Raw genomic sequence first — 72,089 nt, forward strand, 5'->3', positions numbered from 1 at the left:
TAAAATTATAAGTTTAATTTTAGAGCATAATAATATTTATTTAATTTAATAATAATACATTTAGGAAATCATTTTTAAATAAATGCTAAATATTATTATTACTTAAGTTAATAAATATCTTATCAATTAACGCTTCGAAAATAAATTAAAGAATGGAAAAGATATTAATTTATTAAAGAGTTTTTAAAATTACATAAAGTATGCATGAGATTAAAATATAATAAATTAACTAAAAAGAGAAGGCAAGTAAATTTAAATAAAGATATTTAAAATTACATAAAGTGTGAAAGTTTCAAAAAAGTTAATAAGGAGTTAAAAAGTTGTGAACAAGGAGTCCTCTCAGGTGATCGCACAATTAGTGTCCCGAATTTAGGCGAGAACTCCTTATCAACATTTGAAGGTCCATTTTCAAGGGAGCGGGAATTTTGGAGAAGGAATTTTCAGAGAGAAGGTTTTGAGAGGAGAAATTTCTCTCACAAATTGTTTGGGTATTTGCGATTTTAGCATCAGAACCAGGTAGATTCTTATGTTTTGATTCACCTAGTTAATTACGTTATTTAAATATTCCTATCTTCTTCGCAACTATGAATTGTTTATCTGAATTTCTTGTGATGAATCTTCCAATATTATAATTTGGAATTACTAGTATACATGTGGTTTTCTTCTGTATATGTGAAAGATTAAAATATCATTAGAACCTTCTTTCAATAGATTTAAAATTGAAAATTAGATTGAGAAAGGTTTCTTGAAAGAATAGAAATTTTAAATTAAAGAAAATTTGATTAGTTCGTCATATTTGTCCTATCAGAGTATTGATAAAAACTCTATATATATATATATATATATATATATAAACAAAATTGAACAGGGAAAACTATATTTATTTTTATTTTAAAAAATAAATTAAAAATATATATAATTAAGTTTTGGTGGGAAGGCAGGCCACCAAACCCCACCTCCCACTAACTGTTCCCTGCCACGGCGACGTACTGTCGGTGGTCATTGATGTTCCGCACAATAGGCTTGTTATCATGGACAATAGGTACAACTTCTTCCATGGCAATAGGGCTGCCATGGTCATGACAGTAAGCCTACGTGCCCTACGGCAACTACACGGCCCATAAAAGTTGATGGGCTTTTAAAACAATACACATGTTTTAAATTTTTATTTTTATAAAATTTTATTGATTAATACCGATAGACATTCTACAATGGTAGAATAGGGGAATGGGATGGTGTGAACATGTTAATGTTAACTTTTACTCTTTTAGGTTAAATTTGACAACCTTCTACATGTCAAAAGTTTAAATCTTATTATAAATAGAATATAATTTTAAAAATAGAACATAAATATCCATTTAAAATAATATTTGTAGATATAAATCATCTATTTTTAAAAAAATTAAAATAAAAAGCTTAAATTAGTAAAAAAAAACTAAATAAATGGAGATAAAGGAAACATAAATAATGTTAGATGTAGTAAATTAAATTATAATTATTTTGTAGTGGATATCTATCGACATTTCTTTAGATAGATTTATTTAAGATATCTATACTAGTAAGTTTATTATTATTTATTAAATTAAATATTAATATTTTTAAATATAGTTAATTTGTAATTAACAAAATTATTAATGGTTTTATTAATTATTAATAACTGATAATTAATAATATATTAATATAGCTATTTTATATAATTATTAATTAATTTAATTAAATATAATTTAATTAAGTTTAATTAATAATAGAAATTATTCAATAAAGTTCTAAATTTATTTAATTATTATTATTATAATTCTAATTTTAACAAAATTATAAATTATTTTATTTGAAAATCAATAAGTATTATAATAATAATTTAAATAAATAATTACCCTAAGATTATTTTAGAATAATGGACTTAAAATTAAATAGGGGTAATTGCACATTTTATTCAAATAAAAGAAACGGGTTAAATTCTAAGGATTAAGATGTAATCTTTTATACTCGAAAACTCACATTGAAAACGAAAACTGAAACCTTACTGTTAACTCAACTATGTGTTTCCAAAATCAAATCAAACTATGAAACTACTCTATTCTCAGTATGTTGTCTATGTTTTGGGTTTGGGTTGACAAGAGTGTTGACCAGTTTTAGGACATCTACCAGAGGCTTGGGAGCTTTGTGATTGTGGTATTATGCTGATTTGATCTTGATCTTTTAAACTCAACCATTGTAATGTGTTGGTATGCTCTATGATGAGTTTGATTATATTGTCGGTTATTACTTTTAGTGTCCTTGTGGGATAACGAGAGGGGTGTTATGATATATTTGACTTAACCTTTTTGAGTCTTTGATTAGTATTTTTGGGATGTTTTACAGTTGCTTGTAAAAAACTGATGGGTTATTGTGAATTATCTTTTGATGCTTTCGAGTCACTTGTATAGGACTGAGGTGATATACTATGATTCTTTGATTTGTGATTTCATGAGCTTGGGGTAGATTATCTATATGTAATGTCGAGAAGTGGCTTGTAGTGAAAATTGGGGCCCAAAGTGGCTACTAGGGTAACCCATTGTAAGTTGTTAAATAAGTGAAAACAGTATACTAAATGAGAGTAAAATGAACCTAATAAGAGTTTGTGTATATTCTCGCCCATGCCTTATGTGCTACTATAGACTAGGATGGGAGTAGAGAGAACACTTGGTTGCGACCATGCATCGTTAGTATGCCTTGTCAGTACGAAAGGATACTAGTGCCGCATAGAGTCACTAGGGGGTCAGGGTCAAGTTAGACTGCCAAGGTAACTCTAGCATTGATTCGTGCAATGACACTTACCCACTTACATAGTAGATTTCCTACATGTTTGTGTTTGCCACTAGGTCTAGATGTCAATTTATCTTGGAACCTTTGAGTTAGATTACTTTTAGGGTTTCCTTGACTTAGATATTACTTTTGATTTTGGGATTGATATCATGTTTGGGACTTGAGACTATCTCTTCAGCATGGTGGGAGTGGGCCTTTTTGGAATACCACGCAGCTGGGTGGTAGTGTTTTTTACTCTTACCATTGAGATCCGTCTGTTGTTGTCATGGTTGGAGTTTCTTATCTGCTTTTTCCTTTCATTCTATCTTTGTGTATTATGATGGATGGTTATATCTTTATGATAGATGATTATATATTTATGGTGGATGATCTTTACTTACTGTATTTTATATGTTTCATGGATCTAAAAGGGATGATTTAACCTATTTTTATAAATGTATATTCTTTTAACCTTTCATACCATGTGACATGTACAGTGGATGATTGTGCATTCCAAATTTTATTGCCAAGTGGCATTTAGAACAGAGGTATTTTATTTAAATGGACTTGGACTTGTAATTATTCTTTCATGTGGATGTAGATTTATTAGACTTAGTATTAATTAAACTTAAATGTTATTCAATGTCTTGGGATCCATAAGGAATGTAATATGTTATGTTTGCTTATGTATGATTGTATGTTATTGCTTTTGCTACTTTATGTTTGACGTGTATGTTATTCTTTCTTTAAAACAAATGTTTGGCAAACTTAAGTAAAACCTTAGATTAATTCTTTTGGATCCCTTAGCAGTGCATTACAGGCAACCTGTAATTTCTGATACAAATCTAATGGGGGTAAAAGTGGAAAAATTGCAAGAATTTTTTTTGGAACAAGCTGAGATTAAGGGATAACTTGAAACTTTAACTAGCGGGCTCCTTGAAGTTGGTACCTTCCCTCAAGCTTTTCCATGCCCGAAGTTACTCCAATATTGTCTTAGCCATTATGATGTCAAGTCCAAGAGTATAGTAAAGGAAAATGGTGATACCCTTCTATCAATTTCTAGTGAAACCATAACATTAGTTCTAAAATTACCCAAGTCATCATTTGCTAGTTTTAGTCCTACTCAATCCTTGGTTCAATTTTGAGAGGACCCTCCAAAGAATTGTAATCAAATAGCCATAAAGTGGATTGAGACCTTTTAAAGAGGATATTCAAGGCTCCCAAAGGTGTTAACTAAAGATCACATGAAGCCTCACATACATGACCTAATAGTTTTGTTACACAGAGATAAAGGTTCGGCTGATGTCCTTGTTTTCGAAGAGTGGATGTTTCACTACATAGATATAATTTTGATAGGTAAGAAATTCCTTGATTGGGTTGAGTTGATAGCTAGTTCATTGAGGAACCAACTCAACCATTCACAAGCTACCAAGCAGGAATTCTACATGTCCTCCTATTTAACCTATTATCTTGCATGTGTGTGTAATCTCACCGCAATTCCTCATGAACCATGGAGCGAAGACATCACAGAGTATCAATATTGCCCTCTGTTAAGAAAAGATAAAGTGTTGGAGGATTTTTGAAAGGTACATGATGTCTTCTTAGAGAAGTTGTACCTCAACCTCACTAAAACCCCTATGCAAAGGATGTCCCCAGAAGCCCAAAATTTGGCTCAAAACTATGGAAGCTTCTACATACAATTTCCCAAGTTTACTTACATAAGAGTAGGAGGGTTTGAAGAGGAACCACTTAGGTTGCCAAAGAATGTGCTTGACTATTTTGTTCTTGCCAAAGTTTGTAGATAAATGTTTTCTATGATCAAGGATAATCTCTCTGAAAGGAAATGAGAATCTGTGGTCCCCATTAAACTAGGTTCCCTAGCTTGTAATGCCATGATTAATGCCTTAGTGATTGGGAGTGATTTGTTGAATTTAAATTTGGGATTCTATCATGAAAGGAGAAGTTTTGATAACAAGGACTTTGCAAAACTAGTCCTTGGCGTGGGAGATCAAATGTAGTCATTGCATCATGTTGAAGATCTATGGGAGGATTGTAATAATGAACGCGAGGTCATGAAAAGGGATCACTCAAGGCTAACTATTCCCCAAATTATAGCACTACAATTGAAACTCAATGCAGAAGGACTCGTTGAAGATGGTTCAAATATTATTGAAATAGGATATATATAGAGAGACAAGTGAACAAGCCCTCCCTAAAATCATACTAGAATGTACTAACAATCGGTTGCAAAAGAAGAAGCACAAACTAGCTAGTTCAATACAGATGGAAAAAGATAAAGGGGATGTTTCTTTATCACAATCCTCACCTTCTGATGTCCACCTTTTGTCTAATGATGTAGGTAGCATTCCTTTAGTCAAGAAGAAAAAGGTGGCAACCTCACTTAAACCAACAACAAAGATGCCACCAGTCCATCCAACGGCTCCTAGAACAAGGTCCAAAGCTAAGTCTATGGCACCGATTCAAATAGCAATTCAAGAACTTGACTTCATGGATTTAGAACTAGATAAAGAAGACAACCTTGTACTAGCTAAAAATCAAGGGATGGACACATAAGTATTTGACAATATAAATGTGATTCAACAAGGCTTTGTGATTCCTACTAAACAGGACGAAGGGACAACAGTAGCATGTGCCATTCCCCCTTGGCTATCTAGCTCGATTAACAAAAAGTGTAACCTAAGATGTGTCTCTTTTCCAGTCAAGGACATAGTTACTAAGTATTCCACTTGCACTCCTAAAGCCAAAAAGGTGAAGAATAATGCCCACTTGACCAAAGACCCTACTACGGGAAAGGTGACTGCGGAGATAACAACTTATAAATAGAGAGAAGGTGTGCACGAGGTGGAGGCTAAAGATTTTGAGGTCATGTAGATGGAGTTGGGAATTTTGAATCAGGATACTAATAATCATCTATTTAAGTTCTCAGTCGATCACATGTTGAACCAGTCTAAAAAGGATAGCTAGGAAAAGAGGGAGTTGAAGCAGTTAGTTGTTGTCGCTATGGCCGAGTACATCAATTCTCTGATGAATGATGGGGCTCTCCCCTTGATCCAAGCTCCCCAATTATTTGATCCTAACTCCTCTAATGGAAAGCAACTATTGAAGCAAATGCAAAGGGGAAAACTCTTCTTGGAAGTGATGAACACCTGAATAGGAGTTGTCATAGAAGAAGGAAATAGTTTTATTCAAGAGTTCACTACTACCTACATAGAAGAAGTGTTGCTTGGAGAGATTCAAACCCTTATACCATTGTGGGAAGCTGATGAAGCCTGTAATGCCCTGTCTAGAGATCCTTGGAACAAGGATTCAATACAAGCCAAGATATTATTTTTTCAATGCACATGAGAACATCCTACAAGGATCACAAAGATCACAATGAAAGATTTTACCAACAATCCCAACAACCAACTGATCTCCAAACACCGCTGCCTAACTAACACGACCAAAAGAATGAAAAACAAAGACGACATCCGAACACAAAATCTCTAATATGTCAAAGCATGGAAAATAAAGTAAACCCAAAGGGTACTCAAAACACAAAATTGTGTTCCCCAAAAACTAGTGGAGATGCCCCTTATTTTTTGCTCGAGGAAACACAACTTGTAGATTTTTCGCTCAAGGATGTACTCCTCTACATGAGGATTTACAACAAGCCATGTGAGGATTTTCCCAATCGTGTGAGGATGTACTATAAGCTGCGCAAGGAAACCCAGCACACCACATGGGCTCTTAAATTTTCGTGCAATAAAGTGCAATCTTGTGCAAGGATACAAAATAGCAAGCTAGAAGCATAAAGATAAAAAGCTAGGAAATAAATTTTCTCCACATCGGGGAGTACCAGATCCACATAGATCGAGGAACAAACACTCGAGTGCAATAACTCAAAGACAAAAATTGCATCTAACCATCTAACATAGTTGTGAAGGGAAATAACTAGAAGCAACATCATAATGTACTAAACAACCAAACTAAGTACACAGTTCCTCCCAATCGTAATAGCATCATGAGACCATCATGGATCCTAGTCATCCCATCATGTAACATCCCAAACCACTGACCAAATTGTTAGAGCTATCTTATGAGGATGTCACTACTAAAATGTGTTAAAACATAAGAATAAGGAAATCTAACATGCTAGAAGTAAAGCATAAGATAATCCAATAAATCAACCACATCATCTATCATATTCTAAACATCATACGAAGGGAATGCATCAAATAAAATAACATCATCTAAACATGATATCCAAGCATTCCAGTGAAAGCATAAATCACAAGAAAGCATACTCCAGAACCCAAAGTATCGAGTGAAAACATCCAACAATAGTCACACTAGGATAAAAGATTGTCTCTGTACACCAATCCCCAACAATGGTGAAGGTAGCTATGTTCTCCCAACCACGTGGAACCTGTAGGTCCACTCCTGTCATGCTAATGGAGATAATGATCCAACCACAAACACACATAAAGCACAACGTTTCATGGCTAACACTCACGTCAGACAATAATGATGACTAAAACCAAGATAATAAAATAATGCAAGTACAACAAGTCTTGGTTAGACACTCAATGGGCTACTATGTAGGGGTTGACATCATGAAGAGTCGCTTGGCATCGAAAAGCCCAAGCTGATACTAGCAGGTCTCCACTTCCCAACGGAAGGAGCACATCTGGAATCCTTTTTATTATCTTAAGTTTTATTACCACTCTCACATTATATTTAGTTATCACTTAACTACAACTTCCTATGCCAACCCATGGGAGTAGTCACTGGGCTATGAGATAGAAGCCCCTCCATATACTACCCTACCCTACCCATGCTCATCCAATGATGAGTGCTTGTAGGCATGCATATTCCCAACCCAACCCCAAATGATCATAACTTTTGAAAGTACCATGAAAGATCGAGCCTTGCAAGTCAGCCGACAAATGCACACACACATGCTCGTGTGTGGCGCAGCACCATCGCAAAGATCATATCACAAGGACTAGATGAGAACACAAGAAAAATATCACTCAACTAAAAACAAACTTGAGAGGATGGATTCTACACGGATCCCAAGAACAATAAAACCATACATCATGAACTCACTCAACCGGCCTCAATCTGAGAGTATGGATTCTACACGAATCGCAATGATGCAACAAGACCAAACATCATGAACTCACTCAATCGACCTCAATCTGGGAGTATGGATTCTACACAAATCCTAGTGTCCAAGAAACAATAACAAGGGTCCAAAAGAAACCATAACACCAAGCATAAAATCACTCAACTGAACATAAAGTCGGGAGTACGGATGCGACATGCATCCCAATGCAAACATAAAAGTGTAACAATAGTCTGATTGACATCCTATAGATAATCCAAGTCCACAACCAACCTTATGCCAAGAAAAATTGAGGAAAATGGGCGGCATGCAAACCGAGGTGAAAAACCTCAAAACTCAAAAACTTCAAAATTCAAACCCATTTGATATTAAGGCACAAAAGCCAAAAATATCAAATAAAATTTGGGTTTGGAGTTCGTATGCAAAAATAGCCAACATAATGGTGCAAAACCCCAAACCCTCATCTCGAAAAATAGGAAAATGCTCATACCCGCCCAACTGCATAGAGCTAGCATATAGAAATGGAGGGGAACACTAGTTCTCAGCCTCTTAAAAAATGGCTACCAAAAATAGAAATATAAGTGGAGCCAAAACAATAGAAGGGGAGAGCCCTACCTCACAGCCAAAAGGGGCAAAACGAGAATTTGAACCATAAAATAAAAATCTTGCAGAAGTAGTTGAAAATCATAGCAATCCAAGGTCTCCCCAAGCTGGATCCAATGAGATCAATCTCGTGATGATCCCACGCCCGTAGCTCCACAGCGAACAAAATAGTAAATCCTCATGAAGAGGATTTTGGGTTTTACTCTCAAACTTTCTAATTCAAAAGTGAGAAGTGAGGAATTAAATTCTTTTCTCAATACTTATTCACTTTTCAAGTGAATAATCACTTAGGGCAAATAACTAGCCAACTTAGTTAAACCTCGATTCGACCCAAAAAAAAATAGGCTATTCCTAGTAGTAGGAATTCATCTATGACAAAGCTGCCAGATATTAAATTCAATAAAATTTAAAGCCCAAAAATCTCAAAATCACAAAATTTCCGTAACAACCTTCGCGACATTGCGAACCTCTAAAATGCGCAAACATACACACAGGTCTAGTCACATAATGCAAATGAGTTCAAATTAAATAATCATTAAAAGGTTTAATTAAATAATTAAAATAAGGATAGGTCGACCATATAGGGGCGACATTAGTGAAATATGAATGGCTGAATCACTAGCTCCATGTTCCACTGTTAGGGATATAAATCATGCACACTGAAATACACGATCAAGTGCAATTGCATATAATAACTTAGCTGAGGCAATAAATGCATTAAATTACCTAATTTAACCATTTATTTAGTTATACTAAAATAATCCATTTACATCACTTATGTTCGCATATAGCATAATGAAGCAAGAATGAAGCAAATAACCATAGCATTAAATCCATCACATAACATAATTAGAGATATGTCCAAATACTGAATAACCAGATATCATCATAAAACACATTGTCATCTCAAAATGGCATCAACATGCAAATATGATCAACTGAACAACATAGTAGTCTAACGTCCATGATATTGAAATCAAGGTATAACATCTGACCCTTAGGTCATCTCAAATGTAAAATATAACATGAGTAACAAGTATCTCTTGGATCAAAATATAACAAGGTAAATATTCATAGCACATAACCAATGAATCCAACATGAACAGTCCATTTCTAATTATTTAAGCATTTAATATTGGTTGTTTAAACAACAAGAAAAGACACTTCAAACACATAAGAGAACACAGTCATAAACATGACTAACCACTACTACATGAACCTAGTCCAATGTAGCAAGATAATAGTTCAAAATGCAATCGCTACACACATCTTTGGGTAATCACGGAACAACATCATAATACCACATCGGTCCTAGTAACCACTAGCACAAGCCTCGGTGAACCATCTAACACATCATAATCTTATACATCAACCATAAGCATAAACAAAGCAATTTATATAATAACATAAATCCAATCACCTCAAAGGTGTAGACTGTATGCTTAAAATGTGGGCACACTTCTATGAGTCATTATATCCAAAATTACTCAAAAATGAAGTCTCAAATGGTGACTCATAGCTCTCTATTCATGGAGTGCAAAGGTTTGTGATGGAGGCCCTCAGCTTGACCTAGTTTATGCCCATGCAAGTACACCATGAAATGAGAGATTCAAAGAGGAAAAGCAAGAGTGCTAGTCTCCATGATCATCAAATATTTATGAAAATGAAGATGCAAGCTAATCTAAATGATAACAATGCAAAATAAAGCAAGATCTAATCTATGAAAGAAAATATGACTCTAAACTAATATGCAAATGCAATGATAAAAACTCATGATGAAAGCCATGCGTGCAAGAGAGAATGAGACAAGAAGATAGAAGTTCTTCACAAAAGCTTTAGCATTCAAAACTACTCCTTCAAAATTTGCTCTCCAATCCTGCAGCATAACAATAGCATAATCATGGGGTATCCAAAATGAGGAGAGGGCTCTCCCTTATAAAGAAGATTGGACAATCTAGATTGAGAGGAAAAAAATTTAATCAAGGGTGGAGAAATAATGATCCATATGAAATAAGGATCCACCAATGAGAAAAGAGGAGTGGTTGAGAACAAAGTGGAAAGATAAGTCCCACTTAGAAATATGTGCATTTAAGTGTAGAGAAATTAAATAAAAGAATTTATTTTATTTCCTTTTTCATCAAAAAGAGATATTTGAGTGGGATTTTCATTTAATTAAAAGAAAGCAAGTTCTTTTAATTAAATAGGAGATATTTAATTAAATTAAAAGAGGGGTTTTTCTCTTAATTAATTAAATGTGGATGAATTATTTAATTAAAAGAGAGGTTTTCTTTTAATTAAATGGAGACTTATTTTATTTAATTAAAAGATGATATTTTCTTTTAATTAAATAAGACTTAAGATAAAATGATCAACCTTAGAAAAATAGAATAATTGAATTTGATCAAAGAAATTGATTTAATAAAATATTACACACCATTGATTCAGAAAATTTGATAAATTGATAAATTGAATAATGGGGGCCCATAGTCTAGGTGACCATTTTAGGGTGTATACATTTGTCTCTCTTTGACTAATGTGTGATCGATTTGGGAACACATGTAGTCAAAGAAAGAAATTGAAGTGTGAGGTCAATTTGGGATCACAAAACAACCTAGATGTTTGGTCGAATCGAGAACACATAAGGACAAAGAATACAACTAAATTTTGACTTGAAAAAGTCAAGGATAAAATTGATAAAACTAAATCAAAGATTGAATTTGATAATTATTGTCCCCTCGTGATCGAAATCGAAATGAGATAGAGGAGAAATAGCAAATCAATAAATTTGATCAAATCGAACAAAAGATAAGGTTCTTGATGTAAGATGAAAGATATAAGAATCATAGAACCAAGGTAGATCATCAAGCATGAAATATTATGCCCCAGAGGTGATTTAGAAGAAAAGAAGTGGGGAAAAAGAAAATGGAAGATAGAAGTTTGAAAGATATAGAAAGAAAAAGAAAGAAGAAAATAAAATGCCCCAAAATCAATCAACTGTTTAAGATAGAAATTTCGATTGAGATCATGAAAGAAGATAAGGAAATGAAGATCAAAACATGACCATAGTTGATTAAAAGTCCACAAGAAAGATGAAGTGAGAACCCTCTCAAACTCATAATGTAGCCTGAAAATGCAAACTAACATGAAGTCTAATTATGCAAGCTACATGAAAATGCAATGGTGTACTTGTAAAAGAACAACTGTAACATAGGATTTTTGTGTTCATCATTCATTAGAGAATGTAAAAGAACTTATTTTCATCATTGGGCCATTATTAACAGACATCGAAAAATCACACAATCATCACCAGTCACAAATGCAACTATGAAAATATGAATATAATTTATATTGGATTGGAATGTGGAAAGATTCTAACATAAGCATCAAAGACATAAAGGTCAAGATGACTTTGATGTTAGCATACCCAATTTAATATAGCAAAACCATGCTCGCATTAAGGCATAGATGCCAAGATGACCATAAGAATGGTTGTGAAAAAAACAATCAAGGATGATGCCTCAAATCTCCTGAGTGTTTCAAGGGGACAACAAGAGACACTCTAGATTTTCAAGACCACACCCGCAAGAAAAAAATAAATAAAAGCATGTCCCATGCCCCAAGTCCTCTAGCTATGCAACTTGGAGAGACTTATCAGACAAGAGCACTCAACGAAAATCAATAACAGTCAGCACACAAAGAAAAGATCATGACATAGCTCAAACATTAAGTGTTTGTGTTTAAAAATTTAAGTGTGTTAACTAATATTGAGTTCCGAGGATAAGGATCAAATGCTTGCAAGAAGAGAAGATCACATGACAAAACTGGGTAAGACCAAACTGATAAGTGTTGAAAAACACTCGATGTGAATGGTTGTATTAAAAATGCAGTTGGGGTGGTGTTAAAAAACACCGTTTGCGAGGTGTCCTAAAGACTAACACATCCAAGAGACCAAAGCTAACATAGTTATGCCCCCTAGACAAAGACCAATTCCAAACCAAGGCAACAAGGACAAGGCATGATGGAGAAGGGCTAAGTGTCAAGAACAAGCACTAAGAAATAGAGGTACAAAGGCCTCAAGTAGTGCCCTTTTCCAGGTTTTCACCACTTGAATTTTTTATTTTTTATTTTTTTTTAGGACTTTTTATTAAAAAAATTTGATTTTTTGCTACCAAGGTGCCTGTTTCTAGGTTTTCACCAAGGCACTTTTTCCTCTTCTTCTTTTTTTAATTTTTTGAACTTTTAAATTTTTTTATTTATTTTTTTGTATTTTTGGAATATATAATTTTTTTGGAGATACATCAAAGTGCCTATTGCTAGGTTGTCACTAAAAAGATCATTTTTTTTAGGACTTTTTCAATTTTTAGAATTTTCACAATATTTTTTTTTTTCTTTTCTTTTTTCTTTTTTGGAAGAAGTCAAGCTTTTTAGATAATGCTCCTTGAAAGTTTAAACCATGATATATAAAGGATTTGAAATGATATGCTCAAAGATGCTAATAGGGAAAGGAAGATGGGAGACAAAAATGGAGGATATGGCTTTATGCAAAGCGAGTGAGATTAGAAGATGGAAATAAAGGCAAGATCAACATCAACACACACCTTGAAGGGTGGTGAGAGGATGGATAAAATGTGAATGAAGGAATACATAAAGGAATATGGTGAGTGGATAGAAGAGGTTGTGGTTTAGGCGCATGGAATGGAAGAATGTGTTTGGGAGAAGATGAAGTGGAATTTTTTAGAAGCTTGAATGTCAACTTCAATTGTTGTTCAACATTAGACCCTCTCAAGAGAGATTTTGGAATCCATATGACCATAGGCCTCTTTTCATTTCTTTTTGATGATTTAGAGATAATATCTTCAATGATGGATTTTGGAACCCATACTTGTCTTATAATTTTTTTCTTAGATATCTCTTTTGATTTTATGCCCCCATGTCGATTAGAGGAGACATGGTGTTCTTCTTTTTTATATGGATTCTTGAATTGCTTCTTTTTATTGTATTTAACATTCAAGTTACTTCCAAAAGACTTGGGACTTTTGGAAGAAGAAGGATGATATGACTAGTTTAGGTGAATGGGTGGATGAAAAGGATTCAAGGATATGCATCCATGTTGATCTTGAGGAAAGATAGGAGTGGAAGGGACATAAGGACCCAAGATAGATGATGAATTGGGAGAGTTGAGAGGGGAAAGTGAAGGGACATAAGGACCCAAGATGGAAGGAAGACGTGAAGCATTTAGTATTGATGCGGGAGGTCCAAGGATGGATGTGGAAGATGCAAAAGGGTAATCAATAAGTTCATCAACATCTATATCACAATCAAGGACATCCGCATCTTTAAAGTGAGCATTAGGATTTTCAATAGGATCATGAATATCTTGAATAGGAGCAACTTCTTTGATAGGAGTACTTAAAGCTTGAGAAGACTTAGGAAGAGTAGAAAGTGGAAGCGAACATGGAGTGGTAGAACAAGAAGATGGAAGACTTTGATCTTGACAAAGATCTTTGGATAACATAAGCATAGAATTGTTCTTTTGATTTTCAGTAGGCTCAACATTAGAAGTAACAACATAATTTTTAATAACCTTAATGGAAGTATCATCTTTGGAAGGAGCAAGTGTACTAAGGTCATTTTTATTGTCAATAAGCTCAGTGGTGTAAGTAGTAGCTTGATCTTTCTTAGGAGAAGACTTAAGACATGGTGGAATGAATGAGCAAGGGCACAGAGGATCAAAAAAACCATGAAATGGACCAGAGACATCGTGAAAATAATTGGATGACATGGAGGATTCTTGATCTTGATCTTTCTTTATATTTTTTTCTTTATCATTTTTAGAGTCCTCTTGACATGAATCCACTCCAAAGGAGAAGGAAGCATGTTGGAATTGTATGGAAGACTTTGGAATAGATGATGAAGGACTAATTGAAGTAGGCATTATAGCGCATGAAGGCTTAGGCTCTTTAGGTTTAGCATTATCAAAAGTATTTGCAGCCAAGTGAAGGTTAGCTTGAGTTTCTTGAAGAGGTAGCCCTTAAGGATAACTATAGGGAACTGCATGAAAAGCATTAGGATCTTTGTTGGATGAAGGATTGGTAGAAGATTTGAGAGACTCGAAATCTTTAGGGGATGTATGAATAGTGGAAGAAGTAGAAGATGGAAGTGGAGCATCAGAAGACAAAGGTTCAACATTAACATGATCTTGCTCAAGAGTGTAATCTTTATTTTTAGCATGAGGGTTTTGAGAAGAGAAACTCTTATGGCATTGATGTTTTACTTCAGCTGAAAAAAATGCTTTCTCTTCTTCAAAAAATGCAGATTTGTCATTTAGGTATTGTTCACAAAATTTATCAATGTTGTTTTCAATATTTGAGTCATATGGATTACCATCAATATCTATATGTGACTCGTCCCCTTTAAGCACAAGCATAGGACTAGGAGGACTTTTAGGATGCGTAGGAATATAATAGTCATCATCATCATAATGATTGTCACTATAGGCATTATAGATAGGCATATCACAAGACTTCTCATGTTGTTCATTATGGTCTATCTCAATAAGAGGAATAAGATTTTTGGTAGAAGTAGAAGAAGAATGATATCGTGAAGAAGAGGTAGGTGAAGACTTACACGAATGATATTTAGGAGAACATGGTAAGACTTGGAATATGAAGAATGTGAATGATATTTAGAATCATGATAAGACAAGAGAAGATGAAGATTGTGGATGATATTTAGAAGAATCGTGATAAGCCTTGGAAGATGAAGAATTTGAATGATATTTAGAAGAATTATCATAAGACTTAGAAGATGAAGAATCTAAATGATATTTAGAAGAATCGTGATAAAACTTAGAAGATGAACAATGTGAAGGATATTTAGAAGAATCATAGTGAGACTTGGAAGATAAGGAATATTTGGAAGAAGGATATTGTGATTTGATCTTGCACATGATCCTAGCAAAGGTGTCTGATTTATCCATTTTTTTAATCATTTTTGTCGCAATGTTAGCATCCATGTATCTATTGGAGCGACAACAATTTTCAAATTCAGCAAGAAGGTCAAGATCATCATCTCTGAAGTGAGGGTCCCTAACAAGATATTCAAGATCCATGGTTCTAGAAGAAGAAGAAGAATAAAGCATGGAAGAAGAGAAAGGATGAATAGAAGAAGGTAGATTATATGATAATAGGAGGAAAATAATCAAAAAGGCATGAAGAAGAGGAAGAATGGAAATGGAAGACTAAAAAGACATGGAAGATGAAGAAGAAAGAAGACCAAGAGTCATTTTGGGAAGTTTGATACCGTTTGAGATCATTTGAATGTTGAGCAACATGTAATAGCACTTGTAATCAACATGAAAGAAAAGGTACTTGTTGATAGGTAACCCTAAGAAATGTTGGTACCAAACTAGGATAGTAAAAGCTCTCACTTGTCCAAAAGAGAAATGATAAGATAAAACATTGCAATAGGTGTAAACCAACACTGCCACAGAGGTGCTCACAACTTTGGGTGAATACCCTAGCACATATGGACCAGGAGGATGATTTACCCAAATTATAAATAATTAAAATTATTTTTTTATGGAAGTGAATGGACAAGAGATTACTAAGACTCTCCAAGTGTAATATCAAAGGATCCAAATGTATATCTTTCTCAACAAGGATGGTTTCTAACTCACCAACTCCAAACAAGGTCTCTTGTGAAATCAATGACTACTAATTCAAGAGGTCAAAGCACAATAACCAAAGGTGCAAGTAGGCTTCTAACGATAGGATAAGTAGACTAATTCAAACTATATCAACCTTGATCAAAAATTCTTGACTTAGGAACTCAGATTTTGTTTATTTTAAATGTCCAACTAGATGTATCGATAGATTCTTAATCATGAACCAAGCACGCAAGATAGCAATCAAGGATTTCAAGAAAATGTCTTCAAACAATGAGAAAGGGACAAAGAAACCTTGCACATGAACAAGAATAGTGTCGTAGTATCAATCTAATCCCTAGAACAACTACTATGTATATTCTCAAAATATTTTACAATCACGCACATAGTCCTAAAAAAGAAAATTTGGCAGCACTATGGTTCTTAGTAATGTTCAACTCTATAGCTTTTGCAATCTAGAGTGGGCAAAACCTAATCCCGACGCACCAAGGTTTTGACATATTTCAAAAATTTAATCAATCGGAGATACTGAGGAGATCTGATAGCCCAACAAAAGACTACACCTGTGAGGATTTCCCCCACAAGGACATTTATATAGCAGTTGCTACTACCATGTCAAAAATGGCTATTACCGCTTGAGGTACCATCAACGTGGTTGACCCAATAAAGGGAATGTCCACTCTAGTTTAACCCTCTCTAATCAAGGTAGACTCACAAAGTTGTACCACATGGGGACTTGATTTGGATTCAAGGGTTCCAAGTTTCTGATGTGCCCAAAAGGGAATAGAGCATACTCCTCTAGCCTCTTCACCTTACCCAAACATAGCAAATAAGATTCTTTGACACACTAATTTGAAATCACCTCACCAACTACTTGAAAAATCCAACAACAAACACCACCAATCTCAAAAGAGAAAAGACTAATGGATGTTGAGGACAAATCCAAGTAGAATAGCAAAATAATAACAAATATTCTTCCCTACCTACAAGAGGATCTGTCGTCAAGAGGAGCTTCGCATGTAAAGCAAGCGAATGAAGCTCAGTCTCTCAAGATCTCTCAAATAGTGTTCATACAGCTTAATTACTATGTGAAACACAAATGCATGAAAGCAAATCTAGATTCAATTTTAAAGCCCCAATTGAAATGTAAATCTATGAAAGCATGTAAAAACACTCAAGCTAAACACATGAGATGTTCATTTTAGTTCCAAATCTAAATGTTTTAGAGTTCAAATAAAATACCTAGTAATCCTTGCAACGTTTCTTTTCTTTGTTGTGCATTTTGTTTACGCTTGAATGCTCGCTCGCAACGAACAAAGTCACAAACAAAACAAGCAAACACAAGATATACAATATATGTCCAACTCATGCAAAACTAGGGTTAGCTCTAAAAATTTGAATTTTAAGACTGATAATAATCAGTAAATAACCCCAATGAAAGCACACATCATGCATTGATTCATTGTAAAAATGAAATATAAACTATTCATTAAATGCCATTTTTTTCAATTGTTTTTTGACCTAGTCATAAAGATTGGATCTACATGATATGAATTCGGATCCAAAACTCAAAATACAGAAAAGCAACCCCTATCAAAAATTAGAGGGCTTTCCAAAAATGCAAGATTTTTGAAAAGATCTTTTAATTTGTGCCCTAGGGAGTCATTTTATCAAAACAGACCAATTTTTATAAATTGAATTATTGACCCCTAATATGACCTCTAAAATCAAAACACAAAAAACCAACTCTATTTAAAATTCAGAGAGCTTTCTGAAACTATAATATTTTTTGAAAAATGTGCTAATTTACTCCCAAAAATGATTTTTTATGAAAAATCAAGGAAAAATCATTAAAATTTTGAAAATACCTCAGAAAAATCTAAAAATTGGACCGAAGCTTATCTGATATATCACCACCTTGCAAAAAAAATTCAGATCAAAATACCTAGCTGCTTGAAAGATATGGTCAAATCTTTCAAATCTAGGGTTTTTTTTTTTTGAGTCTCCAAATAGATCTGCACAAAAATCAACAAGCAAAGGTGGATTGCCCCATGATGGGCGCCAAAAATGTATGCCTAAAATGTGGGCACACTTCTATGAGTCATTATATCCAAGATTACTCAAAAATGAGGTCTCAAATGGCGACTCATAGCGCTCTATTCATGGAGTGCAAAAGTTTGTAATGAAGGCCCTCGGCTTGACCTAGTTTATGCCCATGCAAGTACACCATGAAATAAGAGATTCAAAGAGGAAAAGCAAGAGTGCTAGTCTCCATGATCATCAAATATTTATGAAAATGAAGATGTGAGCTAATCTAAATGATAACAATGCAAAACAAAGCAAGATCTAATCTATGAAAGCAAATATGACTCTAAACTAATATGCAAATGCAATGATAAAAACCCATGATGAAAGCCATGGGTGCAAGAGAGAATGAGACAAGAAGATAGAAGTTCACCACAAAAGCTTTAGCATTCAAAACTCTTCCTTCAAAATTTGCTCTCCAATCCTACAGCATAACAATAGCATAATCATGGGGTATCCAAAATGAGGAGAGGGCTCTCCCTTATAAAAGAAGATTGGACGATCTAAATTGAGAGGAAAAAAAATTAATCAAGGGTGGAGAAATAATGATCCATGTGAAATAAGGATCCACCAATGAGAAAAGAGGAGTGGTTGAGAAGAAAGTGGAAAGATAAGTCTCACTTAGAAATATGTGCATTTAAGTGTAGAGAAATTAAATAAAAGAATTTATTTTATTTCTTTTTTCATCAAAAAGAGATATTTAAGTGGGATTTTCATTTAAGTAAAAAGGAGCAAGTTCTTTTAATTAAATAGAAAATATTTAATTAAATTAAGAGGGGTTTTTCTCTTAATTAATTAAATGTGGATGAATTATTTAATTAAAAGAGAGGTTTTCTTTTAATTAAATGGGAACTTATTTTATTTAATTAAAAGAAGAGATTTTCTTTTAATTAAATAAGACTTAGGATAAAATGATCAACCTTAGAAAAATAGAATAATTGAATTTGATCAAGGAAATTGATTTAAATTGATTTAATAAAATATTACACACCATTCATTCAAAAAATTTGATAAATTGATAAATTGAATAATGGGGGCCCATAGTCTAGGCGACCATTTTAGGGTGCATACATAGACCACTCGTGGTCCCAATTACAATCCCTTCTCAAGGAGAGATCAACAAGGTTGCATCCATCGAGATGACTTATAGAAGTCAAATGGGAGAGGCACTACAAAGCCAAATGCAGGGTGATAATGTTTCAAGTGAAGGAAGTTGAAAAATATGGAATGATTAAGTTCCTTGTTGAGAACCCTATGAAAATAGTGGTTAAAAAGCAACATGAATTGGAACAATTACTTGTATAAAGTCGCTATAGAGGAGGTGCGAACAATTGAAAATGAAATAAAGAAGATGCAAAAAGAAGTTCTAAAAGACATGCTAGTAATAAACCCCACCACATACTGTAGTTTGAGGAGGGAAACATTGATTCAGAAGGTTTAATGAAAAGTTTCCAAGATGGTATGGCTGAGATTAAAGACAGCGATAATCCTACGCCATAAGGCTTTACCACAGTCGCTAATGTTGTATCCATGTTGTACTTGAACTGGGAACACTTGCCTAGACAAAGCAAGAGGATCAAAGAGCTCAAATGGGAAAAAGATGCTTGCAGAGCAAAACTGTTGAGTTTGAGGAACCCTCATTCTCACATTGCTCAAGAGCTTGTGAGTGTTTTCAGGAGCTGGAAACTAGTCAAGCAAGCCATGTTAGGAGAAAATAAGCTAGATGAAGCAGATTAGTTGCAGGGCATTGTCAGTTTTCGAATCAATTGTCTTTTTGAAGGCTCTTTGCTTAAAATACTATCTTTAGTTAGTTATCATAATTGCTTTGTAACCGAGAGAGTTGGGTTTTGATGGAGGCCTCTCGTAATTGATATTATATATCTTGGAGCATAAAACTAGTTAAAAGTTCGTTTTTAGATAGAAAAAGGTAGCTTAATAGTAGTTTTAACTAGATATTTTCTTTTTGGATTTTTTAGAAAGGAAATTTTGGTATTCTGAATGTTTATTTTGAGACTTTGAGCTCGAAGACATGCATATATGCATCTATCAATACATAGCACAATTTAAAACTATGTGTTTGAACTTGGTATATTGGTTACTTTGTGGATTATTATATCAGTTGTTTTGTAATATTGATTGTTGTTTATCTCAAGCAACAATTCTTTCGATGTGTTATTTAATATCTCTAAATTTTCTCTATTTTCAAGCATTGGATGATTTGAGAAAACTTTGTGTTTCTCAATTTACTCGAACTTTTTGTAACTTTTGAATTTTTCCTCCATACCTAAGAGTATGTGAGAGATCCTTAGGTACTTTCTAGAAAAAGTACACATCTATGAACTTCTTAAAATATAAATTCATTGAAAATCTATCAAGAGGGAGTTGTACCTCTCAAAATTAAGAGGGAAACGATTAATATATGTTTACCCAATTGTTGTGAACTTTATTTATTTCCCAATTAGGGGTATAGAATAGGTTATTTCAAATTCATAAAAGGGAGACAAATCTGTTCACTAACACATGTTTGATGTAATTCCAAAAGGGTGTCAGAATATGCCATTTGTTCCTAGGGTTGTTTGGAAGAAAAAGAAGTTGAGTCTTGAAAACTAATTTGACAAACCCAATTGCAATTAGGCCTGCCTACTAGGGTCAGTTGGGAAACTTGCATTGTAGAACTTTGGAGATCGGTTAAATGATTGGTTGTAGTTCCCTTGGCCTAAATAGACTTGTCTAAACCCATTTCCTATCTCTTACTTAACAAAGACGTTGTTTTGCCATAAAACCCAAGTTTGTTTAAATTGTATGTAAACCCAATATTGATATCATTTTGACCTATTAATTTATTAGATGGTTGTGACCCTAATTATTTTTTAGGACCTTAGGGATGTTATATTAGTCCTTTTGAACAAGTTGAGCACCTATGCTACTTATCAAGGTAAATAGTTGGAAATAGAAGGGGTTTTGGGTATTTTACCCTTTTCATGTTGTCCACTCTACATCAATATGTAATGGCAAGCAATTGTATCCAAAGATAGAACTAGTATTTTCACTTCTCAAAGTTTTCAAAGATATGATAAACAAAAAATATTAAGGACCAATATGTAGTCACTCAAAAAAATCCAATACATCTTAGGAGGATGTAAGTAAATAGTCATCGACATTGAGGCATTCTATTAGATTTGACTTTTATCCTACCTTTGTTAAGAAATATTTGAGCATAGATTTGTATGCTTTGTAACGAGTTGAGCATAATTTAGTATGCTTATCAAACATTGATGTTAAAAAATCACTCAAAATTTTGCCATAAGCATAACAAAAATAGGAGCATTACAATAACAACTTACCAATAATATATTGTATTTCACTAGTTATTCAGCCAATCCAATTAGTCCAACTATTAAGAAGAATTTAATAATAAGCATTCAATGAACAAATTAATGATATTAGACAAATTTCAAGCATTCAAAAGTATAGTAATGAAAATATCATTATAAAAATCAATTATCTAAGCATACAAAGTACAAGAAACTGAATCTTTACAAAGTACAATAATCTTCATATCAATAAATATTTTAGCAACGAAAAAAAAATCCAACAACTATCAAATAATAAAACGCATATCTCATTGAACCATATCATACATATATTTCTAAAGATAATTTTGGAAAAATAGAAAATGATCCTAAAAGGCTATCATAAAGCTCATTTTAGAATAGCTTATAAATAATAAATGGAAAAGCATCTCACTTCACTTAAAACATAGAAATCTAAAATGAATTGAGAGCATAACAATGAAATTTTTTTTCTATATTATAATTTTCAAATTCTTAGAAGAAAATGTTTGATTTTAAATTTTTTCTAACTACATTGTTGAATGGACTTCTATTCAATGTCTTATGTCAATTTTTTAAATGAAAAGAGACTCAAAATAAAGTATTATTAATAGAAGGGGACTCAAAATAAGTGTACTTACCAAAAATAAATAACCTAAACTCATACTTTTATAAATTATAAAATCAATCTAAAGAAACAATTGTAATATCATACAAATCAAAAATACACCTTTACATTTATTAAAACTGAAAAAGAAATCCTCACAATATTTATCAAAATTGCTAGAAAAAGGCACCTCGCAGCATTCATCAAAGCCATGGATAATAATAACAATTATAATGTGCACAATCAAATAACTTTCTAAAATAAAAATCTCGCATGATAATGGTAACTAATTTAAAATTTGATATTAATATAGAACATATGGAAAAAACGGTACAGAAATTTAAAGTTCGGGTTCGGATATTTGCCATGAAATCGATACAAGAAATTTAAAAGCTTTAAGACAGTTCCGTTGCTTAATTGCCATGAAATCAAAGTTTAGAAGTTCATGCGGAAACCCATAAAGAGTTCATAAAAACCAGTTCAAAATTCTTCTACTATCAGTTATAAGACGGGCAACGTTTTAATGGTTCCATTGATTCATCCTAGAGTTGCTGAGAAGCAGTGAAGAAGGAAGGCGCAAGAAGAGCAGCAGAGCGTTCGTCCATGGCGGAAGGCGAAGCATCGAACCTGGGATCAAAGGGAAAACCCTGCAAGCCCTCCCCTGCATCGACAAAAGGGCAGCTGGGCACCCAAGACCAGATCTTGTCATAGAAATCATACATGAGCATCTCGGGGCCTCTGGCCATGGTGATGAGGATGAGGTTCCCGTGGGCAATGCAGGAGAAGGAATCCTCATCCTCGCGAGAGAGGGCGATGAATTGGTCGTAGAGATGCTGGGGCATGCGCTCGAGCTCCACCCAGCCATTCCTGGAATGGTGAAGGCCCCACATGCGGATGCTCTTGGGAACATTCAGCTTGCTCTTCCGAACAGCAGCCACAAGAACAAGCCTCCCCCGGCACTCCACGAGGCTCGGTGCCCGAAGGAAACGCCTCATGGGGGCCTCAATCTTACTCCACACCCCTTCCCTAACATCATAGGCCAGCACACTGAAAGGGCTATAATTCATGCAATAGAAATACCCATCGGAGTAAGTCATCTTACCTGATTCAAGGCTACAGAGCCGAGGCAGAGCTCCGGAGATTCTCCACTCTGGAAACCCCCCCACCGATTCGAAGACCTCAGTGCTCAGATTCTTGACGGCGAATGGGGAAATCAGATCATCCCCTGCGACGACGAGCTTGTAGGATTGGGAAGCGTTGTCGACAAGAAGACCCACAGAAGGAACAAAGCGCTCTTTCAATGTGGAGGGCAGCAGGGACAAGCTCTGTGTTAGGGGATTGCACATCAGGATCGTCTTGCACCCCGGCTGGTCCGGTACGCAGCAGAGAAGCCCGCCAGATGAGGCGGCCACTGTGAAGCCCGGTGGAAGAAAGGGCAGCCCCATCCTCAACCATGGTGAGGACGAACATGATGATGGGTCGTAGAGGAAACCCTCGTTCCACACCCCCCTTTTGAAGAGGAGGAAACAGAGCTTTCCCTGCCTCTTCGTCTTCACCTCCCTGCAGACTTCAAGAAAGCTGTCGGAAAACATGAGATTGTACCAGTGCTTGCACACACACCTCAGCCTCATGAAGCTCCCCAATGGCAGCATCGCCACTATCCTCTCTACCAGCTTCTCCGGCAACCGGCTCCATATTGCAGCATCCATCTCCACCTCCACCTCCACTGGGTAAGCTACCCCAGATCATATGGTTTTGCACACTGCTCTGCTATGCTCTGCTGTTAGGGGGGACACGAGTGATTTGGTTGTGTTTCCAAGGCGCGCAAAAAGAGGCAGTGATGTGACCCAACAACAACCCGCTTCCCCAATACCTATGAAGAATCAGGGCAGGGAGAGCTTGGAGCTTTAGGGGAACGACCAAATTGCTGCTCATGTTCGCTTTGTGTCAAGGTGAAAAGTTCAATTACTGTATATAAAAGAAGTTCTAAAATTGATGGCGGTGTCTTAACAGCAATCACACATTTACTAATAGTTGATCAATTTTTAGCTTTTTTTGGTTGCTGATTAGTCTATTTGTGCAAATAATACTATTTCTTCTGTTAGCTGCTATTAGAAGTGAACATAATAGGTTCAAGCTAATGTTTTAAAATGATACTTTTAGACCACTTCCCACTCTACAAATTTTACAAAGAGCTCAGTGAGCAAGGGTAGCTTTAAACTCTTCACTCACTCACAGATGTTCACCAAAATACAGAATAGGAACTGTAGGTGCGCCAAATTAGTCTAAATGGATACTGGATCGATTCCCTTACCCATGGCAGTCTGTCATTGGAAGGAGGACCCCTAACTCAGTCCCCTGTATTTGAAAAGACCTGCACCGTTGGATGTTGTTGTAGGGACAAACTGATTGTCAGGTGAAGAATGTGGGGGTATTAGTGTTTAGTAGGGACAGTCAGAGGAAGAGAGCAGACACGAGCTGTTACAGTCAGTACGTGCCTCAGCCTCTCGTTGACTTGGGACTTGGAAAAAGAGGCAATGTTTTGTGAAGTCCACTGGGCAAATGCATGCTCTTCATCCCCATTTCTAGAACGAAGGCACTCATGGTGCAGTGTACACATTATGGCCTGGTCTTTGGTACACTCCCTACGGTCCTAGACTTCTATGTATAGTCGCTGGCTTTCATCCGTGCTGTGCTGAACTTTGTATTTCTATAATTGGAATAGCAATTGGATTTTTAATAGCGTGGTGAATGTGGCTTGAGGTATCATATTATTTTGGGGTTGCATTATATGGCAGCGGTTATGAACTTACCAAGGGGAACTAATTATACCAAGGTCCTCTCTGTAGCCGCTGCCTGCATTATGCATTGCTTCAAAGAAAAGGTGTACAGTTTCTCATCAATTTTGAGTAAAGAGGTGCATCGAAAATTTGGTATTTCATATACTGTCAGGGGTAGTGACTATTCACCGATGAATTTGGTATACTGTCATTTATAAGTTTAATGGAAAAATGATTGACTACATTTGTACCTCTATAACCGTTGCGGCATAGAGGGCATAGAGGTTAAATAATCAAATAGCCTCGCATATATCGAAGAGTTTTAACTAAAGAGTAGGATTGTCAGTTAGTCTTTAGTCTTTGTATGAGTAATTATGTTATTTTCATATATATGGAAGAGGTTTAAATAAATATTGGGATCATCAATTGAAGTCTTTGAAAGAGCTAGAAAGAGCTAAAATATAAAATAACTCAATTTATTGATTCAGATTTTTTGTATACATTGGGATACAAACTGAATTGATACTAAGTGTTTCACATTGATATGGGAACAACTTTATATAGCTTCGTTTTCCGTTACAACAACTACATACAAGAATAACTTCCCAGCAACTATATATCTAATTTATTTATTTATTTAAACTAAATTTAGAAACTAACCTAATTTAATGTAATAAATCTAACATTAATCCAATGGGAGTGAAAGTTGTAAAGGTTTTAACCGGAAACTCTAATGAAGTTGCTTTCACCAATTTTCTTCATTGGATCCTTTGATGAATTGCTTTACCAATCTTCGCTTATTGAAGTACATTTTCTCTCTGCAACTTTAGATTGCAAACCCTAAAGTTGTCCTTTTAAGTAGATTTCATATCTCAACTTCAGACTGTAAATCCTAGAGTTGTCCTCATAATAACATTGTTTCTACCTCCCTTGCACAAAGAGACATAGTTCCTCCAAAATTTCACATCTTCTTGGAGTGTGTCTAATGCCTCCTTCAGTGTTGCACATGAGACGCCTTTCCTTTGAAAGTCCACATCTCTTCCGAGTGTGTCTAATGCCTCCTCAAGTGTCGTAGAAACAATCACCACTAATATGTTTGCACATAGATACCTTTACTCTGAAAGTCGACATCTCCTCTAAGTGTCTCTAACGCCATTCTTCAAATCCTGCACGCCCCCCCCCGCCACCTCACTCCATAGAAGGACAATCACACAGCCAAGCCCCCTCTTTTCATCAAGGACACAAATAGTTGCTTCTCATGTGATAATCATCTCTGAGCAAGAAGCTAGCTCAAGATGATAAAAATCCTCCAACCTCCATTGCCTCCAGCCTCCTATCTTCAATAAAAAATTGTAGAAGATCTCATCTACAAAAGTTACGGTCTGGTCATCCAAAATCCATTAACAACACTCTTCTCCCCATTGATCAACCTGCTCTGACACCAAATGAAAGAGCTAAAATATAAAATGACTTGATTTATTGACTCATATTTTTTGTATACATTCGAATACAAACTAAATTGATACTAAATGTTTCATATTGATATTTGAACAACTTTATATAGCCTCATTTTCCCTTGCAACAACTACTTATGGGAATAACTTCCCAGCAACTATATATCTAATCTATTTATTTATTTAAACTGAACTTAGAAACTAACCTAATTTAATGTAATAAATCTAGCAATCTTCTTTTCAGTAATTTTATTCGTTCTTTAAGAAGCCAACAAATCAAGGACTTAGAAAGTTATATGTGCGGTTATGATATCATTGAGGCCTTATGAATGAGGAGATGACAAGATGTTAATTGAGCTAAATGCAAATGAATGATATGTAACCAAAACTCTTGAGAAGTTTAATAAGGTAGAGGACACCATAATGCTAACATTGAGGTCTTCCTATGAGTAATTGTGTTATTTTATTGATAGAGGAAGAGGAAAGACAAAAATGAAGGATTGAGAAGGTTATGAGAGTAATTAAGATGGTGTTAATGCCCCATGAATGGAGAGGTGAAAAGAAGTTGATTGAACCAAATGTGAATCTTGATAAATGCTCTATAACCACCATTATTAAATCATTGAGGTGTTGCAATTCAATGTCTTCCATCACCTACTCATTGATGTTAAAATAAATTGAAAGTGTGAATATGTACCTTTTCACTATCTCAAAATGCTAAGAGACACTCTTAAACGAATATAGTCAAATTTCTAAGCTTGAGCTCTAAAAACAACTTGATTAGTTATTATTTTAAGTTCTTTAATTACAATAAGTATATGTTTTATTGAAATTATTACAATACATGTTCATTAGTTAGAATTTTGAATTTTGTGCATGTTTAAATTAGGGCATGCTTGATCATTCTTACTTTATGCTTAGATATATGGGTTTTGTTATATTCATTTATTTTATGAAATTAATTATTAATAAATCATTTGTTATGTTTTGCAAGGTGAATATCTCACATCAAAGGGACAATATTGTTGACACCCTATTTGACCTTGTCCTTTTTCACTCGACTCCTTGCCACTTTTCCACTAGGCTTCATTTTATACACCATGTATAACCAATTTGAAAAATAAGTGTCTCTAGATGCCAAATTTTAAGTGTTACTCTTCTATATCACCCATGTGCCCACTATTGAGACAAAAGTTGAAAAAATCCAAAATCTCCTAGTGGGAGTTTTAGAAGTTCATTTTTTTAAGAAATGTACCTATGTTGGAGTTTTCTTCCTACCAAGCCTTTCCTCTCAACTTCACATTTTCCTTTATCTTGATTTAAGTATTGAACTTCCCAATTTTGAAATACCTTTCATTCATTCCCTTCCTTTGTCCCCTTTCGAGATTTCGGAGTTTTCCTTCCCAACATCCCCTCAACTACTTTTTGCTCTTTTCATTGCCTGTGTTAGAGTTTAACACTTTTCCTTTACTACTGTGCTTTTCTTTAAAGCTCAAACTCCTTGGTTTGTTATATTATGTTTATCTATAGAGTTAGAGCCTTTGTTATCCCTCTACCTATGTATGCTTTCCTTGATATCCTTAAACCTTGACTTTGTACAATTCCTTCTATATGCTTTATCAAAGTTAGAGATGCAAGTATGCCTCTAATATGGTTCAACATATGAGGTATTCTCAATGTCTAGTCTCTAACACTTTTCACAAATAATTGAGGAAAAAATCTAGCAAGAGACATTAACATGGCTTGGCAAGCAATTTAAGAGGAGCATAGCAATTGCAAGATGAAGACGACAAAGTATTCTTCAAGCAATCATAGTTGCATGTTCGAAGAGCCAACATCTACATGATAGCTACATCAAGGTTGTATAAATAAGTTTGATGAATGGAGATATAAAGAGATGGATACATATATATACACTAGGAGAAATAGGAAAGCTACTTGTATTTGGATTGTTAAGTCTAAGCATTGTCATATGAAACCATACTAAACAACATTGAAGAATTATTTATTTATTTATAAGAGATATTTAGTGCCAAGTCAATTGTGTATCTTTGATAAGGAATCAAATAACAAGTGATCATTAACCAAGAATGGTAAGTATGGGTAACTATGTGCATATGATCATCTTTTACTTTTACGATTTTTAAAACAAAGAAACCTCCAATTTCCTTGAACAAGTTGTTAAAAGGATCCACAAGGAGTGATGTGCTTTGGGTGAGCTCTCGTGCATGTGTCAGTATCCATAGAACAAAAAACGGTTGTGCATGCACCTACATCATAGAAAGAACTCAACATAACAACGAACTATAGATTTCAAAACACCCAACTATGGAAAAATATGAAATGCAACACAAACGTGGCAACATGCTTATAAGCAAATTTAGCATATCTTATGTCGTCGGATCAAAAAACACACAACTTTGAGAAAACCTAAGACTTGTAAACATTATATGTTATCATGGGATGATACAATTAAACTAGAATTGGGAAAAAGATCCAGTACTTGAATGCATTTCAATGGTTATGATATGAGTTGTTGATTTGATACCCACACTTATTGATTCAATATCCATACTTATTAAGTCCAATTCTTTTGGCACTACACCAATAGGTGTGAGCCTAAAGTTGTTAGTACAATGATAACTAGCTTTAATTGAATGAAATGTTCCCTTAGTTGTAGAAAGCAACCAATGATGTGATGCCACATCAACTATGCAAGTATGGGTACCCTTTTTGCACAACCATTGGTCTCGCTTTTTACTTGGGTTGTTTTGGACAACTTGGCAAAAAACATGTCGACGTAGACTTGAAACCTTAATATAAGTAGACAACTTGCCAAACAAGTTGTAAAAAATTGAGAGTAACTTAAAATTTCGATACAAAATTTTGATAAGCACAAAGAGTGCTCAAATATTGGGTCATCTCCCTAATCATACTATTTTTTCATGCACCTTTTCAAATTACAATCCTTTGAGCTAATGGATAGTTTTGTTAAAATCTTTTCTTCATAAATTGCATTATAGCGCTAAAACTTAGAATTCACAAATAAGTCGGCCTAATCCTGTGCTATTTCAACATCAAGTTGATCCTTCCTTGATAATTTGATGGTTAAAAAGCACTCTATTAGCATAATTTAATTTTGAATGATGAGCAAAGTGATCTCAAGTCCTAATGGTGTTAAGGTTTCATGCCAAACAAAGAGAACAACTTTATATTTCTAAATAGTTATGACAGGCACCTTCAATTCTTACACATATGAGTTAAGAATCTATTCTCACCATAAAGGTTACTACAACTAGATAAGGGTATTAGCAATCTAATCACAATATAGGGATGGTCTAAGATGTTAGAAGTAGTGGATCACCAATATAACTGAGAGGGGGGAGTGAATTAGTTATGTATCAATCTTAAACAATTCTTAATTAATCAAGACTCAACCAAAGTAAATAGTAATCACAAAGAAATGCACATGCACAAGTACACTAGATATGTTGACTAGGGAAACTCTTGATCAGAGGGAAAACTCTGGTGGGAATGATGCCCGCAAAAATAATGTACTAATATGAATATTCCTTGTTAGAGGATAGACCCTGTTAGGAGTCTGTTACAATACTTAGTACAAAGAGTCCCTGTTAGGAGACTTTGAATCCCTATTAGGAGATTCTAACCCTATTAGAAGTTGTAGAAGGCAGCTGAACCCACTGTCCAAAAAGCTTCAAGATAAGATCAATGAACCCACTGTCCAATTGATCTCGGTACTATTCCATTCAAAATAATAGATGTGAAACAATCTCTTTCCTCTTTCTCTGTCTAGTGCGTCAGACTTCTTCACCTTTAGATCATGCAAATAGATCTGGAACTCATCAGTAACCCTTAAGGTCACTTACACGCATTAGCAGATTACTCTATTCTTCTACTTCGCAATTTGCAAGTCTTCTCTGCTTTTCAATCTCAATCATGATAATCTTCAAAACTCGGAAAACATCTTTCCTTTATACCATACTTCATCAGTAATCCCTTGAGTTGGCTACATACACTTAACATTAATTTGAGCCAACTCCATATTTAATTAAATGAAATAAACATTTAACTAGTGCTATCGACTCACAGTTATACACAAACTTCCACACATGCGACTTTCATTCCTGCACACTTGCTAATGTCATCAGTTATCAGTGTATTTCCTCCAGTTAACTATGTAACCCTTCATTCCAAACATAATGTGCTATATCGATCATACAACAAAGATTGTTTTCCCTATGCTTTGCTTCCTTGTGATTCTCTGTAAATCATTAATATCTTTTGTACGTTGTTGATTCAGGTTTTGTGCACTTGCCCATATGTCAAATACATGGTGTAGTATATGTTGGTAACTGCACATAGGCAGATATGCAATGTGATGCCCTCAATACATAAATCTCAGTCTATTGCTCTGTCAGTCTTTTGCAATCTTATTGATATGTTGTCATCAATGACAAATAAAGTCATAACACTATTCTACGATGTTTTCTCATAGCATCAGCATTCATGCTAACAATCTCCCCCTTTGGCATTGATGGCAACATAGATGAAAAACATCTAGTTCCAAGAATACCAACAAATTTTCTTCATCAATCAAATCTTGCTTCATGCAACACTTCTCCCCATAGTGTAAATTCTCTCCAATGTTTTTCATGTCATTCTCTCCCCCATTGACATCAATGTCAAAGATAGTACAAAAATTGAACATATAACAATCTATTAGCACGACCACAAGCCGGTCTAGTGCTTTACAACTTTTGCATATAGTTCTTATAAACAATACAAGTGTCAAAAGACATTGCTGCATACCCAATTACCTATTGCCAAGAGTCCTTGACTAACTTTTTTCATCACAGATACTCCCCCATTGAGGAAGCATTAGCATTAAGTCCAATCTAACAATGGTGTCGTGTTCACTAGACTAATGCATTTTTGCATCTTTTACTCTGAGCTAGGTAGGGGCATAACCCCAAGCATACCTCTTAGGTGCTCAAATGCGTCCTTTGGTAAGGCCTTTGTGAAAATGTCTGCAATCTGTTCTTTAGTGCTAATGTACTCCAATCTAATTTCTTTCTCTGCAACTTTTTCTTTCAGCACATGATATTTAATAGCAATGTGCTTAGTCTTAGAATGCAAAACAAGATTCTTAGACATGTTGATTGTACTTGTGTTATCACAGTAAATGATAATAGGTTATGTGAATGTTATTCCAATATCCTTCATCATCTGCTTCATCTATATGACTTGATTGCAGTTGTTTGCCGCTACAACATACTCTGCTTCTGCAGTACTCTGTGAGGTACAATCTTGCTTCTTGTTGAGCCAAGAAACTAGTCTTCCTCCAAGAAAAAATGCTCCTCTACTAGTGTTTTTTCTATCATCCCTATCTCTTTCCCAATCAGCATCTATATAAGTTCAAAGAGTAAAGTCATTGTTTCTATCATACCAAATACCATAATTTGATGTTCCTTTTAAATATCTGAATATCCTTTTTACTATTGCATAGTGATATTCTTTAGGATTAGCTTGAAATCTTGCCACAATTCCAATTGCATTAGCTATATCTGGTTTGCTATGAGTCAGATACTACAATCCTCCAATCATAGATCTGTACTTCTTTTGTTCAACAGTAGGCGTCTCATCTTTACTTGATAACTTATGACTAGTTACCATAGGAGTTCCAATAGGTTTACAATTTTCTAGACCAAATCTTTTCAGCAAATCTTTTAAGTACTTGGTCTGAGAGATAAAAATACGCTTTTTGTTTTGAACAATCTACAATCCTAAGAAGAATTTCATTTCACCTATCATGCTCATTTCAAACTCATTCTTCATGTTTTCTAAGAATTTGTTACTGGCTTCATCATTTCCTCCAAAAATGATGTCATCAACAAATACAATGATTATTAACAAGCCATCTTCTATTTTCTTCAAGTACAAGTTACCATTTGTTGTTCCTTTAGCAAATCCAAGCTTTGCTAAGTATTTGTCCAACCTTGCATACCAGGTTCTTGGTACTTGTTCTAATCCATACAATGCTTTCTTTAGTCTACAAACCATATCCTTTTCTTCTGTTAAAGGAAAACCCTCTGGTTGTTCAATGTAAACTTCTTCTTGAAGTTCTCCATTTAAGAATGTTGACTTAACATCCATCTGATATACCTTAAAATTATTGTTTGTTGCATATGCTAGGAACATTCTAACTACTTCCCTTTTTGCTACAAGTGCATATGTCTCTTCATAATCAATTCCTTCTTGTTGAGAGTAGCCTTTGCATACAAGTCTTGCTTTTTTTCTTATCACTTCTCCTTGTTCATTCTTTTTATTTCTAAATACCCATTTTGTGCCAATCACGTTTTTGTCCTTTAGTCTAGGAACCAATTCCCATGTGTCATTCTTGATTATCTGCTCGAGTTCTTCCTCCATTGCTTTTATCCAGTGATCATCTTTGATTGTTTCATCTACGCTTCTTGGTTCTACTTAAGATATCAGACATAGTTCTTCATTAATTCTGCTCCTTGTCATTACTCATTTTTCTTTACTTCCTATTATTTGATCAACAGGATGATTTCTTATCATGTTTCTATTTGGAGTAGGAGTTGTTGCTTCAATTCTTATTCCAAGTACTACACTCTATTCTTCTCTTACATCTTCAATTTGTGCATTATTTTGCAAGTCATTGTTTTAGATTAAGGTAAAAGCAGGTTTTGAAGGGGCCCCGAAACCCATTTCATCAAAGAGAAAGATAAACCATTAAGCACAACTAGATTTTAAAAGGACCTGAAACCAGCCAAACAACTAAACCAGGTTTTGCAGGGACCTGAAACCAATAGATATGACCAGTAAAATTAACCAAAAACTCTGAAATCTGAAAGGACAAACACACTGGAGTAAAGCAGCCAGGAAGGCTATCCAAACCAGATACCAGAAAACTAGAGACAAGACCATAACACCAACCCAGACGAACCAGTCAGCATAAGGGAACAAAAGATTATCCTTTTAAAATGAGGTTACCCTTACGCGACCGAAGGGTCATATCTAAAGGGGGAGCAGAAGGCTTAGCCTTCTTCCCTTTAACCGCAATCCAACCGTCCTCAAACTTCGCTGCCTCAATCACCCAATCCTCAGAGGACAAAGACCTGTGGAACCCAGGGGACGCAGAGGCCTCAGCAACCCTATGAGAGACAGACGACAACTGACCCCTAGGAGGGTCAACCGAAGCAGGGGGAGAGACCAAATCCTTTACCACCAGCTTGGAAACGCTGCCCACAACCACTGAATCCACAGGATGAGATGCCAAAGCAACCTCCGCAACCACCGGCACGAAAGGAACACTAGCCTCAACCTCTGAAACTGCAGGAGCAACCGAGGATTGTTTCACCGTATAATGCTCAGAGGAGGCCCTAGTCCACCAAGAGGGGGAACGCCTGGGTTTGGATTTCCCAGCTACACAACGAGCAGCAACGTGACCCGTCAAGTGGCATTTCCTGCAATGAAAAGGGATTCCCTCGAAATCCAACATTTGAGACCAAGACCCCCTCGGGGAATCCAAACAGACCGCCTCAGGAAGACCTTTAGAAACATCCAAGTCAACAAGGAAGCGAGCACAGGTCGAGTGGAAAATATCCGAAGTGTCAGCATCCACATATAAGAAATCCCCAATAGTGTTCCCAATAGATTCAAAAACTGAATCCTGCCAAAGATGAATCGGAAGATTAGGGAGCCGAACCCAGATAGGGTACTTATTAAAGGATTCTGAAAGAGGATCAAAATCCATATGCCACGGTTTGGCCATAAGTGGAAATCTGCCCTGCCAAGAGAAATTATTGTGACATAAAATAATCTTCCTGTCATTAGAATCTTGAAACTTAGCTATAAAAAAACCTTTAGCACACGGAAATATGTGAACATTATAATCAATCAGTGGCAACCAGTTCTTGGAGATCCAGCCATGTAGATCAGCAAGGGAGGGCCAATAGCCACGGAAGCGAAAAATTGCAGCAAAAGAAGAAAGGTCATCTACCGTTGGAAAATGTCTTCAACTAAATCTGGATCCAAAGGGACCCTAATAGGCTTTAAAGCACTTACAGGGGAAACCAGAGAGGGGCCAGATGAGTTAACATGAGGGAAAGCACCATGAAAAGTAACTCTGCAAGTCATTGTTAGTCTTGAAAAGTAACTCATTACTTATGTTAGTCATTCCAGAGTAATCATCTTCATCAAAGTTATAATCCATTATCTTTTCCTTGGTGCCAAACTTTTCATCAATTTTAACATTTGCGCACTCTACTATAGTTTTTGTTTTATAGTTGAAACATCTATAGGCTTTCCTTTTTAATGAATAGCCAAGAAACATACGTTCATTGCTTCTTCAATCAAACTTACCAATATCATCATCTCTTTTGATGTAACATTTGCTTCCAAATATCTTGAAGTACTTGACTAATGGTGAGCAACCGAACCATCATTCATAGGGAGTTTTTTTCATACCTTTCCTAGTCTGCACTTTGTTTAGTGTGTATACTGTTGTATTGACTACTTCTCTCCAAAAGGTCTTTGGTACATCATTCTCAAATAATATAGCTCTTGTTGCTTTAGCAATTGATTTGTTTCTTCTTTCAGCAATCCCCTTATGCTCAGGTGTATGGGGGTGAGGATAGTTATCTCCTAATGTCATGTTCTTCACAATAGATATTAAATTCTCTAGAGGTGAATTCTCCTCCTCTATCTGATCTTAAGCTCCTAATTTTAACTCCAGATTCATTCTTAACTTTGTTTCTAAATATCTTGAATTTCTCAAATGCTTTTGATTTTTCTTTAAGAAAAGCTACCCACATCATTAACAAAAATCATAAAGTACCTTTCTCCATAAAATCCTCTTGTTCTTGCAAGACCATTTAGATCTGTATGAACCAATTCCAGCTTTTGTGTAGCACAAAACTATTTGCTAGGAAATGAGTCTCTTTTGCTTAGCCAAAATACATTCCTTACAAATAGTGTCAGTGGGCTTAGTGATCATAAATCTCTTACAGCAAGTTTATTACTGGCTTTTACAATGTTATCAAAGTTAATGTGACAAAATCTTCTATGCCATAACCAATTGTTGTCAATCTTTGCTAACATGTTATTTCAGTGGAGTTTAATTGAAATACATCACCTCTGATTTTTGTGCCAGTACCAAGTAGTTTCCCTTCCTTGTTCTTGATAATGCATGTGTCATTACCAAACTATAGTTGATAGCCTTTGTCCATAAGTTGTCCAACACTCAGCAAGTTATGCTTTAGTCCATCAACAAAATAAACATCATTAGTGTATGTTTTACCATCAAGTGTTATAGATCCAATTCCTGTAATATGAAACGCTGCATTGTTTCCCACTCTGACAATTCCTCCATCATGGCTTCTAAATTTGACAAACTTGCTCATATCACCAGTCATGTGATGTGAATAACCACTATCAATGATCCAATCTTTCTTTTCAACTTGTGAGATCAGGGCACTTTCTTCTCTGATTTCTCTGTCAAGATCATCCTCTTTTATAACTACAAATCCTAATTCATCTCCACTCATGTTTTGATCAGATTCCTCTTCTTCTTCTTCATTAGCATATAAACAATTTCTAGGTCTCCTAGATTTGAACCTTCCCTTAAACTTTCTCTCTTTTAGGACACTTAGATGCATAATGACCATACTCATTACAAGTCCAACATTTAAAGATATTCTTACCATCTTTTTCTCTTTCCACAAGAAGAGCCACTCCTTCCTTAATCTTTTCTTCAATGGACTTGATGTTGCTGGCAATGTCTTCTTGCGCTTTTGTGCTCCTTGCTAAACTAGGTTTGATGTTTAATGCACTGAATGCTATCTCAACTCTTGCCAATTCTCCAAACTGTTTCATATCAAATTCTATAGCTTCCAATCTACCAAACAATGTCTCTTTGGTAAAATTAGTAGTAGAGGGTATCAATAGTTGAATCATTTGAGCTACTGACTTAAAAGGTGGTGTCAAACTTTTCAAGATCTTCCATATCACTTCATCATCATATTTCTTTCCATCATGAGATGTGATTCCTACAACAATTTCAGATATTCTCCCAGCATAACATCTTACAAATTCATCTTCCATCATTCTAGCATCTTGAAATGCGCAATACAAATTTTGCAATCTAACCCTTTTTGCATGTGTATCACCTTCATAATTAGCTTTTAGTGTTTTCTAAATTTCATTAGATGTTTTGAGTAGTTTGACTTGACTATACTCACTTTCAGGTAATGCTGACAATATTGCTTCTCTTGCCCTTATATTGCACATAAACACTTTCTCTCTGTTCCTCGTTGTAGGTTTCAAGATTGTCTTCTTCTGCAATGTTCTTAGAAGTCTTGGTCACAAGCCAATATCCTGGTCCCATGCATAAGAGATGAGTCTTCATTTTATCCTTCCAACTATCATAGTTTGTGTCATCGAATCTAGGACTTCGTTTCCTGAACAAATTCACCATGGATCTCCCAAAGTTGTTAAACTTTCCTTCAAGGACCTGATGCTCTAATACCAATTGTTAGAAGTAGTAGATCACCAATATAACTGGGGGGGGGCGTGAATCAATTATGTATCAATGTTAAAGAATTCATAATTAGTCAACCAAAGTAAACAGTAATCACAAAGAAATGTGCATGCACAAGTACACCAAATATGTTGACTAGGGAAACCCTTGATTAGAGTGAAAACTCCAGTAGGAATGATGCCCACAAAAATAATGTACTAATTATTTATATTCCTTGTTAGAGGATAGACCTTGTTAAGAGTATGTTACAATACTTAGTGCAAAGAGTCCTTGTTAGGAGACTTTGAATCCTTGTTAGGAGTTGTAGATGCAATGATTCAACAGGGGCTGACTACTGTTGTTGGGCCCCTATCTCCCTATCTGGTTGGGTGGTCTATGCGAGCTGTTAACTCTCAAGGCGATATTATGCCAGTAAGTGGGTGCCTAGCTAGAATGTATGTAGCTAGGGTGGTTGGTATAAAGTAATTGGCTGGAGGAGAGTGGCATTTGGCGTTTCCTCTGCCTATCGATTGATCACTGAACCCACTATCCAAACAGCTTCAGGATCAGATCAACGAACCCACTGTCCAATTGATCTTGGTAGTATTCCATTTAGAATAATAAATGTGAAACAATCTCTTTCCTCTTTCTTTGTCCAATATGTCAGACTTCTTCACCTTCAGATCATGCAAATAGATCTGGAACTCATCAGTAACCCTTAAGGTCACTTACACGCATTAGCAGATTACTCTGCTCTTCTACTTCGCAATTCGCAAGTCTTCTCTGCTTCTCAATCTCAATCATGATAATCTTCAAAACTCAAAAAACATCTTTCCTTTATACCATACTCAATCATTAATCCCTTGAGTCGGCTCCATACATTTAACATTAATTTGAGTCGGCTCCATATTTAATTAAATGAAAGACACATTTAATTAGTGTTGTCAGTTCACAGTTATACACAAACTTCCACACGTGCGACTTCCGTTCCTATGCACTTGCTAACGTCATCAGTTGTCAGTGTACTTCCTCCAATTAACTGTGCAACCCTTCATTCCAAACACAATGTGCTATATTGATCATACAACAAAGAATATTTTCCCTATGCTCTATTTCGCTGCAATTCTCTATAAATCATTAATATCTTTCGTACGTTGTCAATTCAAGTTCTATGCACTTGCCCACATGTCAAATACATCATGTAATATATGTTGGTAACTGTGCATAGGCAGATACGAAATATGATGTTCTTAATACATAAATCTCAGTCTGCTGCTTTGTCAGTGTTTTGCAATCTTATTGCTATGTTGTCATTAATGACAAAGAAAGTCATAACACTATTCTGCGATGTTTTCTCATAACATCAACATTCGTGCTAACATAAGATTCGTTATAAACATATAGATTAAGCTGCATGTATATGACGATTACTCTAGTAATTTAATAATTCTTGAAACTAATATATTTAATATTTGCAGTAACGTATAAGATACCAAGGAAAATATTGAAACTATGGATCAATAATGATTTATTAACTCAAGCCCCGAACCAAGTTTGTACATCATTAATTTAATATAAGATTCACATGAGCTTCAGAGACTAGAGAGATCCATCCTCACTATTCACTACTGCCAACTCACAGATGGGTTCACAATATCCCAGAAGTCGAAACAGCTAACAGGACTATATATAAGTACTCCACATGCATGACGAAAAAAAATAGCAGTTTCTTAGACACAAAAAAGCTCCAATGACTCCACTAGCACAACTCATGAAAAACCTCCAATGTTGCCAACAGCACAACTCATGACTAATAAAATGGTAGTATATCACAAGTAGTCATCTGAAGTTCTGCAGAAGTAATAATAACAAACAGGTCTGAGACCTATCTAACGTTTCTCCGGTGTCAAGTCCCATTGATAAAATAAATAACAATAGACAATACCAACAACAATCAATTTCCCCAACTTTTCATCACTGAATTGGGAGGAGGCGTTAAACAACAGTCCATATCCTCAAAGCTTCCCTAATTTTTGGATATACTGATCGATTGATGTATAAGAATAAAGAACTCACTAAACAGGAATCATTTTTAGAATATTGCTCACAAACATTTTAAATATCTCACAAAAATCAAACTGTTTCAAAGTTCTAATATGTAGCCTTGAAATTCAAAGTTTGCTTGCATAGTAGAGTATAATGCCGTATATGGCTGTGATGTAAGTGTAACTAGTTTGGATACCGCAAAGTCCATATAATAATGTCAATATTGCTAACTTTTATACACAACTACTAATTTCAATGTTTTGAATTGCATCGTAAAATAGAAAATATGACTCTGTATACCTAGAGAAGCATTCGCGTTGAAGACTTCCAAAAACAGTTGAATTAATAGCAAACTTGTGATACAGATGAAATAACTTACTATTTTTGTTTAAGTACGAATTATTCAGTTCAATGATTTTAACATATTTTTTAAAAGACTGCAAAAGAATTTATATCCAAGTTGTAGTTTGCAATGACCAATGCATTTATAAAATAAAATTAAACCAAACAAAGGGCTTGTTGAAGGTTGACTAAATTGTAAATATTTTATTTATATACATAAAGTGAAAACAATTCAGAAACCATCCTAAACTTGTCAAGTAGACAATGTACCCGTCAAACCCAACGAAAATTTCAGTCGGACCAGCATTTAATGAAAAGAAATGGGACTAGAGAATAAAAGAGTACTTTCTGAAATATAAGAAATAATTGACTGATTTCTAATTTTATTTTTTATTTAATGTGTGAAAACAATTCAGAAACCATCCTAAACTTGTCAAGTAGACAATGTACCTGTCAAACCTAACTAAAATTTCAGTCAGACCAGCATTTAAAGAGAAGAAATGGGACTGGAGAAAAAAAATTACTTTCTAAAATATAAGAGATAATTGACTGATTTCTAATATTATTTTTTATTTTATGTATTATTATTTTAGGTTACATTTATGTCAGAGCATGCAAGTGACATGCTACCATGTGTATGCATTTGTGTGTAAAACAACCTTTTACAGATTCAAGAGATTCAACGAACCTCTCAAATGCAAATGGTCGACAACCGTTAAATGATTTGACACCATTTTGCACTAAACCCCTGACGAAAACAAACCACCAAAGTACTCAAGAGATCTGAGATAGCAACAATGATAAATGAACCCCTTTGTTATTAACCAAGTTACCAACCAAGACGAACCCAATATGTTACTGCAGATATAAATTTCATTTGTACATTTGCAAAGTTTTGCTGCTTCTCATAATCAATGAATACAACGTGCTAAAGAGGAAAACCAGAGTCAACTGTTGTCGAAGTCCAGTCCTGTTACTCTACAACTAAAATAAATTTTTCACATCTAAGTTAGATTCTGTCGTCTGTAAAATCTGCAGCCAGCTGGCGTACAATTTTTTACACTCAACAATGAATGGTAATGTAAACACAATTCAAATGATTATACCCCTAGAGATGACTTGGCATGTAGCTTCTATGCTACCGCCCACCATTTTGAACTTTAGGGGAGCTTTCAACATCCCAAGCTCCACCCCATGGGTTGGATCCACAAATCACTCCTCCACGGATTCGCTTTTGTAAATGTTCTAGACTTGCTACACGTTGCATGGATGGTGTACGTCCCATTTTGGTTCCAGCATTATGCATTGCCTGTCCTCTACTCTGATGGGTCGTGTCCGAAACCGTACGAGGAAGTCCTTGAGTTGCAGTTGGCTGCCCTTTATGCGAGTATGTATTGGAATCTTGAACACCAGAAGTTACAGGCAACTCCACTGAGCCACCGATATATTGCAGGTGAGAATCGGTTGGAATTTGCGACGGATTCTGAAGTGAATTACCAGCTCCAGATGCCCTGGCAACCATATCTTCTGCCATTTTTACCTGAAATTGTGGACAAAGTAGCAACACTTAAAGAATAACTTAAATATTCACCTCTTTTAACTCCCGTTCAAAGATTAAAAGAATGAAAGGGACCATAAACACTAGCAAACAGCAAAACATTAGTAGTAGGCACCATATGAAGACTTGCAAAAATACGAGCCAAGCCATACCTTTGCCCTCAATGCTTCCACATCTGCTTTAAGTACCCTATTATCAACAGCAGCTTCATTGTATTTCTGACTCATATCAGAGAGACGATTAAATAAAGAAGCATTTTCTACCCTTAACTGTGCAACCTGCCATTATAGAGTAATAGTGACTACAAAGTTCCATTGCAAGGATTCATTTGCAAAACTCAAAAAAGGCAGACAATCAAATAATATAAACCTGCATCTCAAGGTCACTCAAATGTGCTTGTTTTCTTCGTCTGGAACGCCTTGCAGACTCTCTGTTTGATAGCATTCTGTGATCCAATGAAAATGAATTCAGTTAACATAAAAGAGGATAACAACTTAATAGTTCAGCATAAGGATCTTAGGATCCAAGTACTTAGTTATCGTCGGTGCAACAAAGTCCCAGCAAAAATACTTGCACGAGGTTCACAGAATCATATTTTCATGCACACAATATTTAGGCCAGTGCAATTCAATGCAATAAGATTGAGAAATTAAATAAAATACAATAAAATATAAAACAAATGCAAGCAGAACCTGCCATAAACATGAGAACAACATTTGTGTTCTTCACCATTACAGCCTCAAAAAGAAGCACAGTTGATAGTCAACTCTTAGATTAAATATTGGCAAAAAAATGACCATATAAATTTTTAAGCTCATGGAAGGTTCACTCTATAATATATATAGAACAAACCATTATGATCACTACGAAAAGCTAAGTCAAAGGCCTTTCCAGTTTTATATGGAAATAGTTCTATTGCAAACTGGGGAGCTCTTTGTTGAAGAACGTTCAATTGTCCAGTGAGTTGAAATCAACTCCCTAGCTTTCCCCTTTCCTACGAAGTCTATACATTTCCTGCCAAATTTGTCAAAAAGTTGACTCGTATGAATTCAACTCCCTTGCTTTCCCCTTTTCAACGAAGTATATACATTTTCTGCCAAATTTGTCAAAAGTAGACTCGTATGCGTATTCTTCTTGAGATCTTGAAATATGTGAACAAGGAGTAAATTCAGGGAGAAAATTTCACGTACCAAAACGAGCAGATCATAGTAAAAATTGAAAAGAACTAATCAAATGCCTATGGAATTCTCACTGTAGATAGCTAGCGTTCCAATCATAATCTCTTGTTAAAAACTGTGTTCCATGGTCGTTTACAGGATGAGAATGATGAGATGGCAACAAACACGTTTCAGACTGCCGTCTGGGGGCCATTTGCGTTGGAACATAAATATGTTTGAATTGAAAACATATTTAAATTTCATACATATATGGGGGAGAGGGTAAGAGTCAAATTTATAGAAGTTGATAACAGCAGAAAAATAGAAGCAGTTAATATTACAATGTTGAAATGATGTCCGATGATGTCTGCAAAAGTCTGCATGCCAACCACATTTCAAAAAGAAATTGGTTGTTTGTACTTAGTAGACAATCCCACACTGCACCACGCCATGGCAAATATACCTTCAATTTTTTTTTCAAATAACAATAGTAGCAGACTCTAATTACTATATCGAGAATTTTGAAGTCTCAGACATTTTCCAACAACAAAATCAGAAATCCAAATTATTGCTGATAGTGTTAATGTTACCTGTTATAATACTTATATCCTTAACTTTGAATTTGAATAATGATATATTTATTGCTAATAAACTAAAATTGTTTCTGTCACTGTTGTCATGGTTAATTTATTTGCTGTACTACTGCCATTATATATTTATTGCTTCTGTTATAATGTGTCAAGATATACTGCTGTTATAATGTCGTTGTGATATATTTAACAATTCTTTATTAATCTATAAATGATTTTTTTCAAACATTATAAAAAGTTATTTTTTTGCAGGGTGCACGTTGTCATCCCCGGAATGACCAAGAGATAAGAGATATCCCCACTCCCTAAAGGATGGCCAAGCATCCCCTATTTGTGTGTTTTCTCAGTTCAGCAGTCCCTGATTTTATTATGCTTTATTAATATTATAAACATTTTTTTTTTTTAGCATTGCAAGAAAAATGGCTTCTCTGCAGGGCATGCCTTGCTGTGCCCGAGATGATCAATAGATATGAGATGCCCCCACCCACCTCAGGGACAACCAGGCATCTCCTATGGATTTTCTCAGTCCTGCAGTCCCTGATTCTAGGAATGTGTTCCAAAGATATTTCCACGTTCTCTCTAATAACCTGCCATCCCCGAAACGCCTCAGGCTCAGTCAGGGGTTTTGAGGGGTGGGAATGCATCCGTGTAACACAGGCTATAAAAAGAGTAACCTTATTCAGAGCACTTTTTAAAACTGCGATTGAGTGTCTGAGACCCTAGGAACGTCCAAAGATATTTCCACATTCTCTCTAATAACCTGCCATCCCCGAAACGCCTCAGTCAGGGGGTTTGAGGGGTGGGAATGCATCCGTGTAACACAGGTTATAAAAAGAGTAACCTTAATTAGAGTACTTTTTAAAACTGCGATTGAGTGTCTGAGATCCTAGGAACGTCATTAGATTTTATGCAGTTTAATTGAACATCGAACTGCAGAATTTATTCTTGTTGAACTATTTATTCAGAAAAAAATTTAAATTGACAGTGTCAATAAAGAATAATCCTTATAACTTCTTCGGAATTTATTTGTCTCAAGCACAATTACAATGCCCTGTGAGATGGGGGCAGTTTAATTAAACATCGAACTGCAGAATTTATTATTGTGGAACTATTTATTCAGAAAAAAAATTAAATCAAGTGTCAATAAAGAATATTCCATATAACTTCTTCGGAATTTATGTCTATTTGTCTTAAGTCTATTTATAAGAGTTCTACAGTTCATAATGATTATTGTATGTTTTATTTCTAAATTATATTGTGTAAAATTTTGTTTATATCAATATTTTGAGTTTTGATCCGTCATTAGAATATATGAATTATAGAAGAAAAATAAATTTGAAATATTAAAGATGAGTAAAAAAATCAGTGTAATATTAGTGCTAGGGTGCATCGAGATGGTAAGATGTCAAGACTTCTAAGACGGGGGACAAAGGACCTCAATTTCAAGACAGCGGGTGCAGGGATGGGAGGGTAGGAGGGATGCTGTATACCATATATATAGAACTTCAAATGCAATTATTATTATAAAATGATGTTTCAGTATAACATACCAAATTGAAAAACTTAAATATGGTAAAATTGCAACATGAGGATAGGGTAGATGCTGTATACTATACATATAGAAATTCAAATACTAATTATTATTATGAGATGATGTTTCAGTACAACATACTAAATTGGTAAACTTAAACATAATAAAATTGCAACACAAATCATTGAACATTCACATGGTAACATGGTACACTACTACATCCATATCCAATATTGAAATTCAAAATTCAAGTATTCATCTCGACAGCATGGTACTTCAAAAAAAAAATTTGGAGAGGAGGAAGAGGGTGGGAGCACGTTTGGAAGAAGACCAAACAGTGATAATCTTAAGACGTCCATAAAAAAAACAATCTTAAGACGTCAGCGCCGAACTCTAATGCAATCATTGAAGAAAAGTTTGAAAAAATGTTCCACTCCTATTAACAAAATAACAGAATCTAAGCTTCGAAAGATTCATATTTCACCGCCCCTTTTATCAAAATATAGTGCGTATTGAGCGTATATTATGTAGACGAATGGTAAGCATAAAAATATTTTCACTGTGCAATTAGTAGAGGCATTTACTATGAACTATTATACCAGCATTTCTATTGACTCTACATAATTGGTTCAAAACGTTTTTGGATGGTTGATGAGGGTAAAATGACTTGAAAAATAATCGCCATATTGAATTTTGCTTCCTTGATGTCCATTTAATTGGCCTAACTGAAAATTATCTGCAAAGGCAACAAAAGAGGGCTCACATTTGGTAACAGTATCATGAAAACCACTATCTACAAATGGCTAGTCTCAAGTAAACTTGAATGTGTCCTTGCCCAGTGCGCTCCTTTTTCCAACCAAACGCAAAGGCAGGTACAGTTACTATCTCAAATCCCAACACGAGATAACAAAAATATCTTTTGGTTCCATTCGGGATACCCATTTGTAAGAATTTTATTAAATATTGGGATTAAACTGTTGGGGATAAGCCAAAATGTATCTCTTGAAAATCCTTGTAGTAGTGTTTCCATTTCAACATTTTGTGTTATCCATGAAGTTCAAAGAAGATGAAATAGGCTAGGAATCTGATTGTTAACCCAATCGCTGATATGACATCACAAGAAAACTAGAGTTTGACTCGGCAAAAAGGCTGGGGAGGAATTTTTTTTGCCCGTAGAAAAATCACTTTAATAACAAACAGTTTTCTTGTTCTGCCTTTGTAAATAGAACAACTGATTTTTAAAGGCCAAATGACAACATAAGAAGACCGATTCAACTAGCGAACGAAGCTGCTGCGTATGATTTTGGAAGGCCTCCTGTTTCTTACCTCAGGCTATTTCATGACATATAGTTGCAAAAAAAGATTTCCAGTGAGAAAAAGGAAAGGGTGCAGACTGGATAGATTTATTAAAATTAATATGTGAATTTCATTAGGAGTAGAGGGACATTTAGTTCGGCGACAAAGCGTGTACCATCATCAACAACTAATGGAGATGTGACGGAGTAAAAGGACAATGTATATAGGAATGATTATAATCACTTTTTCGCTGTTTTCTCTCATTTTTTATTAAGGTACTTTCTATCTAGCAACAATCATTGCAAAGAATCTCGTTCCATGAGGACGCATCACAAGAAACAATTTCTGTTCCCAAGGAACTGCAGACTTATATGATACAAACCCTTTTCAGAACCAGAAGACCTTCTACAGTGGTGTATGAAAATTCAAAATGCCAAAAAGTTCAAGTTTCAATAAAAGAAAACACTTAAAAACTTGACCAAAAAAGTGTGACTGGTGAGGATCATCATTACAAATTCAGTGAATTGAATAGACTTTTGGAATTCAGCAAAGTTTGAGGTTGTTCAAGTTACCCCTAGCAGTCCTGCCATACCGAATATTCGTTAAAAAAATTGTCGACCGTCTTTCCACATCTCCTTTTCCCAACTCGTAGAATTAAGAAAAGTTGGGGTAGCGTCATGATAATACACTTTCCTACAGTTAATATTCAACACAATATGTAATCTTCCATTACTTTTTACCCTTTTATTTCTGTTATGGACAAAGGAGACTGCATTCAAGTTGGTCTAATGGTAGAACATGTATTCCTTGTTTATGTATGTTTGCTTCTATTTGATGATTTTATAGTGTCTTTAAGTTATATTCAATAAACAGTCATGAAACAAGTTTTAAATCGTTAAAATTTCTAAATTTCAAGAGTTTTTTCATTTTGCCAAGTCGTTGGCGAGTCATGGTCGAGTCAGCCTTGCCGAGTACATGTCCAGTACGAATTTGGAAACTATGACTTCAATGACTTGCACCACTTTTTTGGCTGCCTATTTGTATTTGTTGTCAAAGATTTAATGGAGGAAAATTCGAGGTTAAAGTGGTAGGAAGGCATAACATTCAAAGATGTAAAAAACTTGTGGTTAAGCAGCCATTGCATATCTTTTCGGCACACAACCTGTTGTCAATGGCTACAGTTATCCAACCTAAACAATAGAAGCTTCTATATTTTAGGAGAAGATTCTAATACAAAATTATAAATAGCATAAAAATTATTGATGGGACAACTTTTGCAAAAGAAAATAAGTAACCACCAGCAAGGGACTATGTTAGTAAAAGAGATAGAGAGCGATAGCAAGAATTCAACATCAACATCGTAATTCATACTAACACCCCTTGTCATACACATATTTCTTTTTTTTATCCTTTAAAAAATGCTGATGTTGAGAACCGGTACAGAAGCAATAGAATCTCGACTCTACTTTATTGCATTGTTACATTCCTATAGCTTTTTCTTCAAAAAATTAATTGGATCTTTCCTCATTATCTGCAATCAGATGAGTTGGGTTTACCAAGTTAGCTTAAGCTCACTTCTCTCTCTTTCCATCAAGCCTCCAAAACTCTATTGAATTCATTGAACAGGTTTTTTAATCGATCTACACATTCTTTAAAATTCTGATATTGCTATCAGGATTCAGCTGTACAGTTTTCAAGTCAAACTCATTGAAACATGTTTTCCTGAGTAGAAGTTCATAAGAATCCATCACTCGTGAGAATGACTGGATCACTTAGCATGCATTGCATCTAGGTAATACTCACAAGGGTAAAGCATTGGGCCTTCAGGAATGTCCCATCCCAATATTGCTCCAAATCAAGCACACTTAACATGGAGTTTCCTTCAAGGTTTAGCCCACTTAGCTTGCGACCTTTTTGGTAAAACTTTAAGCAAGTGTTGTGGCTCATGAACCATTCATTATAGAGCCACCTTAGCTCGTCAATTGATAAGGGGAGGTATTTTTCACCACAAGTCAAATGATGATATTGCATGCTTGAGTTGGAGCCATATTGGGATGGCTAACTCCTAGGACGGCCTCATGCTTCATCCTGGTGGGCATCAGGAGGAGGCAATGAGTGTTGAATGTTCAAATCATCGACACTCATGAGAGATGGGTTCTTGTGAACCACTACCCATAAAACATGGGTCAATGAGTTTGGTTGGGAACTACAGAATTGAATCCTAATAGCAATATCACATTTTGACTTCTTGTAGAAAACACCTCCACTTATCATTTTTTTTAATTTTATTACATAATATTGAAGTATTCCATAAGTACATTTAATAATCTTTATCATCTGATATTGATAAAAGAAAACTTCAGATAACTTTCCTCTCCTTTTGCAGGTACAAAAGCTCACAAAACAAATATGCTTTTCCTAAATTGGGAATGCAATCTATAGTCAAGGCTCACAGCAGAAAGGAACAATGTAAAAAAAAAAAAATCTTGAAACATTGCATGTTAGCCCTCACAAATCTCAGTTAAAGATTCAAGGCTATAGGCAACCAAAACAGGTAGACACAATGTTATTTACGTATGAATGAAAGAAATATCATACAACTGGCTTTCCAAAGAACAAAAATGCAACAAATAATTCTTTAAAGATAATATTCTTCATAAAACAGGATAAAAATTCATGCTACTGACCTTATTACCAGAATGATTGAAAAGAACTAAAATACAATAAAGGATTTTTTTAAGATAATATTACCCATAAAACAGGATGGCATATTGATTATTGATATTACATGGTCCACAGACATAAATAAGATAAGGAAGAGGACCTACTCATTCAGCACGTTTCTTGTTGATTCAATGTGTACACTTGTTGATGATTTAATGGTCAATATTTTGACGATATTGTATCAATAGTTGTGACTCGAAAGTTGCTATTACTGATGACAAGTACCCAAAACTGAATGAAATATATCCCTTAGTTCTAAAAAGCAATGAATCATATGATGACACATCAGCACACTACAGGTAATTGGCCTCACTTTTTTTAGGCCGTTTTAGACAACTAGGTAAAAAGCAAGCTGATGTGGCATCATACTTCATAATGTAGCCCAGAAACCTTAGTTATAAAAAAGGAACTTGCCAAGTAAGCTACTGTAAAAAATTGGGAATCGTTTAAAATTTACACATAAGTTTTTGAGAAGTACAAATTAGAATGCTCAATTACTGGATCCTCTATCCTAGTATTTAAAGCCACCTAAACAAAGACTACAAAAATTTAAAGACTCCCTTTCCAGTACAGCATATATTACGCAATCCATAGGAAGGACTAACAGAAAAATTTATGCATTACCTTCGCATTCTTTTCAAGTCACTTGGATCCATGGTTGATTGATTGGCTTCTAATTCTGCTTCAAGATCATCATCATCTGTTTGCTCCCTCGACGATCCACTGGTTGTGGCCTTGAATTGAGAACTTCCAATTTGCGGCTTAGGAGGCAACGCTGGTATGCCAATTGGCTCAGCAGTTGCTGACCCCACTCCCCCACTGTATATAGACTTCAACACTGCATTTTACCAAAAAAGATGCATTTGATCTTAACAAATTTCTAAACCAGAAGTAGGATCTGCCAATAGACATCATGAATCACAATTCACCAATCCCATGGATTTACAAAGTCAAATGCATACGAACTGGCATGAAAATAGGATAAATTTCTTAGGTTTTTTTGACTATAATTGTAAGTCTACAGGATCTTTCTTCCCCTTGTACTTTTCTAGTGTTGCTCAAATTAGTTTCAAATCCCATTGAGCTGAAGACAATAATATAATTTACTTCTTTATGTCTTCTGTATATATGGAAGGTGGCATTATAAATCAGATCCTTCAGATTTAGCAAGAGTAGGATACCGCAGTAGATATTTATGAATAAGGCTACGGCAGAAAAAGAAACACAACAAACCTTAAGGATTAGGGTCAACTATACAATGGAAGAACAAACATTCAACCAAGATACAAATGATTCAAAGGCCACGGCAAAGTCTTTAACAACAGATTCTTTTCTTTTCCTAATCCCTTTATTGCATCTTAAGAATGTAATATTGTAAGTATTAAGGACATCAAAATTTATCATTTTAAAGATATTCATGCCAAATTATAAGCACACCTGTTCCAGAAACTTGCGGTGCTGATGTTGAAGCCACTGTTTTAGGCTCCATTCCAACATTTTGAGACTGCTGTGGCGAAAGAGCCACGGGAATCGGATTTTGGAAACTGGCTCCTGAAGCCTGTAGAAATAAGAGGGGCATAAAATGAGACAACAATTCAATACTCAGACAACCAGCTTCCATTATTTGTTTCATCCAGCAATTCAATGCACTAAAGTAAAGTTTCCCTCCAGTACCTTAGAAACCCTTCAAACAAATGAGAACTCTTAAGAATTCACTTCCAACATTGCAAAATATTTTCAGCTCTTATCCAATAGTGATTCTTGTTAGGTGCTTTACCAGATGACATGGGGTTTATATCATTAACAAGAATCATTTATACAAAAGTTCCAGGTAAACAACACCTTCTAAAGTTAAAGATGCTGCTTGATATGCTAGTTTTTTTCTATCTGTTTCCTGAAAATGAGAAACTGAAGGTAATAAGAAATTTGAAAAAAAAAAAACCTAGGGTTAGAGCTCAATTAAGTGCTCAGTCAATCTTATTTTAGGATATATTCACAAAACAAATTAAATGCTACAATGCCAATAAGTGCACGGATTACTGTCTACGACATTATCTCTGAACAGAAAAAATGGAAAATCACTCTACAAGCTCAAAAAGAAGAAGATTTTCCAGCTTTTTGATAGGGTGTTCAATAAAAATCAGAAGTTACAATAGCAGTTCAATTGATGAATTTCATTTGTTTAGGTAGGAGAAAGAAAGCCCTTCTATCATTCAACTGATAAACCAAGCATGTCCACTCTATTGCACGTACCTCACCAATAAGAGACATCTAGTTAAACACCCTAAAAGGTTACATAGGCTTCCAAAGTACATTCAGAGTACACGAGAACTCTGTGTTGCACAGTGAAAAATCGTAGACTGTTATGTCACTATAGTCTGGCAGATAAGGATATTGTTCAGGGAGAAACCTGCATATAGTAAGTTATAGAAGCAATAGAATGCAAAACAAGGCCCATTTTTCTATTAGAAGGCCTAAACTACAGTCACTCGTTAAAGGTGACTTAAGCTATGGTTAAGCAGTAGCGATTGAGCTACAGCTTTCCGGGCTATGCCCTGTAAATAAATTTGTTTGTTTTACTCTAGTGTCAAGACTTTCCATGTCTATGATATGCGGGTGCAAGTCCCAAAATTACCTGAGGATTATCTTGTTAGAATTTAAAATGAGCAGTCCAAGAGGATGTCCAGACAAAAAGAAGTTACGCAACTCATAAAACCTCCTCTTTTCTTTTGCTTGTTTGGCGGGCAGATCAATGTATGAACAGATAACTGGGTTGGGGCAATAAAATCATTATTTTTATATTACTGGCAAACTTATAAAAGGCTTGCAGATATATCAATAAATGTAAAGTACATTCTCATATAAGCGGTGTTTTTGCAGTGTATCAGATAGTGTGATGATTACCTAAGTTCAACTACATAGTTTTCAGAAAACGCAATCAGTGACATGAGAGATAGGCAACTCGTAAAAAATGCCGTGATGAAGACTGATTTGGTCAGTTGAAACCTCATAAATCGGAGGCTCGTCAAATGCAAGTAAGCCCAGCGCAACGTCGTGAAGTTGTTCCATTCTTTCTTATAAGGAAATTCCGGTGACTAATTGAAAGAAGGAAAAACAAGATGGGCAAAGACGTTTTGTTGCAATAACAATGTATAATGGTATAATCCAGGTCCAAACACCCCCATTAACCAGAAATGGGCAAATTTGGGCGTGATGCAATGTTAAAAGAGAAAAAGATTAGGAATAAATGGCTGACCCGAGTGAAAGCAACGGCCGCACAAGCGAGATCAAGCTTTTGTTTCAAAATAGTTTCATAATCCTGAGGACTATGGCTGTCGGCTACTTTTTCCGTCTGTACCGGAGGTGCGGCTTCATCAGAAGGCTTCTTTTTATCTTCATCGGGATAAGGCGAAGGCGGGGCCTGCGCCAAAAAGCGCTGAAACGCCCATTCGGAAGCGCTGCGATTGAATGGTCTCTGACGAGCACCCTCCTCCTCTTCGAGGCTAGGCATTGTTATTCTAGGGCTCTCCCCCTGTGTGTCCAATTTCCAGAAGGTGCCCAATATATCGTCCACAGAATACACTCTCTCCATCATTCAATATGTCTTTTCATCCACCACGCCCCAAGATTTGATCAGCGCCTATGATTACCCCGATATGCCAAGAACAGATTTGTGAATGCTTGGATAGGGTGCTTGAACCTGTGTTTGAAGCGGACACGCAACCTTCGTTGAGCTTATCCCATTAAACTGCCCTTTTGACTTTAATTGCACGATTCTTCGTGATACTGCCCCCTTCCTCCCTCCTTCCTCTGCCCGCCCAATCGTATTTCTTGTACACCACAGTTTACATCTGTATTCGGACTGGATAATTGGCAGCTATAAAATTATAATAAAAAAGTGGTTTTTTCTTGGGATGGGATTCCGTGGATGCCAACTAAATAATTAAATAATTAATAGTTATTTGGGAGGGAATCCGTGTACTTTCGACGGCGGAGCTGACTGTGTGTGTCTCGTTGCGAGAAAGAAAACGCTACATACCTATCCCAAGCTAAACCTATTAAACATGTGTTTCCAAAAAATAACGTGGACAAGCAATGTTAGACGTGGGTTTAGGAGTAGAGTTACAATTAAATTGCATATACGGTTAGGGTTAATATTAGAGACACTCAAAATTTTGTGATAGGGAGTATAAGATAAAGTTGAATTCTTAAGTTTATTTTTCCATATACATTATATTGTAGGGAAGGCAATTCACTTGGCCTCAAGAATGATCGAACAGCAAGCATATATAATGATATGTATTATATTGGAAAGAAGACAATCTAGTAGGTTTCAAGAACAATGAAGCATTAAGCATGTTTAACTAGCTATATATACCTCTATATATATTACGCCGAGAGTAATCGTTCTCGAGGCGCCTATTTTTATTTAATCCCAAAGTTATTTTAATCGAAGTTGGGATTAATGAAAATAAAAATAGGTGCCTCGAGAACGATTACTCTCGGCGTAATATATATAGAGGTATATATAGCTAGTGGCAGTCGCGGCACAATAGGAAAAATATTTACTTTTTATTTTTTATTTTGATAAGGTTACTATAAAATTGTTAATTAATTTTTAATTAGAGTTGTATGAAGTTAGTATAAAATTATGCTTCAAAATATTTCTAAAAATTTAATATAAGGAGTTTAATATAGATTAAAAATATATTTTTTATTTTTGGGATATTGTAATGTAAAATGTTATAGTCATACATAGATATATGGTTAGGGACAATGTTACCATTATAGTTAATGTTAACCTTAGGGATAGAATTAGGGTTAGGGTTAGCATTAGAGTTAGGGTTGGAGTTAGGGTTAGGGTTTGAGCTATGGTTAAGGTTAGGGATAGAGTTATGGTTATGGTTATTGTTAGAGTTATGGTTATGGTTTAGATTAGAGTTATGTTTATGGTTAAGGTTAGGGTTAATGTTATGGTCATGGTTAAGGTTAGGGTTAGAGTTATGGTTATGGTTATGATTAGGGTTAGTGTTAGGGTTATAGTAAGGCTAACGTTAGAGTTATGCTCATGGTTAAGGCTAGGGTTAGAGTTATGCTTATAGTTAGGGTTAGGGATAGGATTAGAGTCCAATTATGGTAGAGTTAGAATTAGGGTTAGAGTTAGGTGTAGAGTTATGTTTATGGTTAAGGTTAGGGTTAGAGTAATGCTCATGGTTAAGGTTAGGGTTACGGTTAAGGTTTGAGTCAAATATTATTTTAAATTTAATATAAGGAGTTTAATTTAGATAAAAATATATATTTTATTTTTGGGATATTGTAATGTAAAATGTTATAGTCATACGTAGATATATGGTTAGGGACAAAGTTAGGGTAAGGGTTTGAGCTAGGGTTAAGGTTAGGATTAGGGTTATATTCTAATTATGGTAGAGTTAGATTTATGGTTAGAGTTAGGGGTAGGGTTAAGGTTAGTGTTAGGATTAGAATTAGGGTTAAGATTAGGATTAGAGTTAGGGTTAGGATTAGGGTTATAGATAGGGTTAGGGTTAGGGTTAGGGTTAGGGTAAGGTTCTAGGTTAGGGTTAGGGCTAGGGTCAGGTTTAGGGTTAGAGTATGAGTTAGGGTTAGAGTTTGAGTTAGGGTTAGGGTTATAGTTTGAGTTAGGGGTAGACAGAGCATTATAATTTGGGTTAGGATTAGGGTTAGGTTTAGGGTTTGAGTTTGAGTTATGGTTAGAGTTAGGGTTAGAGCTAGAGCTAGAGTTAGAGTTAGGGTTAGAATTAGGGTTAGTTTTAGGGTTTGAGTTACCAATAGAGTTAATTTTACAGTTGGGTTAATGTTAGAGTTAGGGTTAGGGTTAGAGTTTTGAGTCAAGGTTAGGGTTAGAGTTAGGGTTAGGGTTAAAATTAAAATCCAATTATGGTAGAGTTAGATTTATAGTTAGAGTTATGGGCAGGGGTAGGGTTACGCTTACAATTAGGGTTAGAGTTAGATTTAGGGTTAGGGTTAGGGTTAGGGTTAGGTTTATATTTAGAGTTAGGGTTATATATAGAGAGAGTTATATCAATGTTAAGGTTAGGGTAAGGGGATTGAGTCAGGGTTAAGGTTAGAGTTAGGGTTAGGGTTAGGGTTTCAGTCAGGATTAAAGTTAGGGTTAGGGTTAGAGTCTAATTATGGTAGAGTTAGATTTACAGAAAGAGTTAGATTTAGGGGTAGGGTTAGGGTTAGGGTTAGGGTTAGAGATAGGGGTAGACAAAGGGTTAGGCTTAGGCTTAGGGTTAGGGTTAGGGTCAAGGTTAGGGTTACGTTTAGGGTTAGAATATGAGTTACGGTTAGAGTTTGAGGTATAGTTAGGTCTATAGTTTGAGTTAGGGGTAGACAGAGTATTAGAATCCTAGCTACGATTAGGGTTAGGTTTTGGGTTACGGTTATGGTTACGGTTAAGGTTAGAGTTAGGTTTAGGGTTATAGTTATAGTTAGGGTTAAAGTCCAATTATGGTAGAGTTATATTCAGGGTTACAGTTAGTGGTAGGGATAGGGTTACAATTATAGTTAGGGTTAGGGTTAGGGTTAGAGTTAGAGGAAGGGTTATATTTAGAAGTTTTCTTATGGTCACAGTTATAGTTTGGAGGGGAGTAAGGGTTGGGATTTTAGATTATATTTATTATTATATAAGGTGCCCTATATAATAATATGTATATTCCCACGCTCATGGATAAGGTTAGGGAAAGAAGTAGGACTGTGGTTATTACTGTTACATTTAGAATTTCATTTAGGAGGGCATTGTGTGCTAATTTTTCCTCCTATTCAACCCATCACTGATGTCTGATCTGAGAGACCTTAAATGGGATAGGTTCTTTGCAGAGGGTTAACATCGCTAAAGTTGGCGGCTAACATTTTGTGTTGGCTCGGTTTCTTCATTGACCACGCTGGATCATTTTTTCTTGGTCGGGTTGATTCATGTTGCGAGATTCGATAACTCTTATTTCTTCGCAAGCTATCTTCTCATCTTCCCAAAAGTGCAAGATGTTGCCATGCATTCCCATTCTAATGTTTCTTTATATGCTAGTGTCTTCGAAACACTCTAAAGCCTAGAATTGCACAAGATGCTGCCATGCATCTCCATTCTGATGCATCGTCATGCTACATTGTTTCTTCAATTCTCTAAAGCCCAAAATTGCATCATGCTACCACGCATTGCCTTTCCAACATTTCCTCACTCCACAATGCTTTCATGAGTCTTTAAGACCCAAAATTGTGCCACATGGAGGGGGTTCACACCTTTTGTGCCATCTGCTTCGTTTGTTGGGAGGAATCTCTTCACTACATCTTAGTCATCCATTGGAAATAAAGCCAATCTTGATCGACGAATGTGACTTAATCCTTCATTGGGAGGAGTTTCCTCGTTGCATCTCAGTCATCCTTTTTGAGGGGAGAATCTACATCGACAGTTGTGACTTAATCCTTCATTGGTGAGGATTCACGATGCATCTATGCCGTCTATTTCGAGAGGAAGACCTTCATCGATGACCATCATTCATTTTTGGGGAAACCAAATTCCCCCTTGGGATCAACCTTGCATTTTTTGTGGGAGGTTAAGACATCATGTTATCTCTTTTCATAGTTTTTTGCCAGCGACATGAATGTCTTTCCTCTTCTTTCCATGAGTCTCCATTCTAGCGCCTCCTTAAGCTGCATTGTTTCTGCAATGCTCTAAAGCCCAAAATTGCATCATGCTACTACATGTCACCTTTATGACATTTCCTCACTCTGAAGTGCTTTCGCAAGGCTCGAAGACCCAGAATTGTGCCATGTAGCGGGGGTCCCCACCTTTCGTGCTATGGTTACAATTTAGATTTTAGGGTTATGGTTAGAATCAAGGTCAATTCTAGAGTTTATAGAATATTTAGAGTTAAGATTAGGGATTAAATATACATGAGGGTTAGCATTGGGTTGTATGATAATTACAGTTAGGATTATAGTTAGATATATCATTTAGATTAGGTTTTAGTCAGGGTTTAATTAGACTTAAGATTAGGGTGAGGATCAAGGTGAAGTCTATATTAGGGTTCATATCATGGTAGGATTGAAACTAATGTTAGGGTTAACATTGAAATTATGATTAGGGGTAAGGTGAAGATTTATATTTGGTCATGATTGTGGTTTGTGCTAGGATTAGGGTCTAAGCTATGATTAATTTTATGATTGTACCTTTAGGGTTAGGGTTTTGTTTAAGTTTATGATTATGGTTACAACTATGGTTTATGGTTCAAGTTTAAAGTTGGGAATGTGATTAGGATCAGGGATTAGTAAATTTTTTAAGAGTTCGGTTATAGGTTTACACCATGGTTAGGACCTTGGGACTAGATTTAGAGTTTACTATCATGGTTATCCATATAGGTAGGTTTAGGATTTTGATCAATATTTTGGAGTTTTTTTTTACATTATGGTTAAGGGTTAGATTTTAGGGTTAGGACTATAACCAATATTAGTGTGTAGGTTTTTGGTTTAGATTATGGTTTGGACTGAGATTTTCGTTATATCAATAGGGATATGTTTTAGTGCTATAATTATAGTTTAATGTTGGATTATAGTTATATTGTACATCATTGTTGGGGCTAGGGCTAAGGTAGGGGTTTTTGTTAGGGTTAACTAAGGATGAAAATTAGGATGGTTTATCTTTTCAAGTAGAAAAAAAAACTCATATTGATTCAAAAACAAAGAAATTATACTTTGAAAATATTTTTCTATGTCATAATAGATTCATTTATTTTAATTATTGTATTAGTTAATTTGTTGTTTGATGTTTCAAAGTAAACATGGCTTATTTTATTTAAATTTAAATAATATTATTGTTTTGAATTGAATTTAGCTTAATTGTTAATGATCATATTTATATTTCTAATATTAACTCCAATTTGATCAAAGATCAAATATATTTTTGGTATTTTTGTAAACGAACTTGCTTAACACTTCCCTATTTCAAAGTTAATAAAATATCATTTCTATTGTCTTAGATTTGAGAGTAAGTATATTAAATAAGTAATAAAAAATGAACATTATGATTAATATATTTCTAAATTAAAAATATATTACTTAAAAACTTGTTTACTTTAAATGAATAAAGTACTCATTTACTTGTAAATTTTAAAAATAGAAATTAATCTACATATATATAAAATATTTATTCTTTTTCCTATTTGCATACAAATTAATTAAAATCTAAACTTTAAACTACATAAATATTTTTAAAATATATATCCATCAATAAATAGTTTAGAATAAAGCAAAATCTAAAAATTAGACACATATAGAATCTTTTTTATTTCTATATACATGTTTTTCTAATTTATTTCTACAAACATGCAACTGATATTTCTATTATCCATTTTTTTCCATTCTAAAAAAATCTAGATGTAAATAGAATTTTTTTAGATGCATGCAATCTTTCTAATTTTTTCTACATACATATATTAACATTTCTATTTTATATTTTGTTTTTACATTATGGTTATTTCAATCAAAATATGTAGATGTAAATAGAATTCTTTTCAAAAAAATTTATTTAAATTTAAATAACATTATTGTTTTGAACTGAATTTAGCTTAATTGTTAATGATCATATTTATATTTCTAATATTAACTCCAATTTGATCAAAGACCAAATACATTTTTGGTATTTTTGTAAACGAACTTGCTTAACACTTCCCTATTTCAAAGTTAATAAAATATCATTTCTATTGTCTTAGATTTGAGAGTAAGTATATTAAATAAGTAATAATAAATGAACATTATGATTAATATATTTCTAAAATAAAAATATATTACTTAAAAACTTGTTTACTTTAAATGAATAAAGTACTCATTTACTTGTAAATTTTAAAAATAGAAATTAATCTACATATATATAAAATATTTATTCTTTTTCCTATTTGCATACAAATTAATTAAAATCTAAACTTTAAACTACATAAATATTTTTAAAATATATATCCATCAATAATTAGTTTAGAATAAATTAAAATCTAAAAATTAGACACATATAGAATCTTTTTAATTTCTAGATACATGTTTTTCTAATTTATTTCTACAAACATGCAACTGATATTTCTATTATCCATTTTTTTCCATTCTAAAAAAATCTAGATGTAAATAGAATTTTTTTAGATGCATGCAATCTTTCTAATTTTTTCTACATACATATATTAACATTTATATTTTATATTTTGTTTTTACATTATGGTTATTTTAATCAAAATATCTAGATGTAAATAGAATTCTTTTCAATAAATCTAGATGTATATAGAATTCTTTTAATTTTTTACATACATAAAATCTTCCTAATTTTTTTCTACATACATAAAAGAATAATTTCTATTTTCTATTTAAAAAAAAAAGCTATCATAAAGATTGATAAAAAAATTGATTGCATATGCATTCTTTAGTTTGTGCACTAAATGCACAAAATAAATTGTATAGATTAAAACTTCCCGTGCTGGGCACGGGAATATACAATAGAAATATCAGTTACCAAGAATAGTCGGCCATAAGCAATCAAATCTTAAACTCTGCAAAATTTCTTGCAAGCAATCTTTATTCTGTCTTCGGCTGAAAAGGAAAAAAAGAATTTCAGATCTGAGATTGTTTAGATTGCCCTATTCGATTCAAAAAGCCATGGAAGTCACCGCAATTACATCTCCAAGAGGCCTAATGTGCCTTGATTCAGTACCCACATGCTTATCTCCATGAAAAACTCTGCACAGGTCCTCTAGTGGCCTCAATTTCGGTCATATGAACAGAATTCTAAATCTAAATGAAATTAATTAAAATTGAAATATAAATCAAAGTAGAATATTATAACTAATTTTGAATTTCAATTTACTTCTACATCTAAATCTAAATGAAAATGTAAATAAAAAATAGAAATCTCACCTGCAAAAATGTTACTCCAAAACTTCAATTTACTCCTATTCAAAAACTCCAATCTAATCCTCCAATAACCTCCACCTCTTCCTTCCTGCAAAAACATAAAATGAAAATGAAATGAGGAGCCTTGGTTTTATAACTTCTGAGAGGCTCCTCATATCCCCCAGCAGACGTCTCTTCACATTCCACGAATTTGTTTCAAATTCCCCCACTCCCCGCAAAAAAAAAAGCATAAATGTGCATGCAAAATTATATTTAACAAAAAAAAAAAATCATATTGAAATTATTTCGCCCCTATTTTTTCGGGCCCTATTTTTTCGGGTCCTACATTTTCGGGCCCTACTTTTTCGGGCCTATTATTTCGGCTTCCATTTGGCTTCCTATTATTTCGGCCAACTATTATTTCGGGAATTCTTTTTTAATATTTAATTTGGAAGTTTGTAACTGCTCCCAATTCTTTTTTATTGACAAGGAATCTTGGCATATTCCCGTGCTGGGCATTTCTGCTGCCATTGTATAGAACGCCTCTCGGCGTAATGATCATTTGCAATAAGAGGGGCTATGACTATGCAATTGTGGATGAAATATACAAGTTTGAGGACCAAATAAAATGAATTGGGGTTCTTTTGTGCATAGGGAGACTGAGAAAATATAGACATAAATGAAAAAGATTTGGTAACAATAAATTGTAACTATTATGTAGTTTGAAAGACTAGTGTGCATTGCTCAACCTACTCTCAATAATTTATGCTCTAACTAGTTGAAAATTGTACCCAGATGCTAAGTTAGAAGCTCAATAATCTTGTGAAACATGGAAACACCTTCAATTGTGTGGGTTCCTATAATGAGGGTGAATCTCTAGATTTTGGATTGGTTCCCTTGAGATACCTCCTAAAACTAACTATTCTTGAGAAGTAAAAGGGGAGAAGGATTTGCTTAAATTGAAACTAATTGCTTCAAAGGGAAGGCGATGCAGTAATGATTTGATAAACTTGTTTGTTTCTCTAATGTTGCAACCAGACTCAATGTAAAGAGCCTTAAATGATCATAACTCAAATTATCAAAATATACATAATTTTTTCACAAGAAAGTTTTCCTTTACATGAATTTTACAGCTTCAAACTACTTTTAGTAGTCTAACACAACTCACGAACTACATTTAGATGAAGTCTCTAGCCTTATCATTGCATAAATTAGGTACATTACGAGGTTTCTTGTAAAGAAAACCTTTTAAAAAATCAAAGAATCCATTCACAATGTTGAGAAACTGGAAATGTCTAAGAAATAATGGTGTTTCTTTATTGAACTTGAAGTATTTTCCACATTTCAAATTGAATATTGTATGAAAAAATGTGTACAATACAATTGTTTGTCCTTGTTGCTACCAAAAAAATGAAAACAAAGAACTAGAGAGAAATGATTACATTTTTATGAATATGGAAAGAACTTTCCCTCAACTAAAAATAGGACTCGAAATGAATTGAATGTCAAAATTCAAATGAACTGGAGGAGGTCCCTTGAAATATGGTCAAATTGGTGTTGACTTGGCTTTAAATGTAGCTTTAGGTTGCATGAAAATATCTTCCTTAGTTGAGTAGGCACAAAAAGCCCCCAAAAAGGGATCAAAATCATTGGCAGTGGGTCAACATCTCTTGCAGGGATTTATGAAGTGGTTTAACAACCTCCTATGTCATCTTTAAATCTACTAGTTGTATTAGGCATTAATAGGTCAATCTTTTGGTGCAATGACAATCCTAACTTGTAACAAGCTAGTGGTATCAGAGCTTGGTCACAAGTTTAGATCCATGCAAGTCATAACAAGTAATGTTGGGAGGGGGATTGTAGTGCATGCCCCTATTTTACATTTTTGCTATTATTGCCGAACTCTTTTAGGCCAGTTTTATGCTTGATGTTTAGTAGCATTGTTTTGAGATTATCAGATATTGTTCCAGATTCAATTGATATATGATGAGATTACTTGGTACTCTATACTTTATGTATGCATGATGATTATTCAATGATTCTAGTTATTAATGATAATTAGTTAGATAGATTATCATGTGTTTTCTTATGGATACTTACCCCATACTACATGTGTATGGTGTGCGTGTATGTTTTCTTTATGTATGGCATTTATGATGTGGTTAAGGAAGGGAGTCGCAGTCATGTGCTAGTCGAGATCTACACGATGCACCACTTCCTACCATTGCCTATTTAGTTTAGAATATTGTGTTTGTACATGCGTGGATTTTATACAGATTGTAGGTACTGGGTATCAACTTCTCTGAATTGCCAAGATGAGCGTACCCTATCGCATTATCTCAATGTTAAGAGAGGGGAGATAAATTCTTAAGTCCAAATCTTAAAACTTTAACCCATTTGTCTTAGAAAATTAGGACAAGTATCTAAGTTGATTACCTTCTGAATGCATTGAATGACATTGATTTGTGATTATAACCCTTCAGTTTGATCTTGTATGTGTTTTTTTATGATGGGTTTTCGTATTTTGTTTTATAAGTCTTTGGTAATTTTTCTATTAATTAAGTCAAATTAAATGATTTAATTTAATGAAAAAATATTATGGTATTTTAATATTTAATTAATTGGGAGATTAATTAAACAAAAAAGAATTAAATTTGAAGATAAAAGTTATAAGAATAATTTTATGATGTGATAATATTTATTTAATTTAATAATAATATATTTAGAGTTTATTTTTAAATAAATGCTAAATACTGTTATTATTTAAGTTAATAAATATTTTATCATTTAACGTTCGAAAATAAATTAAGAAGTGAAAAAAGATATTAATTTATTAAAAGTTTCAAAATTGCATAATGCGTGTGATGAGTCTAAAAAATGCCTTTATTTTGTTATGTTTAAGATACTTTGTGATACTCTGTTTATCCTTGTTTTAACACTTATAAGCCTATGTTTGATAAACCTTTGATGATTTATGGGGTAGAAAAACTATGTCATCTTTTGCCTAAATTATATCTAAAATGCGTTATTTCATATATATCCAAATGTGCGTTCTTATGCTTGAATTTAGTTTGATGGATGTTTATTTGCAAATATGTCTTATATCATAACTAACTGGATGATAAGGATTAAAGGATGAGCAGAAGAATCTAGAAGTTGGTTGCCAACAGCATTCAAGGAGAAATGAGCATCAAGGAACAACCACGAAAAGGAAGTTATAACCACTCCAGGAAACATGGCAGCGAATAAGGAGGAGCTTTTACGAGCCATTGCCTTCTCTGCATTTACGTTGTAACAAGCAGATGCTAAGACTTCATTGCTCCCTCCTCAATTCCGTTATCCTTCCTTTCCACTTTCAGTTGTTCTCCTATATTCTCTCTTGTAGACTTAACTTAGGACAATTACTTTTCTTTTATGTAATAAAGAGTAGATTCCCTATATATGTCGGGATCGACTCCTATGTGTGAAGTTTTGGTTTTTAATAAGTTTTATCGAGTAAGAGAGAACACTGATTCACAGTTTGTTGCAGTTGTGTTTTACAATTCTGAATCATGTAATGATTGATTAATGAAATGAATTAGTTCTCTTTAGCTTCTATCCTGCATTGGTAGATTAGAGAAGCCAACCAAGGGGGCCCACTTGGAAGGTGGATTAGATTAGGATATAATAGATTCATTTTACTAGCATTAGCAATACTTTAAGTAAGACGTAGCTAGTTAATTCCTTCCTGTAGCATCACACTTCATGAACATTCCTGCAGCATTTGTGAGAACAGTCTAGTGGATGAGTCAAGATGGAATCTCTGTTATCTTGTCATTGTGTTTTCAACATTCATAGATTCAGTATTTTCCTTTCCACAGTAGTAGTGTAGTTTCCTTTCTTTGCATTTTTACTTTCCTGCAGCACAAGCATAATGACTCATCAAGGTACCTAGTGCACATACTGTGCCAACCATTTCAAGTATACGTCCTTGGGTTGACAATCTAAATGCACCTCATGGTAGGGGAAAAGTAGTCCTCAGCTTGAATAGATTATTCCTAAGCTAGGCCTAGCGCATGACTATGGAACACCTATTGTGAGGCGGTTCATTTTTGGCGTCGTTGCCGGGGATGGTGTCAAGCTAGGAGCATTTTTGAGTCATAGTTTTTAGATTAAGTTCTTTTTACCAGTGTGAAAATTTTAGTTGCATGCATCGAAGAGGAAGACGATGAGATGAATATGGCAGATTTCTTCCACAAGGATCTGTTAATTTGAATGAAGAACTTGAAGAAGAAGTTGAGTTGTCCTTTGAAGATGCAAGTCTTGTTTTCCCCACAATATCATCATCAAGAGCTGAATCCCTAGATATATCTGGTCTCCAACCTTTCACTGAAATATTGACCAGTCTTCTTGATAACACTACCTCGAATCCACCAGTTGTTAATCATCCAGTGCCTAACATTCCTTTTCAGCAGCAACCTCATAATCTAGTCCCACCAGTCATGGCACAACCCACTTTTCCATTTCCACTTCCAAGTCTCATAACCAATACCAATCTCAAGAATATACCTCCCATTGCTCTTTCGAAGTTCTATGGCCTTGCAACTGAAGACCCTGATACCTTCTTGTTTGAGTTCGACATCCTTTGTCGTAGTTTCGACTACAACACTGATGCCCATAAGCTTAAATTATTTCCAGCCACATTGAAAGAATCAGCTTTACGATGGTTCATGGGCTTAGGAGCCAATGCAGCTTCGAATTGGGATGAAATGCAAGCCTTGTTTTTGAAAAAATATAAAGAATATTGCAAAGCATCTGGCACAAGAGGAGATGATATCTTTAGGATATCATAGAAGGAGGAAGAGACATTAGAAGACTATGTTTCTCGATTTTTATATACACTACAAAAGAATCCTCAGCACACATTGTCTTAAGATTCCCAAAAACTAGTCTTTCTAAGAGGAGTGAATGAAGACTGTTTGGAAGCATTGGACTTGATGGTCAGCGGAGATGTATATCAAGCTCAATGGGATGACCTTAAAAAGATATGTCAGAACTACTCAAGGTCAACCATGAAGAAAGGTCAAGGACCCCGTTCTACGGTTACAAAAGGAATTAATCAAGGCATTTCAAAACTTGAAATATCCAATTTGTTGTCAGATTTCAAACAAGACATCATTAATGATGTCGCTACACAGTTGGATACAATGACTACAAAGAAGAAGCAAGCAGAGGCTGAGTTACAACTAGCTGAGTACTGTCCTCATTGCCGAAAGCAAAAGAAGGATTGCCACTGTAAATTGGTTGCAAGCATAGAGAACTAGCATCTTCCAACTGGATATGTAAAGATAGATGGGGATGATGAGCAAGTATTCTTTGTTGCTCAACGCTAACCATGGGCTCAACGTCAAGGTATGCCTCAAGACCCCTTGCAAAATTCAAATTCATATGGTAATCAATGGCAAAACCGCAATACCCAAGGTCCTCCACAAAACCAACCCAATTGGAATAGTGCTAGGCAAAATAACCCACAACAGTCTCAATGGTCTCAAAATTCCCAACAACCTTGGCCTAACCAGCAGAATAACCAATGGCCCCAGAACCAATGGCAACCACCCCCAGGGAATTGGCAATCTCCAAACCAATGGAAGGGATCTCAACAATGGCCTAACCAAAATACTGGTGCTCCACAATTACCCCCTCCAGCTCAACAACTTGCTTTAATGCCACCACTTGCAAATAGTGGACCTCAAAAGCAAACACAGCTACCTGCACAGCCTCAGCCAAATCCAAATAGTCAACCACAGCAACCCATGTATAGTGCTGATACCAAGCAGTACTCTGCTTATGCCCTAGATGTCGCAGATATACATTTGAGATCTGGAATGACCTTACTAGCACCAAAGCCACCTCTTATAACTGAAGTATCAGACTCTCCTGCAGCATTAGAACCTTTGGTTGATGAACCTGTTGACCCAACTAATGTTACCATACCAATACCAGTTCAACCAGTAGTAGAGTCTCCTTTTCCAGACCAACTAATACAAAAGGAACCTGAACAAAGCAAGGAACAACCCTTTGACATTGTTAATCAGTTGAAGAATATGCATGTCCAAATACCTTTGTTTCAAGCTATTAAGGACATTCTTGCTTATGGAAAATCTATAAGGGAAGCTTGTCTAAAGAAACTTGGAAGGAAGAAGAAAGATCCTACCACAGTTCATGTTGTTGGACACTTAGCTGATATCATGTTAGGAAGAGTGATTTCACCAAAATATTCTGACCCAGGGAGTCCAGTAGTAAGTGTCAGCATAAATGGTCAATTTGTTAAAAATGCCTTAATAGATTTGGGAGCTGCTATAAATGTGATGACTAAAGAAACCATGAAGAAGTTAGAAATAGAAGGATTAAGGCCCACACCAACTATTCTGCAGCTTGCAGATAGTTCCACTATCATTCCTGATGGAATGATAGAAAATATTGTTGTGACCTTAGATTCCCTAGAATATCCTGCGGACTTCATGATTTTGTCCCCTAAAGTAAACTTATCTGGCTATCCTGTCATTCTAGGTAGACCATGGTTGGCCACAGCTGATGCAAACATAAATTGCAGATCAGGGAATATGACCATATCAAATGGCCAAGCAACCAAGCAATTTGATATATATCCTCCTGCACAACCATTACCAGATTTGAGTACATCTTTTTGGCCAGATTTAGGAGATGAAGAAGAAGAGATAAATTCCATAGTACAACTTATGATGTTACATAGGCAATCTTTTTTAAAGTTGCAAGAAGAAGATTCAGTAATCCAGAGCATCCTTACCAACACTTGTGTGGTAGGAAAAGATGTGTCTGAAAGCTCTATATTAGAATTGATTACATATGAGGAGTGTGATACAAGTTGTACTTTACTTAAAGAACCTAAAAATCTTTGTTCACTACTTCCCTGTGAATTAGAAGGAAGCCCAATCTCTGAAATTGCTATGGTAGAATCCACTATTCCTGTTGAACTGAGTAAAGGCCATAAACTGCATGTTAACCCCAATTTGACATCTGTACAGATGGAACAATTAAAAAAATTACTTCAGAAGCATGAGAAGACTTTTGCTTGGGATTATGGTGATATGAAAGGATTAAGCCCTACACTGTGTACCCATAGGATATACATTAATGAAGGTTGTCTACCACTTCGTCAACCTCAAAGGAGGATAAATCCAAGCCTCAGAGAAATAGTCAAAACAGAATTGCAAAAACTGCTTGATGCTGGCTTTATCTATCCTATATTTGATAGTAAATGGGTATCACCGCTGGTTATAGTACCTAAGAAAGGAGGAAAATGGAGAATTTGTGTAGATTATAAGGAGTTGAATAAGGCTACTAAAAAGGATCATTTTCCTTTACCCTTCATAGATCAAGTTTTGGATACACTAGCTGGAAAGAAGTACTTCTCCTTTTTAGATGGATACAGTGGCTATAATCAAATCAGTATTGCTCCTGAAGACCAAGACAAAACTACATTTACCTGTCCATGGGGTACTTTTGCATACTCTATTTTACCATTTGGTCTTTGTAATGCTCCTAGAACGTTTCAACGGGCTGTAATTAGCATTTTTGTTGATATATCACATGATTGTATGGAAATCTATATGGATGACTTTACAACATTTGGAGTTACTTTTGAAGAAGCAATGATAAATCTTGAAAAAGTTTTGGTAAGATGTCAAGAACATAATTTGGCACTAAATAGTGAAAAGTGTTTCATGCTCATGCAAGAGGGTGTGGTACTTGGTCATTTCATATCTACTGCAGGTATACAAGTAGACCCAACTAAAATTGAGGTAATTCAAACATTACCCATACCCACTAAATTAAAAGATATTAGATCTTTTCTGGGACATGCTGGATATTACAGGCATTTTATAAAAGACTTCAGTAAAATAGCCAGTCCCTTGTACAAGTTGCTCACCAAAGAAGCTGAATTTGATTGGACACCTGAGTGTGATAAAGCTTTCCTGCAGCTTAAGCAAATTTTGACCACAACCCCAATTTTACAAGGCCTTGATTGGAACCTACCTTTTCACATATATACAGATGCTTCTGATTATGCCATAGGTGTAGTTTTAGCACAGAAACACTCAAATCTTGAAAATGTTATTTATTACATCAATAAGAGTCTTCATGGCCCAAAACTGAATTACACAATGACTGAAAAAGAATTGTTAGCAGTAGTCTATGCTCTAAATAAATTTTGGCATTACATCATAGGTTATCCTATCTATGTTCATACTGATCATGCAACAATCAAATATCTCATGAACAAACCTGCTATAACTGGTAGGTTAGCAAGATGGTTACTATTGCTACAAGAATTTGACATAACCATAGTGGATAAGCTTGGAAAAACAAATGTCGTAGCTGATTATTTGTCAAGAATCAATCATCATGATACTGATACTACTCTGGTAGATGATGCATTTCTAGATGAATATTTGTTTCATATTGCTGTTAAAGTTCCATGGTATGCAGATATTGCTAACTAAATTGCAGCTAATAAGACACCAGTGCATTTTTCTTATAAGGAGAGAAAGTTGCTCATACAGAAAAGATTCCATTTCTCATGGATAGACAATTTTCTGTTCTATACTGGACCTAATCAAGTTATGCGTAGATGTGTAAGAGAAGATGAGACATATGATATTTTGCATGCATGTCATAATGAGCCTTGCGAAGGACATTTTGCAGCCAAAAGAACAGCTTTCAAAATCTTAGCTACTGGTTACTATTGGCCTACCCTTCATAAAGATGCAATCAATTATACAAGGAAGTGTGACCAATGCCAAAGAATGGGTCACCCAACCAAAACAAATGAAATGCCTCTGAATCCTCAAGTGGTGTTAACACCATTTGACAAATGGGGAATGGACTTCATCGGTCCTATTGATCCTCCATCCAATGGGAAGTCTTATATTCTGGTTTGTACTAACTACCTAACCAAATGGGTTGAGGTTAAGGCTATGAAGCATGCCCGTGATGAAAAAGTTGTCGAATTCCTGTATGAAGAGATTTTTACACGCTATGGAGTTCCTAAAGAATTGGTTATTGATCAAGGCACACAGTTTACTTCCAACCTGATTTCAGAGTTGATGAAATAGTATAACATCAGGCATCGCAAATCCAGTCCTTATCATCCACAAGCCAATGGACAAGTAGAAGTTACCAACCGTGAGCTGGAAAATATTCTAACTAAAACAGTCCATTTGCATCGTTGGGATTGGACCAGCCGGACCAGCCGGTTATAAGAAGTTGTTTGGGCTTATAGAACAACTTGGAAAACCACTACCGGATTCACACCATTTGAGCTTTTGTATGGGAAAGTGGCAATGCTTCCAATTGAATTTGAACATAAGACTTTAAGAACAGCCTTGACCTTAGATATTGATCTTCCTGCAACACAAAGAGAACGCCTCCTGCATCTTAATTCTTTGGATGAAATGCGCAAGATCGCTTTAGAACACACTGAACTGGTGCAAAAATAGAGAAAACACTGGCATGATTCTCATATCCTCAACAAACAGTTCAAAGTTGGTGACTGGGCATTATTGTATGATTCTCACTTTAAGGATATGCTAGGGAAGCTGCAGACGCGATGGTTAGGACCATATCAAATCATCCATGTCTTTGACAATGGAACAGTTCAACTAACCACAATTGATGATGTGCCTTTCAAAATGCTGATCAACGGTCATCGACTTAAACTTTACAAACAGCCTCAAACAAAAGCCGAATTCATGCAACAGTTCGAACAATCGGATCCAACAACAACTCAAGTATCTCTTCCTGCAGCAGAAGGTGAAAACCTTCCGCCTGCTCCTCTTCAACATTAATTCTAATTTTCATGTCCATAATAATAACTTTATGTTCGCATAAAGTCCATTTTCTTTTCATGATATTTCTTTCCATTCATATCTTAATCTTTCATCCACCCACCCCACTCCATTTCTTAATCTTCCATCCACTCACTTTCTACATAATTAAGTTTTAGTGTTTTCAATCAAATCTGCACATGCTGATGGATGCTGTCGTTTACATTATTTTTGCCACCTTTTTTTGGAGCATGTGACAATCCACTTGGTAGGTATAAATTTTTTCAAACTATTATTCATTTATAAGTTTGCAGATTTTGTTAATTATATATAATACTGCATAGTCTCTATAATTACGGCGTATTCCAATCCCTCACCCATACTAGTCTGACAAGTGAGGACACTTGTAAAATTAGCAGGGGGCAGGGGAGTGTCGTACTATCCAATGACATGCCTGATTAATTGTGATGATTTTCTAAAATCTTGGCATTACCCCTTATTAATGAGAACTTTTTGCCATAAGTATGCCATGTCAAGTGTTGTACTCCCACTTTCTGAATGAATTTTTTTTTTTTTTTTCCTTGTTCATGCCAAAATTTTCATGCTAAGCCATGATGTGACCCATTTTTTAAATTTTGGCATTTGAGCCATGTTTTTGAGTGATTTCCATGCAGATTCATGATTTACTTTTACCTAAAGTTTAATTATGGCACATAACAATTGGTTATGGCAATTAATGTTCCCAAAAAGAAGTGGTGAAGCATCTGAGAAATAACGTAGAGTCTTGAAGTTTGCATTCAAAAAGGGAGAGAGAAACGGAGTAGTAGAAGAAGTATCAAAAAATGGGAGGAGGTTTACAGAGAAGAGAGCCGGTTGAGCACATTTTGTTGCTCTCTGACGTAGAAGCAGTAAGAAGATTCAATGCATGTGGGTGGTTAGGTTATTGTTTGAATTTAATAGCACATGATGAAGAAGCAGCTGTAGAATTCACCAGGACATTTGATGAAGGTGAAGCTTCTGTGTGGGGTTTGACAGTAATTGCAACAGAAGAACAAATTGCAGAAGTAACAAGGTTACCTTCTGTTGGAGAGCATTATCCAAGCTCGCATGACGCTAGGTCAGCAAGGGCCCAGTTCACTACCCCACATGACCCTCAATTGGATGTTACAAAGCAGGGGTGCAAGAGATTGTCTTTGCCGCCTCCATACCCTGAGCTAGCAATGCATGTCATCAGGTATTTTACTTGTAAAGGCAGATTTTCTCACTTACATGCACACCATTTTAAGTTGCTTAGTTGTATAAGGCACAATATTGCTGTGAATCTTTCAAATTTTCTGTATAATATGCTCTGTATTAGTGCAGAAGAGACTCAAAAAGGGAAAGATAATTCTGTCACTCACCATGCCTTGATTAAGTTGTTAATAGAAAGGTCTCTTAGAGATGTATTCCCTTTGACATGGGATGACTTTGTGAAATTTAAAACCCTACAACCCCAAGTTGACCTTAGTGAACGGAAGGGTGAGGAAAATGTAGTTCCCAGTAGTGAGCTTGCAGAACAAAATATTGAGGGAGCTGAAATAGAAAACACACAAGGGATTGAACCAAAATTTGCTTCCATTCAAGAGAATGTGTCTCCACCTGAACAGGACATCCCTAAACCCACTACTAGTAAAGCTAAAAGGAAACAGAAGTCACCAGAAGAAACCGTTGCTCAACAAAAACCTAGTCCTACAATTAAGCAACAGAAGAAAACAAAGAAGGTTCTTGCAGCAACTAATCCTGCAGCAGTGACATCAAAACAGAAAAGTAGGCAAAAGATAGTAGTACAAGAAGAGACTCCTTTGCAGAGAAGCCCTAGAATGAGAGGGCAGATTTTTAAAGATCCTATATTGTCTAAAGCACCTGCTCCAGAGTCTCCTATGCAGATAATTTCTGACCATTCTCCCCTTCGCACTGAGATGACAGAAGCTTCTGGTAATCCTCCTGCAGCATGTGAGCAAGAAATTAACGAAACCTTAATGGATTTACCAAGTGTTTCAAGCCATGAGAATGAAGTAGTTCCTGAATGTCATGATTCGAATACTGCCTTAGTCCCATATAAGTCAACATGGATCAATAGTTTGGTGGAACATCTATGGCGGGAACAAAAAAAGAAAAAAGATTATGAAGAGGATAACAGTGCCGTCACCTTGCAAAAACTCCTTTTCCAATTATATGGACATTATTTATTTGCTGAAGCGCTATGGAAAGAGGAGAAGAAAAGAATGAGCAAGATCATAACATCACAAAATGAGGAGATTGAAGAATTGAAAGAACAGCTAGGAAGACAGAAATAGCGTATGGAACATGCACTTAAATTAGCTGATCAAGCTCTTGCTTTGCAGACCACCTTCTCGAGTATATGCTTTTTGTTTGAAAGAACAATATCTTTTGTTTCAGTTGATGTTAACCCTCAGAAATGTAAATGCAGAATTCAAAACCGAACAAGAGTTTTATGGGCTGTATCAAACCTTACCACCATGGCAACAAAATCTATTGTGTGAGTTGTATATTCATAATTTTTTTATTCCTGCAGAAACTGAGTGGAATCCTTTGCTCTATATAGGAGATGTGCATTTGAAAGCTTTTATGTCATGGATGTCTAATGAGGCGAATTATGACAGACAACTGGTTAATTACAGAGATGAGGAGAGAACAAAACTTTTACCCTTGAGGGCAGAAAGTAAACAACCAAAAGAAATGCTTCGAGACTGGTTTACATTAACCTATGGGAAGAGTAATCCAGAAGTTAGAAAGAAGGTATTTGCTACTAGATCCAAAGTGTATGCCGAATATGAAAACTTGCCCTACTTTGCATTCCAGAGAGCTATGATCGGAGTAAGAAGTAGATGGGCACGACTACCTAATTCTCTCAAGAAATTAGAGCCGCACAGTCCTATTAATTTGGAAGCAGCGCTATATAGAGTTCCAAAATATTTAGAACTGGGAAAGAAACTAAGGCCAAAGCTATGGTGTCCTTTGACCATGCAACCTCCAATGCTTTTATGGCTCCTGTATGGTATTGATGCTGACAAACTTGATAAGTTGTAGGA

The 72,089-nt window shown here is 35.1% G+C and overlaps 2 protein-coding genes across 2 annotated transcripts; both read right to left on the reverse strand.

Annotated features, from left to right (window-relative positions):
• Positions 1-22,485: 22,485 nt before the first annotated feature.
• UFO (F-box family protein) lies at positions 22,486-24,238 on the reverse strand. Its single transcript, XM_089812114.1, has one exon. It carries the CDS (start codon positions 23,915-23,917, stop codon positions 22,751-22,753), a length of 1,167 nt encoding a protein of 388 aa, XP_089668240.1. The 5' UTR covers positions 23,918-24,238; the 3' UTR covers positions 22,486-22,750.
• A 15,942-nt stretch (positions 24,239-40,180) lies between these two features.
• Positions 40,181-51,905, reverse strand: LOC149573091 (light-inducible protein CPRF2-like). Its single transcript, XM_089814265.1, has 6 exons — positions 51,504-51,905; positions 49,685-49,805; positions 48,872-49,085; positions 41,319-41,394; positions 41,102-41,227; positions 40,181-40,931 (listed from the first exon to the last, which is right to left on the reverse strand). Exons 1-6 carry the CDS (start codon positions 51,840-51,842, stop codon positions 40,530-40,532), a joined length of 1,278 nt encoding a protein of 425 aa, XP_089670391.1. The 5' UTR covers positions 51,843-51,905; the 3' UTR covers positions 40,181-40,529.
• Positions 51,906-72,089: the final 20,184 nt, after the last annotated feature.

This window comes from Cupressus sempervirens, chromosome 2 (genome assembly GCF_028749045.1).
Source record: "Cupressus sempervirens isolate cs-2001-9-10 chromosome 2, ASM2874904v1, whole genome shotgun sequence".
NCBI classification, from domain to species: domain Eukaryota; kingdom Viridiplantae; phylum Streptophyta; class Pinopsida; order Cupressales; family Cupressaceae; genus Cupressus; species Cupressus sempervirens.

Excerpts from the sequence above, each read along its gene's own strand:
- UFO (XM_089812114.1), bottom strand. The coding sequence starts at position 23,917 with ATGGATGCTGCAATATGGAGCCGGTTGCCGGAGAAGCTGGTAGAGAGG.
- LOC149573091 (XM_089814265.1), bottom strand. The coding sequence starts at position 51,842 with ATGATGGAGAGAGTGTATTCTGTGGACGATATATTGGGCACCTTCTGG. Across the intron at positions 41,228-41,318 it reads TGAGTGACCTTGAGATGCAG|GTTGCACAGTTAAGGGTAGA; the intron begins GTTTATATTATT and ends CTATAATGGCAG. Across the intron at positions 40,932-41,101 it reads TGGAAGCATTGAGGGCAAAG|GTAAAAATGGCAGAAGATAT; the intron begins GTATGGCTTGGC and ends CCACAATTTCAG.